This window comes from Garra rufa, chromosome 21 (genome assembly GCF_049309525.1).
Source record: "Garra rufa chromosome 21, GarRuf1.0, whole genome shotgun sequence".
Classification (NCBI taxonomy): Eukaryota; Metazoa; Chordata; class Actinopteri; order Cypriniformes; family Cyprinidae; genus Garra; species Garra rufa.
Window position 1 is genome coordinate 32,412,668 of NC_133381.1, and position 63,268 is coordinate 32,475,935.

General features: G+C 38.2%; 2 protein-coding genes across 3 annotated transcripts in view; both read right to left on the bottom strand.

Moving 5' to 3' along the window:
- Positions 1–25,128, bottom strand: part of ccdc88c (coiled-coil domain containing 88C) — a 79,675-nt gene extending 54,547 nt beyond the window's left edge. Inside the window, exons 1-8 of the mRNA XM_073826600.1 lie at positions 24,756–25,128; positions 23,886–23,986; positions 20,456–20,564; positions 20,246–20,330; positions 14,882–14,968; positions 10,865–10,915; positions 10,727–10,750; positions 7,465–7,490 (exon numbers count right to left, since the gene is read on the bottom strand). Coding sequence (XP_073682701.1) covers positions 7,465–7,490; positions 10,727–10,750; positions 10,865–10,915; positions 14,882–14,968; positions 20,246–20,330; positions 20,456–20,564; positions 23,886–23,986; positions 24,756–24,815 — 543 coding nt within the window. The 5' untranslated portion in view covers positions 24,816–25,128. The remainder of the gene's footprint in view (positions 1–7,464; positions 7,491–10,726; positions 10,751–10,864; positions 10,916–14,881; positions 14,969–20,245; positions 20,331–20,455; positions 20,565–23,885; positions 23,987–24,755) is intronic.
- A 1,874-nt stretch (positions 25,129–27,002) lies between these two features.
- sptb (spectrin, beta, erythrocytic) lies at positions 27,003–58,755 on the bottom strand. 2 transcript variants are annotated; one of them, XM_073826688.1, is made up of 36 exons: positions 58,556–58,755; positions 46,400–46,551; positions 46,107–46,280; positions 43,981–44,087; positions 43,799–43,879; positions 43,263–43,378; positions 43,061–43,173; positions 42,783–42,970; positions 42,579–42,696; positions 41,094–41,252; positions 40,673–40,975; positions 40,419–40,569; positions 39,449–40,319; positions 39,210–39,347; positions 38,361–39,120; positions 37,981–38,183; positions 37,240–37,330; positions 36,999–37,145; positions 36,048–36,317; positions 35,675–35,899; positions 35,476–35,565; positions 35,055–35,339; positions 34,790–34,920; positions 34,444–34,648; positions 34,092–34,315; positions 33,840–33,990; positions 33,450–33,694; positions 33,221–33,359; positions 33,042–33,126; positions 32,759–32,955; positions 31,693–31,766; positions 31,546–31,609; positions 31,203–31,459; positions 29,122–29,295; positions 28,958–29,000; positions 27,003–28,859 (listed from the first exon to the last, which is right to left on the bottom strand). In XM_073826688.1, the coding sequence occupies exons 1-36, from the start codon at positions 58,710–58,712 to the stop codon at positions 28,668–28,670; spliced, it is 7,080 nt and encodes a 2,359-aa protein (XP_073682789.1). In that variant the 5' UTR covers positions 58,713–58,755; the 3' UTR covers positions 27,003–28,667. The 2 variants fall into 2 exon arrangements, with proteins under 2 accessions (XP_073682789.1, XP_073682788.1); XM_073826687.1 differs by lacking the exon at positions 58,556–58,755 and adding an exon at positions 54,490–55,018.
- Between the last annotated feature and the right edge of the window lie 4,513 nt (positions 58,756–63,268).

The window sequence follows — 63,268 nt, forward strand, 5'->3', positions numbered from 1 at the left end:
AATTAGCTTGGGGTGTTACACATAGTATACTCTTAGCCCATGCATGTGCTGAAGATGAGTAGCAAATATGGTAAAGTCAACAGAGCTCACGCAAAATCAGTAGAAATAGAGAAGAAATCAGAAGAAATAGTTTGCTATATTAGAAAGTCTAAAACTACATGAAGATGTCTAAGACATTACAAATTCCTAGAGACACAACTGGCAGCCGTATTCCTTAGATTAAAGTGTTGAACCAGAAAACCTTTGAGGGTGTTGAACAAAAAAGCACAATATCATAAAATGTTTGATCAGATCAACTGAGGAAAAACTTGCAATGTACAGCTAAAGACTTGCAAGACGACCAGACAATAAGAGGAAAAACATTTCAATGCCATGTAAAAGAAGAACACAAGACAAGTACGGTCTTCATGTTGAGGAATCTTGCTGAATACCATTCTTGACCAAGAAGAACAAAAAGGCTGCCTTGAACATGCCAAAATTCATTTGGATAGACCTGTGGTGTTCTGGAAGAATGTTTTATGGAGTGATGTGTCCAAACTGGAACTTTTTGGATGTATGGATCAGAGGTACGCCTGGTGAAAAATGGCAAAACTTATAAGCCGAAGATCACCATCTCCATCATCAAACATGGAGGTGGACCAGTCCTGTTATGGGGTTGTTTTAATGTAGCAGGAAGTGGAAAACACGACCATACAAAGGATATCATGGATTTATTAAAGCATCAGACCATTTTGGCAAACATTGTGATGCCTTTTGTGCAATGTCTGAAACTAATAATCAATGGACTTTCCTGCAGGACAATCATCCCAAAGTATACATCCAAATCTACTTACGCTTGGTTCAAGGATCAGTCATAGAATGATTTTAAGTGGCCTTTTCAGTTTCCAGATGTAATTCTCATTGAAAATACATGGTTGAATTTGAAGCAAGCAGTGGCAAAGTAAAAACCAAAGATTATCAGTGATCTGAAAGCTTTTTCAGGGGAGGAATAGCCCAAGATTCCAGCAGAAAGGTGACAGAAGCATCTAAGCACTTCCAGGCAGTGTTTATTGGTGGTTTTAAAGAATAAAAGATTCTACACCAAATTTACTTTCAGGGGTTGAATAATTTTGAACATGAATGTTTAGAGCCAATTTGATTTTTCTTTCATTATTCATCAACTTACGTTCTCAGAATTACTCAAATGTGTATTAATAAACTTTCTTTAATAGTTTACTGATGCCTTTGTTGAATTGTTTTCACAAAATATTGTTCTCTGCAGCAAAAATGTCTTGCAGGTCAAGGGGGTTGAATAATTTTGATTGCAACTGTATGTATATGTATATGTATATATATAATTTTATCACAATATAAATTTTTTTTTCTGTCTTTTTGAACAAATAACAAATGTCTTTTTGAACAAACTTCATTCAAAAACACATTTCGAAATAATTATCAAAAATACTTGATGTTTAGGGCACTTCTTGAAAGGACTCTTCATCTGAGAAGAAAGGATGGAGGGAAAAAAGGGATGTGGGGAGAGAAACAGCAATGGGACTCCTTTCCAGTAGTAATAATCAATAACACAGCAGTGATGGAGCTCTAGCATCGACACATAACTACAAATCAGGCTTCTCCTTCTGACTTCTGAGGAGCAGCAAAGCCCCTAGAGCCTCAAGGAACATCCAGCTTCTTCGACAGATTCTCCTCTGCCCAATTAGACAATAACAGAATCCAAAAGGGTCTCAGAAAGTCCAGTTCTCTATTATTTACAAATCAGGGTCACTGTGCACATACTTACTGCCTGTAAGGATGTTGTGTTGGAATACAGATTCAAGTAAATATTTGGACTGATGGGTAGAAAATCAAAGCAAAATGACCGTTCGTGTTCAACACAATACAAACATGACAAGAATAGGCCAAGCTCAGATGAATAGAAATGAGTAACAGGAGTATTCAGTGCCATTGTGTTCCAGATGGAGGTTGCAGCCATCACAGATACAGGAATGAGGAAACAGTGCTTCACATGAGAAACCGGAGAATCTTAGAGACGGACTCTGCTACTGGACAATTAACAAACTTACACAGAAGACTCATTTCACTAAACCCTCAACATGTTTTCAGATTTCTAAGTTGATTATTTACACATTTTTTAAAAATATGAAGTAATTTTAAACCATGAAATCAAATGTCATTACATTACATAACTCGCCACAATAAAAAGAAAATCGTTCTTTTGAATTCTTCTATTACATGTTTTACAAACAAGGAACAATCATTCCAAAATTATATATAAAAAAGCCACTGACTATATATTTTTTAAATATTTCACCTGAAATTAACAAAATTAATAAAGCTGCTCTAAAAAAAACTTAAGGAATGTTTCTGAATATTTGAATAGCTCATTAGTTATTTCTTTAAAGTTTGTGCTGTCAGTAAATGTGTCTTAGCACCTGGGAAAACGTGCAAGTTTCATTTTCTAATTTTACACTGTAGAAAACTGAGGCAAACACCTCCCACAGTCATAACTGCCACAAGTATACTGGTACCGAAATGGGGCTGATCAATTGTCATGGTGGTCCTCTCAGATGAGTTCTTCTATGTTACAGTGGCCCATATTGCAGTTGTGCCTGAGGGTTCTTCACTGAATATGCAATGGAGAAAACCACAAATGATCGATATCTAATTCACCAGACCAAGTCACGCCACATGTTCACCCTGGGCTGTGGTGAACATGCTCATATAGAAAGTGTCTATGTCTGTTTATAACTGTTTGTGTTACTGAAAGTGAAGGTCAATTTCACCAATTTTGTGGCCCAATTTTTGTCTCTACTTGGTGACCCAGTGTTCTATATTCACTCTAGTGTGGAGTAAACCACATTTGACTACAGTTTTGTAAATGAACACACACCCATACGGTAGCCAGTTTTAAAATAAGCCCAATCCACAGAGTTCCTGTCCAAACACAGCAGGCAACATTAGAACCTACAAAGTTCTTTATATTTTCAGAATGTTTTCAAAAGCTTAAAATACTATGTAGAGCCATAAATTCACTGTTTAAACGATAAGTTCACTTCCTGAATAAAGACTTCCTGATAATTTACCATGTCATCCAAGATGTTCAGTCGAGTGTCTTTGTTTAGTCGAAAAAAGGAAAACATTTCATATAATGGTCTTCAATGGGAATCAACAGGTTGAAGGTCAAAACTGCAGTTTCAACGCAGCTTCAAAGTGTTCTACAACTGTGTACTTTTTAACCACAAATGCTCGTCTTGCACTAGCTCTGCGACGCACGACTTCAAGCATTAAGTAATCACATTGGAAAGGTTCTTCGTCTGTGTACTCTGGTTCAAAAAAGCAGAAAACTCTAACTTAAAAATCGTCTGACATTGTTTTATCTTTTTTTGTAAAGGTTGCTTGATTTTGGGTCACTGGGTCGGTACTTCCACCTACATCATGCGTGATCTTTCCAATGTGACTATATAATGCTTGAAGTCGAACTCGTGTAAGATGAACATTTGTGGTTAAAAAGTATATACATTTTAATTTTTATTTAGAAAATGCCCTAATGTTTCGCTAGACAAGACCCCTTATTCTTTTGCTGGAATCATATAGAACTCTTTTAAGCCGTGTTCACACTTGGCGTCTTTTTTGACAAGAAAAAGTTGACTAGGGCGTTTTTTTAGTAAAAAAAAAAAAGCTGTCAGCGTTCTGTTACAAAAAGCAGCCGAGTGCGTCTTCTGTTACTATAAGAACAGCTGCAACAGTAGCGTAGTGCTGTGTGGTGAAGAAATGTCGAGAAAGAGCCTCTTTGTGATGTATATTATGATAGAGTTGTTTACTCATATCATACAACTCCTTGTGCTCCGAAACTAGTTTATCTACCGGCAACTTCTCCATTTTTTCTTGTTGTTTTTGTTATGGAAACGATAGGTCCCGCTACTCGCTTGTCATTGGTCAGCTGTCAAAAAAGCACTGGACGTAGGGCGTTTTCTTCAAAAAAAGTTCAACTTTTTTCAACTTAAAAAGACGCTCTGAGCTGCAAAAAAAGACGCCAGCGGTGGCGTTTAAAAAAAGCGCTAGGGCTTTTTTGAAAAGACGGTTTACTCCATAGGATTAGAATGTAAAACAGACGCTGGCAGTTTGAAAAAGGACGGCAAGTGTGAACACGGCCTTAAGCTGCATTGAAACTGCAATTTGGACCTTTAAAGGGGTCATCGGATCCCCATTTTCCACAAGTTCATATGATTCTTTAGGGTCTTAATGAAAAGTCTATAATATACTTTGGTTAAAAATTCTCAATAGTAGTGTAAAAAAACAACCTTTTACCTTGTCAAAATCAGCTCTGCAAAAACTTAACTCATTTTAAGACATGGCCCCTTTAAATGCCACAGAGCTCTGCTCACCCCACCCCTTTCTGGGATTATGAGACGTAATGTTTACTTTAGCAGCATTTAGAGGCGAAACTTGCCAACAAGCAAATTAAGTAAGGCCATTCACAAGGATGCATAAAAAACCTTTATACTCACTTCTGCTGTGGGTGAAGCTGTATTAGGAACGATTATAGAGTCGTAAATAGAGTCGATCAGGATTAGGGTTGGGAATCAAAAATCGATCCCGATTCTGGAATCAGATACTTAAGATAAAGAATCGGATACTTGTTATAAAATTAAAATTTCGATTCCTCGTTTCGATTCCTGGGTGCAATTTTTCATCTAGTGATCTGCCAGGACCTTCCGCGCGTTCAATCTGCCAGGACCTTACATGGTAATGTAAACATCAGTCGATAAGATGGATCGCGGTAAGCGTTTAAAAGTGTGTCTACGCTTTGTAAAAACCGAAGACAAATCTACCGCTGCACGCAAACTTCATCTTAGAGATCCTCAAGGGACGGATTTTAGTCCTGCGCCCGCCCGCTCCAAAAGGAATAAACGTTATTTCGTCCTGCAAAAGCCCACAGAAAAGTAACTTATACCCCCGCGGGAAAACAGGTATCTACTTCATCTCTTGGCTGCATGAAACAAACCCTCCCGTTAATGTAAAGGCAAAGATGATCGGAGTAACAGTAACTAACTCGCACGTGCCTAATGCATTTATTCTTGTATATCGGAGACGTACATTAGGCACGCATAAGTCCGCTGTTGATTCACAAACTATTCATGCTTTCGGGGCTCTGATCCATAGTATTTTTGTGTGAAATTTCAAAATATTTGCATAATTTTCAAAATTAATGTCCTGTGAGTTTTTTATAATGAATGCTTACCCATAGAGGTGGATCTTGTAAGGGTCAGTGGTGTTTATGCACATATGAGCACCATCATCAACAGATTTACAATTACTGTATTTTTCATTTATATGTTTATTTTATAATAAATACAAACAGAAGATATTCGGTCACTTAAGAGTACTCTGAAGTTGTGAAGAAAGTCTGAATTAAATAATTTAGGTGCTTTAAATCTGTATATGTATATTCATGTTAAAAAGTTAGAGCAGAGGGTTTTCTTTTAAATTCAAAAGTATAGCTTTAATTTAAAGTTTGTTTGAATTTTTTTTATAACATGCAGGAGAAAAATAAAAAGGCAAAACAAATGTCTAGGTTAATAAAAAAGGTTCAAAAATAAACAATTTTAGAGGACATGTCAGGCATAGGGGGGCCTTGCAAAATTGACCCGAGAAGAAGGGGGCCCTGATATAAAAAAATGGTTGAGAACCCCTGTAATAAAATAATATGTTGCAAGCTAGCACTGAAAATAAACATGTTTGATATATTAAATGTTTGACTTTTGTGTTTATTGTTGTTGTTGTTTTTTACTAAATTGGAATCGAAACTGGGAATCGAAAAGAATGGGAATCGATAAGTGGAATCGGAATCGAAATCGATAAAATTCAAACGATACCCAACCCTAATCAGGATCAGCGCTTTTCTTTTAAAAATGAAAGTAACGTTTTCCTCTGCATCTTCAGTAAATGACGACTGCTGTTTTCATTATTACATCCAACAACAGAACACCTCATTCGCTCAATTAGAGACATTCTTGTCTGCACCTGAGTCACACAATGGCGGTCGGAGTCGGACTGTTTCAGCTCGGTGAGGGCGGGTTTAAGATAAGACGCTCATGTCAATCTACTATCTGGGAGTGGCCTCTGACGGTGTGCCGTTACACCGACAAGAAGCTGAGAATGACCTGATTTTAAAAAGGCGATATTACCTTTAAAGATTAAAAAAATACTACTGAGTGGATATTTATCATTGTAGGGTGGTTGTGTACACACTTTAAAGGAGAAGTTCACTTCCAGAATAAAAATTTACAGATAATACTCACCCGCTTGTCATCCAAGATGTTCATGTCTTTCTCTCTTCAATCATAGTGGACTTCTATGGTGCCCCTGAGTTTGAACTTCCAAAATGCAGTTTAAATGCAGCTTCAAAAGCCTGTAAATAATCCCAACCGAGGAAGAAGGGTCTTATCTAGCGAAATGATTGGTTACTTCCTTAAAAAAAAAATTACAATTTATATACTTTTTAACCTCAAATGCTCGTCTTGTCTAGCTCTACATGAACTCTGTGTATTCCAGTTCATTACAGTTAGGCCATGTCGAAAAACTCCCATCTCATTTTCTTTTCCAACTTCAAAATCATCCTACATCGCTGTTTTACCTTTTTTGTAAAGGTTGTTTGATCTTCTTTGCATGTTTACTTTAGAAACACTGGGCTGGTACTTCTGCAGTTATGTAGGATTTTGAAGTTTATTATTTTTCGACATACCCTAACTGTTTTGAACCGGAATACACAGAGTTCACGCAGACAAGATGAGCATTTGAGGTTAAAATGTAAAGAAATTGTAAATTTTTTAGAAAACAACCAAACATTTCACGAGATAAGGCCCTTTTTCCTTGGCTGGGATCGTTTAGAGCCCTTTGAAGCTGCATTTAAACTGCATTTTGGAAGTTCAACTCAGGGGCACCATAGAAGTCCACAATATGGAGAAAAATTCTGAAATGTTGTCCTCAAAAAACAAAATTCCTTTTCAACTAAAGAAAGACAGATATGAACATCCTTGATGACATAGGGGTGATATTAGAGATTGTTGTCGACAGATACATCATCAGAAAGAAATCTGGCATTTAGTACTATGTCTAAAGGACATTTCAAAGGATTTCTGTTTTCCTTCACGTTTAGAACTGAACCTTTGGTTCTTTTTATTACCCCCAACACACAATATAGCAGTTGCCAGTCACATTGTTTCTGATGTAGGATGTGCAATTTGAGACCCTATTCAACCTTCTATTGGAAGAATGTGTGGGAGTCATAAAAGCTGGAAACCACATAAAGACCAAGACGTCAACTAGTGTCCAAACAGAGGAGCATTAATATCAGCTGCTAACAAGTTAGCAAACGGTACACAAAGAGCACAGGTGAGCACTGCTGCCATGTGACACATCAGTCAGAGGTCATGCCACCACTTCCTGTTTCGGAAATCTTACAGCCTTTGTGATACCTCCACAAAGCACTGAAAGATCACAAAGAACACCATAACAAAGCATACATGATGTATTCAGGTCATTTTAAACACATAATTTTAGAATAAACCCCTAGTGGCTTAGAAATGGAAACCAAATTCCTACAGGCTCTGTATGTGCGGATACACCAGCTTTCACTTCCTATTGACTCCGAGGGCAACAGAGGGACAGAAGGGAGAGAGAGAGGCATTCCAGACTCCCTGGCTACTCTCATTGACCTAGAGTGCCACACCACCTCCCTCTTTCCCCCAATTCTCCATTAAATAAAAGCAGCCTGGTGGAACCTCCCCCCACTTCTGTCCCATTCCAGAAAGGTAGAGTGACCACCACAGCAGCTGGAGCAAATCTGCGTAGATGTTCAGATGCTGGGATCTCTGTCTCCAAGCAGCCTAGACTAACAATAAACCCAACGGAGGAGAAAGAGACTTCTTGGCTTGACCCAGAGAATCTTGGTTGGGGGGGTTCAATCATTACCTTTTAAAGAGAGCTTGATCTTTGACCGGAGGGCCACAGAGGACATGTTTGCTACATTTGTCACATTTGGAAGCAACAGATGTCCATCAAAGACACGTGGAAGGCTAGAAATGCTCCATATGGCAGCCAATAAACAGAGAAACCTTCAGTCTGGAGTTATCTGGAGCAAAAACAAGGACCAACAATAGAGACACAGACACAATCCCTTAAAACAATACAGGTTCAGCCATGACCTCATTTATGCAAAAAAAAAAAAGCATATAAAATGCGGGTATGTCCATATACAACAATAGGATGCTGACGATGTATAACGGCAACAAAAAAGTTGGGTTCAAAACAGGGTGGGCGATATAACCAAAATAGAGTAATTTAATTTCATGGTAATGCTATATCACAATATAGCTATTTTTGCTTTAAATAAGGTCTATCCAATATCAACATTATTGATACCATACTACTAGCCTAAATTTAAAAAAGAAGAAGAAAAAAAATTAAGCTCACTGAAGACAAGTAAACAGTCAGCGATTAAATAAGAATAAGAAGCTAATTACAAGCAATATGACAAAGAACTACAATAGAATAAATAAATAAGAAATGCTAAATACGTTGTATAAAGCAATCAAAATGTGTAAAAACACTGCATACTGCAAAATGACTTCTCTTTCATTGCTAAATGTGTTTCAACTGCTTAAAATCACTTACACTTAAACTGCAATGCTTAAAAATGCACACAAATGATAACCGCAATAGAGACATTAGTCGAAAATCTCTACAAGTTGACAAATTTCTACCAATTAATCATGTCTACTGGTATATCACCCACCCCTATTGTCTTGTCAGAATTATTAACTTTTTGTGTACTGTTGATGAAGAACAGCCCACAAAATACTACTCATTTAGCCAATTTATAAGGCACCAAGTTTGTCAAAATGGGTTCCATTTGGTCAATCAACAAAGTTGAGCACTTGTTCTGTGCATCAGGTGCAGAACCTGGCTATAAAAAAAACAGATGCATGAGTGCTGCCAGCATTGCTTTAAAGGTTGCAGAAGTAGAAGGTCAGCTTGTCAGTGCTCAGACCATATGCCGCACACTGCAACAAGTCGGTTTGCATGGGCGTCGTCCCAGAAGGAAGCCTCATTTGAAGCTGGCTCATAAGAAAGCCTGCAAACAGTTTGCTGAAGACAACCTGTCCAAGTGCATGAATTACTGGAACCATGTCCTGTGGTCTGATGAGACTATAAAATAAACTTGTTTAGCTCGGTTGGTGTCCAGCATGTGTGGCAATGCCCTGAAGTTAGGAGTACCAAGAAAATTGTGTCTTGCCTACAGTCAAGCATGGTGGTGATAGCATCATGGTATGTGGCTGCATGCATGCTGCTGGTACAGGGGAGATGCAGTTCATTGAGGAAAACATGGATTTCATTATGTACCATACATTCTGTAGCAGAACATGATGCTATACCTCCATAAACTAGGCCGAACGGCAGTTTTCCAACATGATAACACACCACCAAGATGGCAACTGTCTTGCTGAAGAAGCTGAAGGTGATGGGGTTGCCAAGTATGTCTCCAGACCTGAACCCTATTAAGCACCTGTGGGGCATCCTCAAGCTTATCCTTAGCTCCGTGAGGAGTGGAAGAGGATCCCAGCAACAACCTGTGCAGCTCTGGTCATGCCCAGGATGATTAAGGCAGTCCCAGACAACAATGGTGCTAACACAATACTCACAGTACTCACTTATTTTGCCAGATATTTTGACAATAATGGCTGAATGTTGAGTCATTTTCAGGAGACAATAAATCTATACTGCTATACAAGCTGCACATTGACTACTCTAAAATTTATCCAAGTTTCATTTCTATAGTATTGTCCCTTGAAAAGATATTCTAAAATGGCTGCTGAAATGTGAGGGGTGTACTCACTTTTGTGACATACTGTATATCTTCCATGTTAATCAGGAGTTTGCCCTGTCGTGATTGTGACGACACTCAAGTTGGAACCAGGAAAACCATAAATAGCATCACGGATGTAATGAAATTCAAAGTACATTTTATACTGTGCAGAGCAATGCATGTTAAGAAACTGTGCAAACAGAAGGTATATATTTTGATTGGCTGTGATCTGCAATTGCGCCATGCCCTAATTTTGTGTTCAACATGGACAAACAAATTACTTGTTGCCAGAATTAGGGCTGCAACGATTAATCGAACGATGTTGTGAGGCGCGTTGAGTCAATGAAGCCGGTACTTTGATTAGTAGTAAATCCCCATCACGTGCGTTCAGCTGGAGCGGCAATTCAAACACCCCGCCGTAAATCACTGACAAGCCACGCCAAATCACGCTGAAAATCGAATTCGAATTCAAATCTGACCAGGACAAAATGTAATGCCCATCCTTTGCTCTTAATATTGTTATAAAAGCACTAAAATGCAAGTGACAATGAAATATATATTTTTTTCCTGAACTCATGACATTGCAATTACAACTTCCAACATCATAAGTCGGAAATTCCCACAAATACTCAAAGGCAGCATACTCTTGACTAGTTACCTCATTCTGATTTTACATTACAGCCTTTCCCAAGCCTGGTCTCCATTCTTTTGCACAGTGAGTGAACTTATGATCTCACTAAACACGAGAAAACATGCCGTGCCAAAGTCTGCTGTAGCAAATTTTCCTCTCTACTAGCTTGGAAATCCATGGGTAAGTAATTGGACAAGTGATTGTCACTTTTGTGGCAAAGTCTGTACCTTGCATCTTGTAACCGTTCAGCACTGGCAGAGATGAAAAAGAGAGGCAGAGAATATGGGACTCACAGTAAAAGAATGAGAAAAAGAAAAAAGAAAGTTTTAAAGCAGTCCAGGAGGTTTTGTTTTGGGGTTTCCCACCACAGCCGGTGTCTGGAGGGGGTTTCCTGTGTTCAGAGGCAAACACACGGCCTTATAAAGGTAATGAACAACAGAGTGTATGTTCATGATGGTCTGTGTGAAATTAAGTGAGTGAGTATGTGAAAAATAAGTCAGGCATTGCAGGAGCCTAAAGAGGTGCAACATCTTCACTCTAAAGTTCGAAATTATAAAGTGTAAGGCCAAGATGACTGTTCGAGCAGAGCCCAAGGGCTGCTCACGAATATTGCAAAAGGGAAACTGTACACCTCTGGGAACGGCCATGTCATGCCCACTGTAAGCAAGCAAACAGAAGAACAAAGAGCTAGCAGGATAGCTCAAAGAGACACCTCCCTTCTTTCAGATCCACGGTGAAGAGAAACCTGCAAAAACCCGCCAAGTGTGTGAGGAAGACCAATTCAACACACGGTTGTCCTCGTTTACAGGGCTTGCGTGAGGGTTATTCACAAATTCTACAAATGAGTCTTAACCACATCCTTTAAGACAGCTACGACAGCGAACTGAATCAAACGGTGCAGATTGTACATGTGGCAACAGTGAAGAGGGGGTTTTGCTTTTACAATATTGCATGAGGAACGCAACCACTTACAGATCAGCAGGGAATGCTCAGACTGTCAGGCTAGCAGAAAAGAGCGGGCTAAGGGGGGCAGCCCTCAAACCTAATTCAGAAACTAAAACAGTTGGCACTTCACTGTCCAAGACAGAGCTGTGTGATACATTTTCAAATGAATCAAACTCTAAAACAAAACATCTTTGGCTGGATGTTCTAACATGATGTTATGTGCTGCTGCGGTCCACTGCGGTTCATTAGTCACAGGCCCTGGGCAGATCAGGCCACATGTCTCATGTTCCAGCTCTGAGAAGAGTCTGCTTACAGGAGCTCATACTCACAACGACTTGCTCTCCAGACAATAGGCAGGGAGGAACCAACATACTACCCCTCCCCTCCCCCCAGAGGTTCATTGTTCCCACTGTCTGTTGCCCTGATCTCTGCGGTGGGATGCTTTCTGGTTAGCAAACAGTCGGTTTTGAGCTAATGTAATTGGGTGAAGGGAGGCACGACTGTGAGCCCCAAACTATAGTCTGAACAGATTATTATACATTGTCAATTCTTAGATAAAACTGGGGCAAATCTGGTCAGTGCAGATTAAATCACCCAATGTTAGGGTTTAGGCTTAAACCTAAATCTAGGCTAAGCTGTGAGAATGTATCATTCTGGCATTAAGCACTGGAGGTGTGTAATCTAGAATCTCTTTCATAACCAAACGCAAGACAAATATTTAGAGTCTAGATCAAAAGTCATTAGAAACCTTCTAGTGCCTATCATTAAACTGTAAGATCCAAACTTAAGAGGGTGTTGTTTTTGATCTAGCCAGGCTGCGGTAGTCTGTGAGTGATCACATGCCCATATGTTTGTCCAAAGACAACCAATTGAAGGGATAGTCAACCTAAAAATGAAAATTACCCCATGATTTACTCACCCTCAAGCCATTCTAAGTGTATATGACTTTCTCCTTTCAGACAAATACAATTAGGGTTAAAGGGGTCCTATTATGCTGTTTATTGTGTTTTGGGGGTGGTTCAAAAATGCAGTATTTTTCACATAATTTACCTTATTACAATAGCTTTCTCCCCAGGCTGGCATAAATGGCTTGATTAGTTGTGGATTTGATGTAGGTCCGCCTTCCGAAAAACAAAAAAAAAGTGTTGTGATGGGTTATCAGTCCCACTGCATTGCAATTGGCGAACAGCTTAGACAACGTTTTAGTACTGCCACGTCCCTTTCCAAAGCAGCAAGTTCCGTGTACAACTGCACAAGCTAGATTAAAGTGATTTTTACCTTTAAATATGGATTTTTTTTTTTTACAAAAACACACGAGATCGCTAAAGGAGGCTTGTTGGTCCTATCGTCAGCCTGCAAGATCGCCGATACATGATTTTATCATTATTGTGCTCAATTATTTAACTATTTACATTCCTGAAACCAGCTCCAGCAAAAGGCTAGTGAAGCCATCTACACTGTATGATGAATAATTTCTTACCACACACTGCACACGTCTACTACGTGGCTCCGACATTGATGATCGTCATTCTAGTCAATGCTTGCGTTTACATCAGCCGCGGCTCTGCATGTATTTCGACCCTCTGTAACGCACACGTCAACGTCGCGGCTCCAGCCCAGTGACAGAAGTTTGCGGACACTTCAGTCAATGCTTGTGTTTATACGCCCTGCGGCTCACAGAAGCATCCCAGAACCAGCTATCCATGCTACATCTCTAAAGTTAGGCAAATCGCCCACCTCGTCCCTCCCCACCCGCCAATGATTCGAATTTCCTTGAGCAGGATTTATTTAAATGATATTCTAATGGACCGCGTTGTGACATCATAACATCCGGAAAACAAACGCTGTGGTCCAAAAGGAGACGCTCATTGTAATTCTTGAAATATCTCCCTTTGGAGATGTTTTTATGACCAAACATACACACCACACACTGGCTAAAATTCAAAAAGTGAAAAAGCATAATAGGACCCCTTTAATAAAAAAATGTCCTGGCTCTTCCAAGATTCTTAATGGCAGTGAATGGTGGTTGAGATTTTGAAGTCCAAAAAGTGCATCCATCTTCATAAAAAGTGCTCCACGTGGCTCTAGAGGGTTAATAAAGGCCTTCTGAAGCAATGCATTTGTGTAAGAAAAATATCCATATTTAAAACTTTATAAACCGTAATCACTAGCTTCTGCTAACTGTGGTACGCATGTTCACAAGAGAGTGGCGTTCCAGGGGATGACGTAGGATGCAGGCATAGTGTAAGCTTCTGTAAGAATAGGCTAGTCTCACAAGAACCAACTTTTGTTTACCATTTCTGCAAGAAATAGGAAAAGGACTTAAAAATGAACTCCCAAAACTTACCACCAGATTATGGAAGATAAATTCTTGAAAGAGTGGTATAAGAGGATGTGATGCTGGTCCATCAAGAGTCACTCTCAACTTATCCGTCTATAAAGCCTATAAAATACTCTTCATTTATTTCACAACACTTCAGCACGTTATTCTTATTAAGTGAGGGTCATTTTTTGGTTTCTGAGAACACATTGCACTTCTGGAGACTCCAGGTAGGTTGCAGTTCTGGAAAATGGCAGCACTGGAGACTACATGGTTCCTAATGGTTTCACACCTACTGTAATTTTTCACCTTAATTCTTTTGCAGTTAACATTTGTTCTTTCTTCGCCACCTGTTTTTTTCTGATCATGCTGACCCAATGAGCATTTCACCGTCCAAAGGTCATGCCTTAATTTTGCAAATTCTAGTATTACATTAGTATTGCATCCATCTCATCTGCATTTTTGAAAAAATAAATAAATAAATAATTGGCTCGTTTTATCTGTTAAAGCAAATGACAGTTATATAACATACAAATTATTAAATTCAAAATGAATAGTAGTTATTAAGATAGAAGCGGTTTAGAATTGGTAAAATGTGCTTAAAAAATCACTAGAATATCAACATGCCTAATAATTATGCGAGCACTTCTGACACAGCTCAGTTTTCTTTCAACAGAAGTCTATAGGATTTGGTTGCAAATAGCATGTTCGCCAAGCAAAAAAAAATCTAAGTCTTAAGGCTAAGCACTCCACTCCTTAATAAGACTCATGATTTTAGCTATCATTTATGTTTTTAGCACAAACAGGGTGGAACAAAAATGCACTGAAGTTTAATACTCAGGCTTAGGGGTGTTGAAATAGCACAAGCAGCAGTAACAGCAAGGCTTGCCTCAGCAAACACCACCAATTAATCACTAAAATCATATGCATCTTCCTTTATCACACTCACTTCCTGTGCTGCTGCAGATGCATGAACATGCTCAGACAATGTGTGCCATTTTACCCCTCACGTCAACAACCATTTTCCAGTTTAGAGATCTTTTCAGAAATGTATCACATTGGTCGACTTGCTCACACGAGCATAAAAGACCAGTCTACAGCCGCCTGCTTATCTCACTGGCCTTCTGGGCCATTTCTATAAACAGTGGCGGAGACCACTGTTGACACTCAGACACAATGTAGTTTATGGCTGAGAGAGAGAGCACTACACAAAAAGAGAAAATATCAGTTAATCTCAGATTTCTGTGTTGCGGTGATCATAAATAGACTGCTCCAGTTATTTTTGCAAATCAATCTAAATTGATAGAATGAGGAAGACAACAAATTGATTAGTTCTATTCATGAGTAATATACTGTGTCTAATATTGATTGTGATTATGCAACAGTATAGATATTCAATAGTGTGGGTGGTGTTAGTATCTAGTGTTGGCATCTATCTCACCGATGGGTTTTCAAAAATGAATTTAACATCATCACAGGTCACATTTTGAAAAATTAAAAAAGCAAGCAGAAGCCAATCCCAACAATGTAAACTGATGCAGCAGAAGTATCTGTTATATGTTTTTGGAAGCAACCTTTACTATTCATCTTGGTGCATCAAAAATTACAAACCTTATATTGTTTGTAAGCAATGCTGTTTTTGATTATCAGCCAAACATGGTACTTCAATTATGTGTCAAAAAAGGCAACACATTTTCATAGCAGACGCATAAGTGATGCCATGTTGCGTCTGAATGCAAATTTCTTGATGAAAAGATACATGCATATTACTTGTGCTCATAGTACTGTTAGGAGTACACCGATTCATTGCACTGACATTTAATTATTTTTAATTCAAGTTATTTGTATAATTATAACATTTAAACACTACAAAAATATAGTCTATGGATTTAAATAGCCATTTATTTATTTTCAAACGTATTTACATTTTAATCTGGATGACAACATGCCCTAGATATTGTATGAAAGTGTTTTGATTCTTTATTTTTCGGTCAAACTTTACATTAGCTTCATTAGTTAACATAAGTTAGTTCACTAGTTCACATAAACTGCCAATAAACATTCTTCTAAAGATTCATTAATCTTAAGTAATTCCAATATTTAATAAAAAAAATGTTAAAATCAAACTGTAACTGTGTTATTTAAGGAGCTAACATGAACTAATAGGTGTATTTTATTAACACAGATTAATAACTTATGTAGCAATTGCTCATTGTGAATATTAATGAATTAACTAAGGTTAACTATGAGATCCTACTGTAAAGTGATACCTATTGGTTTTATAATTCTTTTGCACTTTAATCTGTGTAAAAAAAGTTTAACTTTATACATTTTTTATGTATTGCTTTATTGTATTTAAATGTTCAGTTATTTTTGTTATAAGAAAATAGGTTTTCAAACTGTTATACTGTATTACGACACCACTTTTTTGCAAATACATTTTAATATTGTGACAATGCCGTATACCGTGATTAAAGCGTTATCAGTTAATCGCAACATGAAAATTGTTACTGGCATATCCCTATGTATATTTTTACTTTTTTTATTTAAAGAAACCAAACCAATGTATCGTTGACATTTGTGGGAACGAGAAATGCAATAAAAGTATTTCAGCTTGTTTTGTTATTTTTTTTATAAAATTATGGCACGCAGTTGCTTTAAACAATGGTATAAAGCTATTTAAAACATCAATCAAATGTAAATTGTTATAATCATAATTAATAATGGCAATTACAATTTTAAGGGAATAATCGACAATTACGATTTTTGTCATAATCGTGCAGCCCTACTATATCTTTGAAACACTACCTAATAGATAACCTTACGGTGTGTTCACACGGGGCGTCAGCGTCAATGCTTCCCATTGACTTCGAATGGGTGACGTTAAGCGTTGCCATAAAGAATTGTGGATCCGTCGGCGGTGCTTCACTGGCGTTGCTCGCGGCAGAAGTTGAGAATTTTTCAACTTCTTCCACGAGCAACGCCAGTGAAGCGCCGCCGACGGAAAGCGTCAGCCAATCAGGATCGCTCTATGCAAATACAATAGCCAGGTGGCAGCCAATCAATTTGAGGCCCAGTTATCTGTGACAGATCGCTATAGTTTAGAAGGACGTAAGTGAGAAGATACCAAACAAAGAGTTAATGACCCAACTCCTAAATCATTAGGAGAAAACATACAGGCCTAATTTGAAGCGAGAGAGCTAATGCGTAACAAAAGCATTTCCTTTGGCCATTAGCCTGATGTCTTCAGGACTGCATTTCAGGGGGTCCTGAGGCTTTCAGTTCTCACATTACAGTGACCCTTCCCCCTCATCTAGACCCCCATATGTGGGTCTCAGGGGGAGCGATTAACACAGGATAAAAAAACACATCTGGTTCTGTTCAGCAGAGAGCTGACCCACATCAGATTCTCAAATGTTGCCTTTCTGAAGTCCATTTTCGGGGTCCCACAGGACAGTTTCTCTTGGGCTGACTTGTGTGTGTCTTGGACAAGCCGCATTAGACAATTCAGACTGCAGGCCAGTTTCAAACACCACAAACAATCCAAAAGTGTGTATTTACCCCGTCAGTGCAAAGAATATTAATGAATAAGCTGAGTTTTACCAGGCTGACTCAAGATATTTGACTCTTCAAGTTAAAGTACCAAGGTTCATACCCTTCTGTATGAACACAAACTTCTCAGTCACTTATTACTGAGCCCAATGGGTAAACCATAAAAAAAACACTAAGGCGAGCTCCACCCAAGTCAAATATATGGTTAAGGGGGCCTTCCTTCACTGGAGTATGATTACTACATTCTGACACTTAGCCAAAATCTTGCATAATGCATAATAACACTAATCAGTAAGAGCTTATTTTAATATCTCAGCTTTCAGAGTTTTTATTAAAACGGGACAAAGAAGGGACCTGTTGGACGGCAAAAGCAGGGCAGGGCAAAAATACAGAACTGTAACCATCATAGATGTCCCCCATCAATATTTACAGTATCCGACCACAATAAACACCATCACACTTGGTTAGGACTTAACATTAAACCTTTAACCTAAGTACAATATATTTGGTTACATCCTTGCTTGAATGTGTTTGTAAAAAAAAAAAAAAAAATCTACAGAAGTGATCAAATGATTTAGCAACATATTAAGTGGAAAACCCAGACAATTCCCAGCAACTGATACACAATCAGTCTTCTTTTTCTAAGTTGGGATGGAAAGCAGTGAGGTCTGAGCAGGAATGCTTCTGAGATTCTCTGCCAAGAAAAAAAGGGGGTCAGATGTGGCAAACGCTTACTCAGATGGTGGGACGCTGCCCAGAACCGACCAAACGGATCAAACGATTTCAACTTCCAAAACCAACAACATAAAAGCCTCCCTCCAGCAATAATTGTGAGTGAGAACTGTTTTCTGTGAGACCAGAAATTACAAGTCAATGCTACATTTTCTATAATATAGTGTTGAGAAAGACCTTGTCCTTTCATGTCTCCTCATTTCTTCACAATTACTATAATTTTGACTCTAGCCTCTCGTAAAAACTTTCAGCCCCTTATAGACCACCTTCAGCTTAGGTCTTGCAAACCATTCTCACTCCTATATTATCTCAATGAACACTCATATAAAATACTTTCTAAAAATGTGTTAGCAAAAAACACATCAGTGTGGTATATAAAGTCCTGTCGCTATAAATAAGCCAATAATTATTTATGTTATGGTCAATAGATGGCCAATATTACAGGAGACACTGGAGGCAAAATGTACTTTTACACATTTGCATATAGGCCTAAATGTCTTTATAGCAGTGTGTGGACACAACCACCCTACAATGATAAAAATAAATTTTTTGAAAACCCAAAAACAGTCTCAATTATCAAGCTGTTTTGATTTTCTGCTCAGGCCCTGCCCACAACCACTGATGGACTGTCCTGTATTAGCATATTTCCACCCTCAGCCAGTTGTATGCTGTCCCCCATTTTCTCCGCGCTCAAAAAGCTGTAGCAAGAACAATGTCTCATAAGCAATGCCGTTTTGTAGTTGGATGTAAAAGTGAACATAAGAGTCTTCATTTCTCCCAATATCAGAGCCAATAAAGATGCAGTGGATTTGTTTTGTTTTTGATGGTACCGTGCCACCGAATACACAAAAAACAGAAAAGAGGGGTGGAGCGAGCAGTAGCTTATTATGATTTAAAGAGACATGCACCACAATGGCTCGCTGTGAACAGAGCTGTTTCTGACAAGGTAAAAATGCTGTTGTTCTGCACAACCATTGAGGAATTTTAACCAAAGTATGTTGCAGAAATTTCAAGACCCTAAAGAATTATACCAACTTGTGGAAAAGGGGCAATATTTTTTATTCACCTGAACTGTACTGTCCTGAGTGAAGATATTTAACAAAACAGACATTTACATACAGTACACAAGACAAAATAATAGTTGGATTTATAAAAATGACCCCCTTCAAAAGTTTACATACACATGATCCACAACTTTTTTTTGTGATAGGCATTTATGAGTACCTTGTTTGTTCTGAACAGTTAAACTGCCCACTGTGTAACTCCTTCAGGTCCCACAAATTCTGTTTTTTCAGCATTTTTGTGTATTGGAACCCTTTGCAACAATTATTGTATGATTATGAGATCCATCTTTTCACACTGAGGACAACCAAGGGACTCATATGCAACTATTACAGAAGGTACAAATACTCACTGATGCTTCAGAAGGAAAAATGATGCATTAAGAGCCAGGGGTGTAAACTTTTGAACAGAATGAAGATTTGTACATTTTTCTTATTTTGCCTAAATATATATATTTTTAATTTAGTTCTGCCCTTCAGAAGCTACAGAAGATACTTAGATGTTTCCGAGAATTTTCCAAATGCATAAAAATGTTAAAAATCCAAAGAACTTTTCTAAAAAAAACAGCGGTCAGGTACTCATGGACAACTATCACTAAAAAATAAAAAAAAAACACACAGCTGTGTATCATTCAGGTAACAACACAGTATTAAGAATCAAGGTCATTTTTAGAAATGTTATTAATTTTACTATTATTTTTTGTACTATATGTAAACGTATTTTATGTGAAATATCGTATCCAGGTCACTATTAAATAAAAAAAATAGCATGCATTTTGTATGATCCCTCTTATTTTGGTAAAATAATTAACATTTTGAAGATTCTTCAAGGTGTATGAAAACGTTTGACCTCAACTGTATATCATATGGATGAGTCAGGTCAACTAGTCCAACAACCAAATGATCAGTTAAAGACGTCCCTGATTGTTGGCTGGTGGACATGACGCCAAACCAGCCAAATTATACTCAGCAACCAGTCATTCAGATAATACACCAACTAGCTGATTTATTATATACATATATTTACACATCCCTACTGGCTGCCTTCACATAATAACTAACATCACAATTTTAAACAGGCTTGACCTTAACGGAAACTCTTCTATGCAGATAAAAATAATATGGCGCCCAGCTACCCACAATTCCAGTCACATCTGCAAACAGGTTTAATCCCCATGACACCAGAATCTCCACCTTGTGTCTGCAGAGACCAGCTGCTGTCTGGGATGTAATACAATCACACATACACAATGCTGTCTTTATATAAAAAAAAAAAAAAGAAATGGCTACTAGCAAACAGGAAGTACTTTTCCTGTTGCAACAGGACATGGAGGAAGAGATCTCACCTGGTAGTAGTTTTTGATGTGTCGGATGACAGTGTTGAGGTTCTGTATTCTCAGGTTGACATCATTGTTGACTTGTTTGTTGACTCGCTGATTCATGGGGCTTGGGTCTCTGTGGACCAAGAGCAACAAGAGTACATTTGAAAACCTCACATAAGCACATTTTTAATAAGGTATGGCTGGATGTTTAACTATCATTCAACAACCTAGTCAATTAGTGAAGTCAACTAGTTTACTTTTTAACGGTTTGGTGAACCCAATTATACATGATTTCCTCAAGACTAGTCAACTGCGCTGAAAATAACTATTATCCATCAATTGACAAATTGAGCTGTATTTTTTAACTTTAATTTTACAAGTAATGCATTATGCTTTTTGTATTGTATTGTTAATCTGATTAACAAAAATATATATTATTTAAAAAGCATAACTTTTTTTTGCATAAAAAAAAACAAATTTTTGTTGTAAATATATCATTTAAATCAACAAAAGTTATTCTGCCATAACAACTACTTATGCTTTCATGTCACTAGACTGGATCGTTGAATGTAAAGATTGAAGCTACTGAGTGAGTCCAGTTCTGAGGTCCTACATAGACTCTGTTTGTGCGATCCTCATTTACATTTGTTTTGTGAGAATGGCATGCAAATTCTGCCAGCTTGGCCCACAAATTCCCGCTTGCAAGTGAAAGAACCTTAAAAGATCAGGGTCAGTTTTCTTTTTCCCTTTGCAGTCTGGCTCAACAGTTTTCTATTGCCTGAAGCCAAGAACGCTGCATTGAGTTTCACTTTATGTGCTGTTTTACGAGCATAGATATTGCAACTGACGGCATGGTTAAAAAAAACAACAATGATTGTTCAGTAAAAGTCGAGGGAAGACCGATCCAGAGGACATCTGCCAGATGGGCTGCGTTAGCAAATGAGCTCACTTAGTATCAGTGATGGTGTTTACCACATACCTGGTGCACAAAAACACTGAAAAGGCTATCGGTTTGCTAGCTACAGGCATATGGGTGCGGGTACATTAAATATGGATGTGGGTGAGCAGGAGAAAGGAGCAGTGTGTACATTGCCCTCAACATTCCACATCTCCACTCATTTGTAATGGTTCAGTGGAAACACACTGGACACCTGAGTAAGTGAGTCTTCATAAGTATTATGATCTTTTATGCAAAGCTTACATATCATATTTTTAGGTTGCAAACTATAATCAGCTAGGTATAATTAGTCTCGTTTTAGGTTAACTTGACCCAGCTGAATTCTTCATAATATTGTTTTCTAATTCTTATCTTCATTTCTTGAGAAGATCTTACATAGAATGAGTTCTTGCATTCAAAAATGACTAGAATGGGCACAAGGGAACAAAAAAAAAAAATGTGGGGCTCTCAGAAAACTAGGCTACTTTTTACAATTGTAAAAATAAAATAGCACTACAGATTTCATTTGATTTTTGAAAGGACTCTATTCGTTCTAATTTTTACTTTTAGCCATTTTAATATTTATTAATTCTTAATGCTTAAATTTAATACCTATTAATTTGAGTTTGGTTAGCTGCAAAGGCAAGATTTCTTATTTTTATTGAAGTTACATTTGATCTAATTTATATATATATATATCTCATTTTATTTGTTTAATGGGTCATTCCACATTCTCATATTGTATTTTTAGAAAGTTTTGGAATATTTGTACCCTCTCCAAATTTGTCACTACCAAAACACAGTAATAATAATTTAATTGGAAGAGTTATTTTGACCTATTAAAATGTAGCTTCCATCCCTATTGTAAATATGCATTTTGCTATTTTATTAATATTTTTTCAGAGGTAAATCAATAATAATAATTTCATTTTTAACAATATTTCAAGTGTAATTTATGAGGTTTGATGTATTTTGTATTTTGAATCCAAATTTTCTTTATAAAAGGCAAAAAGTTGATCATACTGATTTCAAAGTTAAGGATTCATTTTGTTTGTTTGAACATACATTGAACCAAACACTATCATAACATCTTAGTTGATAATTCAGTATACTTTATATTTGACAAACAGCCTATGTTTCGGCAGTGACGTACTAAAACACTACTAAAACATAAAATACAAAGAATTTGCATAACTACTAATATTTAGTTTATTTCCCCCAAATAAAGGATTATGACTTCCCTTCCCTTTTCTCATTACTGAAACAACGATGACATGTTTTGGTCGTGACTGTTTCGGTGGTGACAACTTTATGGGATAACACTCAAAAAACAAGAATGTCACGACTAAAATGCCACCAAATGTTTTGATAGTGATTGTTTTTAGTAGAGACAATTTTATGGGATAACACTCAAAAAACAAAGATGTCACCACCGAAATACACTCATAAAAACTAAATGTTATGGACCAACTCTTAAAAAAAAAAACCGCTTAATTTTAGATAAAATGCGTTCGGTAGGAACGTTCCTTAAAGCAACACAGATCTTTCAGACTTTTGAACACATTTACTTCAAAATGATGAGGCCTATCTACTCACACCTTGTAGCTATGACAGAAAGGGACACCAAATTTTTTCCTGATCATAAATTTAGGGGTATAGTTAAAATCATTCTCTTTATCTTTTTACTGTGAAAAATCAGTCTCTCTTTACAGGTTGCAAACACTATATTATGTTGACTTTAAGACAACTAGAGGAATGAAACTTATGCAGTCAATGTCCTAATAGAACATGACACCAGGGTGCAATAATCTATCGAGGACAACTTTAAGAGTGTCTGAGGACAACTAATGCTGTAGATGCATCATCCACCCATTAGACATGCCCCCTTCATTTATAGAGAAAATATTTCCTTTGTCTGAGGAGGTCTAGTGTTTAAGCCCCTGATTAAGGCACAGAGGGCGGCAAAGCTTCTTGAGTAAAAGTAGGTTAAAGGACAAAGCTGACGCAGCGCCTTCGAGAAGTTCGAAAACAGTCGTTTTATAAAGCTAAATCTAGATAGCACAAACTCCAGGCGTCAAAATATGTGTATTGAGCTGCTTTGCATGATGCAAATACTCTCAAAAGAAGAGATTTCCTTGTTCATTAGTAAGACACACACATGCGACTGCTGCCTAGTCACCTGTTAGCTGAGGTTACAGCTTGAGCTAACCGAAACTTCTGTGGCCTAACATTCAGTGAAACCCAGATAAAGTTACTGCATGTGCTGTGTGCTTGCAAAGTGATGTTACACATGAGTTTAAAACTCTGGGCAAATAAGCCAGAGATTTTTTATTAACATACTAATTAAGGAACAAAACCGATGGAGCGTGAAGATTCGGATTGGGTGTCTGCACAGTTGGATGGCAGGCAGGAAAAGGATAGGATGTGGTTACTAATGAAAAAAAGATAGGCCCGTAACAGCTGCTAGATTACAGCATGTAGGCACAGTCGCACACATATACAACATCTGTCACTTACATGTGTGTCATTATCTTATGGAGGAAGACACCATCCACTAAATCCATGAACATGGAGAGCTTGTCTTCTGAACCAGACCCAAGAGGGCCAAAAGTCTTGACCTGTAAAAAAATACAACAAATTAATCAAATAAACTAGGTAGCAATATCATGACAAGATACACGCAGAGCTGCACAAGCATGCTTTCTGTTTCAGAACTGAACTGTGAACTAAATTGTTAACATACAAACAGAATATTTTTTAATAAATAGTAAGTCTAAAGAGTAAGCTACTATGTGTGTGTTTGTTTATTTCAGTGTTTTACAGTATCACGGAACAACAAACATGACAGCATGTGGGTTAATTTGGTGACATATGAGTTGGAAACAAAGTGGACAGAGAAAGCACAGCCAAACAGGACACAGAGGTCAAGGTAAAGGGGTCAGAGGAAGTTCCGCAGGTTTCGCCAAAACCTGTCAAGTGTTTTAAACTCTTCATGTAGGATAAAGAAGTAGGCTATGCGCACAAAATACTAATGTCGTTGTGTGTACATGTTTAAAAACATGTCAAACTGAGGTACTCCTTTAGAAACAAACAACTAATAACATAATGAATAATAATTCATCATATCTGTTACACTGTATTTGTAGAAAAACATAGATAAAATGTGTGGGGGGGGAATAAAATGTTGCAATAATTGTAACACGCTCATGCAAATCTGCTAAATGGAAAGTACGTTTCTTTCCACTACGAATGAAATAAACATAAAGCATCCAGCCCACATTAGTTTTGCTCAGGTTTGCAGTCACTGGCTGCTGCTGAACAAACTACACAAGGCAAATACAAACTCTACACACACACAGCAGGTGCCATCATGTCTTTGTGACTTACCCAAACCACAAGCGGTGAATCCATGAAGTTAGACATGAGTTCCGACACTGTAATATCCATTTTGAAAGAAAAAACAGCACACAAAATACCCACGCAAGAGTTAAAACTGTTTGGAGCTGAAAGTGCGTCTACAGAAATAAATATAAAAAAAACAAAGTGCGTCTGGATTCCTCTAGGGCTTTATGTACTCCACATTACTGTCCGCCGCAGAACAATGCAGGGGACGTGAAACAAATCCATTCTGGAAATAAAAAGACATCCTTTGAGGTTAGTTCTAAAACTTTTAAATGACTTCCAATCCCAATAGTGAAAAGTTACGGATAGATAAAAGAATAAAACGCTAGAGTGAATGCGAATTTGCGCGATTAAAGTTCAACTTCTGTCCATTTACTCTCAGCGATTGAGTTACTTTGTCGCCGCGCATTCAACCTGTGCCCGCACGAATAGCTTGAGAGAGTGGCGTGCTCAACATCCAATCAGCTGCGTGGAACCTCAGGCGGGCGGTAGTAAATCGACCAATGGCAGGCTTGTGAGTACTGGGTTTCATTCAAAATGACGTAACCGACAGCTCAAAGTGTTGTCGGTCGGGACAACTAGACTTCAACAGTACAGCTCGATGGCACCCTCAGCAGGTAACACCTATGTTTTTGTACTTTTTACTTTGTTTACCACATTTCTGTGCTTTAATATGCTTTCCCTTTAAAATTATCCTGGTTGGACTACAATTCCGCGCTGGATTGAAGCATTGATTTATAAAGGACATGAATCTGTAGCTTCATGTGTTTCTCAAATTTTTTTTTAGGATGAAATTTAATAAAAATAAAACAAAAATATTTTTTATCAGTAGTTCCACGAGTACTGTAGGTTTAATAATCGTTTTTGAATCCAATGTATGTCATTTGCGTACATTAGCCTACGTTTAATTCGTGCGATGTAACTTACAACATAATCTGGAGTCTGTATAACATAAATCTATGTTTTTAAACATTTATAGATCTTAACTTAATCGTTTTATTGCCAAGTAATTGTAGTAACTTAGTGTAGTTTAAATATTTGACCCAGGACCACAAAACCAGTCTTAAAGGAGTAGTTCACTTTCAGAACAAAAATTTACAGATGTACTCACCCCCTTGTCATCCAAGATATTCTTGTCTTTCTTTCTTAAGTCGTAAAGAAATTATGTTTTTTGAGGAAAACATTTCAGGATTTCTCTCCATATAATGAACGTCTATGGTGCCCTCGAGTTTGAACTTCCAAAATACAGTTTAAATGCAGCTTCAAAGGGCTCTAAATGATCCCAGCCAAAGAAGGAGGGTCTTATCTAGCCAAACGATTGGTTATTTTCTAAAAACATTTACAGTTTATATACTTTTTAATCTCTACACAGAGCTAGACAAGACAAGCACTTGAGGTTAAAAAGTATTTAATTGTAATCGTTTAAAAAAATAACGTTCTGCTTGATCGTTTTGCTAGATAAGAGGCTTCTTTCCCCGGCTGTGATCGTTTAGAGCCAGTTGAAGCTGCATTTTGGAACTTCAAACTCGTAGGCACCATAGAAGTCCACTATATGGAGAGAAATCCTGAAATGTTTTCCTCAAAAAACATAATTTCCTTACGACTGAAGAAATAACATTTTAGATGACAAGGGGGTGAGTACATTATCTGTAAATTTCTGTTATGAAAGTGAACTACTCCTTTAAGTAGCACGGGTATTTGTAGCAATAGCCAAAAATACATTGTATCAGTAAAAATTATCGATTTTTCTTTTATGCCAAAAATCATTAGGATATTAAGTAAAGATCATGTTCTATTAGGATATTTTGTAAATTCCCTACCATAAATTTATCAAAACTTGATTAGTATTTTTGATTAGTAATATGCATTAAGAACTTCATTGGGACAACTGTAAAGGCGATTTTCTCAATATTCTGATTTTTTTGCACCTTCAAATTCCAAATACATCAATGGAAAGCTTATCTATTTAGGTTTCAGATGATTTTGGTTTTGTGGTCCAAAGTCACATTACTCCATGAAATGTCATTAACTAAACATTATTTTTTTCTACATTCTCACACTTCTTACTCAGCAGTGTCTTCTACAGGACAAGAGCGGTATATTTTACATTAACTTTTAACATTTTACTGTCAAAATAATTCAACTTTACTTGATCAGACTGTTTAATACTCACTAAATAGGAACGTAAGTAAGGCTCAGACATAAAAACACACTAAAGTCCTTAAACAGACAACAAGGGGCAGTGGTTACTGCAAACAGAGTTTATTGATTTTCATACTCCTAAAATGAGTCATACCTTGCTTTCAACTTATTATATGTGATTTTGCATTGAACATACAGATATAAAAGGAGAAGAGAGAATGGAGGCATATTAGTTGAAAGGGAATTCATTTTAACATAGACTGCCGTGTTTAAAAACCAAAAACTGAAAGACTTGGAGGTCCAAGATCTAATGGCCAAAAAAAAAAACACCACCTTAATAAAGCACCATGCAGACCCTCGTAAATCATGCCACTGTAAACGTATTTATATCCAAAAACCTAACAGTGAGATGAAATTTAACTATTGTTAAAAATGTTTTTGCAATTAAAGAAAAAAAAATCTTGTTTTAGCTTGCCTTAATCTTGCAGATTAATACAATACTGAAAAAGCTAAGACTTTGAAAATAGGGCACTTAGATTCTAATCAGTAGATTAGACAATGTACTTTTTTACTGTTTTGATAAAACGTTTGAGAAATGTATGCAGCAGATAAAATATAAGTAAGCATAACGGATGTTTAAATTGCATGATCTAAATATGGGCGTTTTGTTATTGTTATTATTATTTGTTACAAGACAAATTTCCCCTTTACCATTATTTCTACATTCATATTATGTTTTCAAACATTCATTGACTACCAAGTTTAATTAATACTGCATTATCCAAGCTGTACACATCTCTTTCAAATTTGATCATTGTTATGACATGAGAGATACATTTTAGTGCATATAATGGTTTTGCTGTCCTTATGTTAGGGTATTTATAATGTGACTAATACTAGGGAACCTGAGTTTTGAGAGGGTAAAACTCTTATCTTAAAAATATAGCACCATATTAAATAAATATATCAGTTCATGCTTTGCAAAAGCATTCAACATAGTTGAGGTTTTGAAAAAAAAAAAGAATAAACATTTATCCCTCTCATCTTTGTCTTCTCTTTAGTACCACGGCTGTACTTTTTAATGCATTCGTGTATAATAGCATTAATATGTTCACATTTGAATATAATATTATTATAATATTAATATTCATATGTTTGTTGGAATAATGTAAAATACAACACCTAGGACAGTCTACTAGCACACTAAACACTGTGCGTATTGCATATAGTGCATGTTAACTCCATAGTACAGTGTTAAACACCTTCATCATCACACCTCCTGCTAGCTGTTGGCCATTTACAAAAAGAAACACCTCTTCAATGTCAAATTCTATAAGTTCCGATGCAAAGAGCACAGTATTACATTTGCAACCATTTTAAAGGAATAAGGCAGATTAACAAAACGATGCATGTTATTTATAGTCAAAATACATACTGAAGCATGCCTAAAGAAACTCAAGACAAAAAGAAATCCTTTTTCTTAGAAATATGTTGGGTTAAATTTGATCAGTTCCTGTGCTTTTATTTGTATACAGAGTGAATGTGGCATGTGACTCTAGTATAGGAAAAATACAACAAACAAAACATAAAAAAGCAATACGTGTGGACATTAGCAACACTTCATTAGCTTAGATACAGGCAGCAGTGTAATCTACATTTCATATAGCTAAATTCTTACAAATTAATATAAGGTACTTAAAAAAATGGGGTTATAAATCTGTTCCATTTCACCTGTGTCGCATTCTGTCCAGGAGTTTATTTCTTCTTAGCGAACAGACTAAACCTCTTCTCCTTCTCCTTCTCCTTCTTGGTTGATGGAACTTCTAGAGTAGAAGAAGAAGGTGGAGGTAGGCTTTGTGCCTTTACTCCTGATGGCCCTGCAACTGGTTCTTCTGTCACAGCTACTGCTGCCTGTTCTATAGCGTGAGTCCAGTTCTGAAGTTCCTCCTGTGGTCAAAAAGACCAAATATGCATCATTAATGGTATATTTCAAAGATTATATTAACTAATAAGCAAGTAATTAAAAGAAGCAGTCAATATCGTACCTCATCTTTACACTGGAACAGATATTCACTTCCATCTTCAAGTCTGAAAAATGGAACAAGGATAAAACAAGTAAGTCATATATATATAAAATATATATCTCACACCACTTCAATACATTTTAATTTTTAAACTTAATATCAAGATTGATGACCAAGACTCTTACCGGAGTTTGAACACATGCTTCTTTTTCTTATAGTTAATCAAGATCTCGCACAACGCATTGGTGAGGTTCAGAGGTTCCTCTCCATGGTAGGTGACACTGTGACTAAAGCTCTTGGCGTCCTTGTAAGCAGAGAGCTGCCCAGGTTTGAGCACACAGTAAATATTGTTCCAGGACCTGGGACAAGAAATGAGAAGGTAGACAGTTTTATTTTAAAGGAGTACTCCACTTCTAATAATTTGAAAACTGCTGATAATCATTTTCTCCGTATAGTGGACGGCAATGGTGCTTAACAGATTGAAGGTTAAAAATGCAGTTTCAGTGCAGCTTGAAAGGGCTTTTCAAGATCCCAGCCGAGGAATAAAGGTCTTATCTAGTGAAACGATCAGTTATCTTCTATAAAAAAAAATTTTTTTTTTAAAAATCACAATTTATATACTTTTTAACCTTAAATGCTCATCTTGTCTAGCTCTGCGATGCATATGCGTACTCTGTGCACTCTAGTTCAATACAGTTGGGTATGTCAAAACACCCATCTCATTTTCTCCTCAAACTTCAAAATCGTTCTACATTGCTGCAGAAGTACCGACCCAGTGTTTACAAAGTGACTGTGCAAAGAAGGTCAAACTGCCTTTACAACTAAAAGATAAAACAGCAGGGTAGGACGATTTTGAAGTTGGAAGGGAAAATGAGATGGGAGTTTTTCAACATACCCTAACTGTCTTGAGTGCAAAGCTTGCCAAGAGGAGCATTTGTGGTTAAAATGTGTGTAAATATTAGGGATGTTAACCGATGACCGTTTGACCGGTGGTTGACCGTATCAACGTTAACCGGTTGTCGGTAGTCGGTTAAAAAAAAAAGTGCCGGTGCGTCTTTTACGCATTCTGAAGGTGCCTGTTTTATCCATTGGTTTTATCATGTTGCAGTCTATTAGGCAACATTCCGCATAAGATGGGCTTAGATTTGGAAATACATTACATCTACATTTCAGTGGTAACCGATAAGGTGATGATGATCATCATCTTTCTTTATTATGGTTAGCACTACCGAAACTAAAGCGGCGTCTCTTCGGAGCTGTCATTTTCTTAAATGAGCCGTGGCAATGTTTCAAATGAGCTTCTAACCTAGACAAACGCCTTTATTTTCAAAGCGATCACCTTGTACCCAAACCATTTGAAACTAAGGAGCCATTTGTCCTACGATTACATACAACAAGCTCTTCGGCGCCGCGTTTGCAGGACTCATGTTTCGCGCTGTCGGGGATTTTAAAAAAGTGACGTGAGTGGCAGTGTGTGTGTGTGTGTGTGTGCGGGAGGCAGAGCGGCAGAGATAGGCCGCGATCACACCGAACGCGTTTTAGCAGTTGGAGGCGCCTCTTTTGAATGGTTTTCTGTTGGCAGTATGACAGTTTACTTAACAGCATAAAACAGTCTATGCATAAAACTAAGATTTTAGAGTGCTCACGCTATAATCCTTTGATTTGACTGACAGGACAGCTGTTTTGGTCGTTGCTTAGCAACATAAAAAAAACGCAGCACGCTCTTTTATTAAAAGTCACCAAAAAAAAGGCAGTGCTGTGCGCCTCGCGTTTTTAGAACTAAAAGACGCGTTCGGTGTGATCGCGGCCAGATGCGACAGACTTGCGAAATTGCAGGAGCGGCTCGAAATGGCTGTTATTTCAAATAGCGTACCATATTTTAAACTAATCGGTTAACCGGTTTCAACCGGCTAATGAGGCTCGGTGGTCGGTCAAGAATTTTTTTAGTTTTCGCCATCCCTAGTAAATATACATATTTTTAAGAAAATGCCAGATTGTTTAGCTGCATTGAAACAGCATTTTTAACCTTCAATCCATTGAGCACCATTGAAGTCCACTATATGGAGAAAAATCCTGGAATGTTAAATTCTTTGCGACTGAAGAAAGAGAGACATGAATATCTTGGATTACCAGGAAATTCTTATTTTGGAAGTGCAGTAATCCTTTAAGTTGGTAAAATGATCTAGCCCATGTCAAAAAGCCCAGTTGCTGTGATATTCTGGTCAATGGTTTGGTTGCTTCAATGTGTCTCAAGACATGAGCTAACCTGTTGGATGCCTTCTTATTAGGTCCCTCCATCTCATGTTTTCGGGACAGAGTTCCCTCAATCAAGATTGGTTGAGCTTGTGAAGATTCAGTGGGGAGCGTGGCAGCTTTTTCTGTCTCTTTGGTAACCTGGATGGATGTGGAAGGGTCCAGCTCCAGCGAGCCACTGTCCTGCGTCTCTGAGATCAAAGGCACAGTGGAGTCTCCTGCTGTGCCATCAACTCCCACGGAACTTGGTTCTATTACTCCTAAACCAGACTGAAAACCACACAAGAACAAAGTTTGGTTTACAGAGTTTCAAACAAGTATTTCAAGATTCTTACAAAAACATGCACTAAACTCACTAGAGATTGTTCTTCTGTGGTGTAGAGTTGTGAGGACTCTTCTGCAAACCCTGTGTCTTCTCTCCTAAGGGTCAGAGTTTGAATGTCAAATTTGAGTGTGGAATATGGAGTTAGAGAATTACGGCGTTACCCAGTTTCGATATATACCTGCTTTCTTTTTCTTCCTCTTGTCTGTACTGTTGCATCTCCTGTTGTTGTTTCCGAATGTCCAACAGCTCCAACTACAACAGATTATTAACAGTCAGTGAGTGGGGCCTCCCATTGCAAACAATTCACATAATTTGAGGTATCATTAAATGAGAAGTACACTTCCAGAAAGAAATTACCTGATAATTTACTCATCCCCATGTCATCCAAGATATTCATGTCTTTCTTTCTTCAGTCACAAAGAAATTACGTTTTTTGAGGAAAACATTCCAGGATTTTTCTCCATATAGTGGACTTCAGTAGTGGACAATAGTTTGAAGGTCCAAATTTCAGTTTCAATGCAGCTTCGAAGGGCTCCACACGATCCAAGCCGAGGAATAAGGGTCTTATCTAGCGAAACCATCTGTCAAAATATTTTTATACTTTTTAACCACAAATGCATGTCTTGCACTAGCTCTGTGATGCACATCTTCGCGTATTATGTAATGATGTTAGAAAGGTAATTTGCGGTTAGTTCTTCTTCTGTGTACTACTGTTCAAAAATGTTGGGTAGGGCAAAAAACTCTTTCTTCAAGTTTTCTTAAAAAATTTAACTTCAAAATAGTCTGGCATCGTTTTTTTTTTTTTTTTGTAATTTGCATGTTCGCTTTATAAACACTTAGTCGGTACTTCCACCTACATGACGTGTGACCTTTCCAACATCATTACATAATGTGCGAGGTTGGGCTGGTGCAAGATGAGCATTTGTGGTTAAAAAGTATAAACATTTTTATTGTTTTAAGAAAATGGCAGATCATTTCGCTAAACAAAACCCTTATTTCTTGGCTGGGATTATGTAGAGCTCTTCGGAGTTGCATTGAAACTGCAATTTGGACCTTCAACCCATTGGCCACCATAGAAGTCCACTATATGGAGAAAAATCGTGGAATGGTTTCCTCAAAAACCTTAATTTCTTTGCGACTAAAGAAAGAAACACATGAACATCTTGGATGACATGGGGGTATGTAAATGATCAGATAATTTTTAATCTGAAAGTGAACTTAATCAAAGTTTATAACACACATACTGTTGTAAGACGTTCCAGTGCTGAGAAGCGCTCTTCCCATGTAGCAGTGGATTTCTCGAAGGCTTCATGTCTCTTCAGCAGTTTTTCAACCTCATCCACCGTCTCACCCAGATCCCGACTGGCCACATATGGCTCCTGGGCAATCAGCCAGGCTTCTGCCACAGATGCATCCCGAGCAAACTGACATACCTCCAACACTAGTAGAAGATAAAATTATTATATCAGCTGTATATTGTATATTTGTTTTTTTTTTATGTGCATTTGTTGACATTTGTGGACTTACAAAGTCTAAGCCAATCCCATCTTTCATCCCATTTGAGCATCATGTCCTTCCTCTTCTCTACCAGTTGCATCAGCTTCTCCTTAATCTGTGAGGACAAGAAGTGTACATCAAAATGGAAACCTTTCCGGACACTTTGTTGTGACAAACAGCTACGCCTGCTATTGTCCATATCTGGTTACCTCTACAGAGTCTTTATGCTTGCGTTCCAGGAGGACCCGGCCCAGCTCCACACATTGATTAAACTTTGGCCCACGCGTCTCAATTTCAGCACGGATGCCTTGGTGATACTTCATCAGGAGCTCCACTGAAGAGACATCTCTTCATTGGGCAACAATAAACAAATTTCAGCACAAAAAGGAAAATGGACATCTCTACTGTGATGACTAATACAATGATACAATTTCATACCGTGGCTTTTCCTGTGTCTCTATCTGCTGAATGATGCTTTCCATCCAAGCCAGCAGGTCTCTCACCATGGTGAAGAAGCGGAATTTGTCTGCTGTATCCTCCAGCTGCTTCCTCCTGCCCGCACAAGCATCTAGCAGACTCTTCCAGGCCTCTACAACCTCTTTTTCAGTTGTTTGAATAGCAGTGGCCTGATCTCCTGCATACTGGGCGTACAGTCTAGTTGCGGTCTCCTGGAACTGTTTCACCTGTAAGGAAAGAAAGAAATATGAAATATGAAAAATCCCAAACGTTTTGAGATATAACTTTTCAGATTTTCTACACAAGCCACAGGGATTTCTAGAGATGAAAACATGAAGCTTCTCATAAGTTTATGTAATGTGTTTTCCTTGCCTGTTTGCCGAGGGAGCTGATGTCCCTTTCAAATGCAGCATGCATTCGGTGGAATGACTCTGCTTTGCTGAAGTCTTCTCCCAGATCTTCAGGAAGCTCAGTCTTCTTCTCCTCAATGTGAGCAACCAGCTCCTTCCCATCATAGAAATACCTGACCAAATTAACAGAATATTTTAGATAATGTTTTCCAGTCCAATTCTGTACCTCTTACAACACCTCACACAGGTTAGTCTATTTAGTTCTTCTACTTACTTAAGCAGGTCATAGGAGGATGTGAGGAGCTGGGCACGAGTGTCGATGAGCTCCAGCAAGTCTGCCCAACTCTCATTGACTCCATCCTTCCACTCTGCTAGGGTCGCTGCCTCACTGTGTCCTCCTTCGATCAGATCATCTATGATCCGGTTCACAGTGTCTACACGTTCTTGACCCACTGTCCCTGTCTCCCGTGCAAACTCTCTGAACTTATCTCGCAGAATCTAAAACATTGATGTAGTTAGAAAAATATTGATTGTAATTATATTAATCTAAAATGTAATTATAAGTGCACTGCACATGTCAAGACATGATTTTGCTTGAGATTGTTTGGGGGTAAGTTCCTATTTACCGTCACATGGTCAAGGTCTTGGCCCATCTCTTGGGAAGAGGCCACCACATCACGCTCTGCAATCCACTGCTCAAGGTCCTCCACTTCACGGCTAAGCAAGAAATGATGATATGTGTGGTCCAGCTTCTTTTTGCGATCCTCTGCCAGCTCCTTCAGTCCAGCATACTGCTTATCAACTTGTCCTTGTCTCCGGATGACGGCCTCACTTCAAATACAGACAAATAAAGATTAATCTTTGTTATGTGTTTTTAACATACATTGGGGTGCTTCAAGATTCAGTTCAGTATGGCAAACTCTTCTCAATATACAATATATTCTGTAAAGACATCCAGTTGATCCACTATACCCATCTGGGTGATCTTCAGCCAACATCTTTTGGGCATGGTCTGCCAGCTGCTGGATGGAGTGTGCATAGTCATCCACTGCCTGCTTCATAAGCAGGTGTCGCTTCAGCATGATCATAGCACTCTGTTCATCCTACAACCCAGAGAAATTAATTGTCAAAAAATTGATTGGATTTTTATTGCACACAAAATTTGGAGCCAGTACAGAGTTGACATAACTTTGGCATTTTGAAGATTTCTTAAGACAAGCAGCATAAAACGCTCTACCTTGGCCTTCTCATCAGCGATCATGTAGAGTTCTTGTTCCCCTATCCAGGCCTCGGCCTCATCTGCATCATTGTAATACTGCTGGGCCTCATTAGAGCCATAGAGCCGTGCTCTCCGTTTGGCCATCTCGTCCTGCAGTTTTGCCCACACCTCCTGAAGCTTCTTCATCTCCTCAGACATGTGTTCTTCTTCTGGACTGCCCTCAGCTGCTGCCACCATTCGCTGACCACGCTCTAACACTTCATCAATGCGAGGCTGGTGACCATCAATCTCCTTTTGAAGAGACTGTGGAGTATATGAAAGGGGTATATGAAACCATGCACAGCATAGATAGACTATGTTGTCAAGTCACGTTGTGCTCTACCACACTGGATAATTAGGAAAGATCTGTGGGGGTAAGTGGAAAAAATTAAAAACTCACTTGGTTCTTCTTGAGCAGAAGTTGGACAGTCTGAAGATTGTTTCCATGATCTTCTGACATTGCAATTGGTAACCTCTCGTTAACCCAGAGCTGAGAAGAACAAATCAAAACTTCTATGAAATAATTCTATGAAAGATTAACAAAAACTAATGATGCATTCTAAGAAGCTGTAATGTCAATATACTAGGCATGTACATACTATCTCATCTGCAAGATCTCTGAAGAACTGGTGCACTGCTTTAGCAGCCTCCAGCTTGCCTCTGCGTTGGGCGAGAGGTGTGAGGAGCTTCTGGAAGTTCCTCTGAAGTGTCTGCTGCTCAACTTCAAGCTCAGGTTGGTCCTCTCTAAGAGAAGCGTGCTGCTGTACGGCATCTTGAAGTTCTTCAAGCTCTCGTGCACGATCCCGAACTTGATTCTCTGTCAACTAGTGAAGAACAGGACATAATTAAGCAGTATTCTATAAATTACCACCAGATATGGAAAGACAAAACACATAGCTGGCTTCAAGTGAGGTACTGTAAGATTGTACCAGGCACAAAACAACAAAAAAAGTAACAAATTTATTGTCACACCTGATGTTTCTTCAGTAAGATGTTGGCACTGGTAAGATCCTTAACTTCTTCATCCACATCACCCTGGAGCTGCTGCTGCAATTCAGCCAACCATTTCTTCAAGTCAGCCAGGCTCTGATCAAACAGCTCAGAACGGTTTGCGTCAAAAAGCAGCCGAGCCTTCTCCTGTGTGGTGCTCTCCAACTTATCCCATAGTTCATGAAGCTTAGCAAGACGATCTGTGACAATGGGCTCAAACTCAGGCTTGGATTCTATCAATTCCTGTCCCTCCTAAAATGAGTATGGTTCGAAGTACATATTAATTTTTTAACACATTTATAATAGTGGTTATGGTACACAGCAGAGTAAAGTTCAACACAATTTTAAAAGGCTGACTGAAGACTTTAACAGACTCATTTAATCAAATTTAACAAATCATAAGAGCTCAAGGTAGGTCTGTCTTTAAAGAAATAGTTCACACAAAAATAAAAATTCTGTCATTAATTACCCACCCTCATGTCGTTCCAAACCCAAAAGACCTTCGTTTATCTTCAGAACACAAATTGAGATATTTTTGATCAAATTCGAGGGCTTTCTGATCCTGCATAGACAGCAATGTAACTAAAATGTTCCCAAGCCCAAAAACGTAGTAAGGACATTGGTAAAACAGTTCATGTGACATCAGTGGTGCAACCGTAATTTTACAAAGCTACAAGAATACTTTTTGTGCACAAAGAAAACAAAAATAATGACTTTATTGAACAATTCTTGTCATCCAAGTCACTGTCCTCATCGAGATTGAACCACTGATGTCACATGGATTATTTAACCAATGTCCTTTCTGAGTAATTATTGACAGTATTTTCATTTTTGGGTGAACTATCATTTTAAAAGTTATTGATGTTTTCCCTATGGAGATTGGATTTTTACTTCAGAAACCCAACTGCTATGCTTTCTTAAATTGCCATATACCTGATCAATATTATGAAGCCAATCCTTGTTGGATGCTAGTTCTGCCATGAAGGCCTGGTGTTTTTGCCACTTGCTATGGAGGTTACGAGCCTCATCATATGATGTATCCTGTGCAGTCAGCATTTTCTCATTTATCCAGAGTGTAAGCTAAAAAAGAGAAGTACATGTTTATTTTATGAGATAAAAGGTCGCAAAAAATTACAAAATTACATTCATATTAGAGTAGTAAAGCATTACTCACATCCTGGGTGTTTTGAAGGAAGTGCTGAAGTTCCCTGTTGTCTTTCAGTTTCCCTGAGACTTCCTTGGCTTTGTCTCGATTCTTGTTGTACCTGAAGACATATACGGATAAATACATGGTTTATTTACTGGTTGGTCTCTAGTGCAAAGTGGTGTGAGAACTTTATATGGTTAAATGTGAAGACTGGCAGACATTGAAATGGCTTTTCTTTACTCCTCCATTTTCTCACTGCAGAGAGAACACTTTAAAAAAGCAACATAAGCCAATGGATTAGGTATACTTTCACAAAGAGATCAATACCCATCAGGGCAGGCGCCCATCTTAAGGAGCTACAGACTGCCTGGGCTAATAGGGGAAATGCAGGCCACTCCTTTACAGTATAATGCTTCTCTCACTCACAGCTGGTTCAGCACAAAGAAAGCACAAAAACATGGGTGCATTAACATGAACTTATTTGATGTAATAAATCTTGTCGTGCTAATTTATATACTGGTCCAGGGATAAATAACAGGCAAAATCATTCAATTTTCCATTAACCTTTCCTATGTAGGGTTGTGTGGGATGCTGGAGGCTATTAAACTGAAAATCCTATCTTATATACTTTGAGGCATAGAATTTGGATTGAAAGGGCATGTTTTAGTAGATAGTTCATAAGTTAAGTCAAAGAGGAATGTTCTATGTAAATTATGTATGTCTGATTTTGGATGTACAATAGGTGAAATAATATATAAAAAAACAGACCTATCTTCAATAGAGCCCATCTTGTCTTTGACCCTTTCTGAGTAAAGGTTTCCACTGTCCACCAGCCTCTGACCAGTCTCCAGTGTGCCGAGTATTTTCTCCTCATTAGCATCCATGGTTGTAACAAAGTCCTCGTGTTTCTTCAGGGCCTTCTCCGCTCCATCCAGGGTGTCTGGCTTGTCTACGTGGGCTAGAGTGTATTCCTTTTAAAAAGCACAGGAAAAAAAAACAAAGCAAGAGACAGCAAATTAAAAGCGAGGAACAATATTATGGAACTGCTAATAAACGTTATTGTCAAAGTTTCCAAGCAAGGTTTGGGTTTCCCAAAATGACCATTTTCATTAATTGGTTCATCAGATGAAAACTGTATGTATGAATACCTGGTTATTTAAGATGGCCTCAGCCTGCTTGGCATCCCTCATGAACTGTTGGAAGCCAAGACCCTGATCTAGGAAGTTCTTGCGGCTGTCCCACATTTTGTGCAACTCGTCCCATCCCTTATCAAGACCACCCAACCTCTGCTCCAGCTGCTGGTACTGAGGATCATCTTCTTGGCCCTGAGTGACAGCTGCTCCTGTGTCCCTCACACGGTGGTAGTCTTCTTCATGGCCGTCCATATCAGACCTCAAGGCATCATGGAGGCTCAAGAACTGCTCAGCCTCTGGTAAACCATCAGGCACATCTTCAGATGCAACAGCCTTCTGTGTCTTGAACAGCCAGGCTTGAAAATCGTCCATGTCCTGTAAGAAGGTCTGCAGCTTGCTGACCTCTCCGAGAGAGTCTTCACGGTTCTTCAGGGTGCGTTTCAAGGTGTCCCATGCTGCATCCAACTCTTCCTGTCTGGCAAGTATATCAGAAGCATTTTCTGGGTGTTCCTTCACAAGCTCCTGGGCCTCATTGCGCAGGAAATCCAACTTATCTTGAATGGCAGCAAGGTCTCTTTCCATGCCAAAGAGCTTTCTCTGAATGGTAATGACTGCAGCCAGGTCATTTCCAAGGTCCTGTGTTGACTCAATGACCCGTGTCTTCTCTTTTATCCATGACTCTGTCTCATCACATTCAAGATCATAGTTATGGAGGCTGAGGGCTGAATCTACTTTATGTTTCTTATCCTCCACCATTGCTTTAAAAGCTTCCCATCTATGAGAAAAGGTAAAAAAGGAACATTACACATTATGAAGTATTTTTTAAATAGAACTGGATTTCGTATCCAGGATTGTAACTTTTACCTTCTATTGAGACGAGTTTGACAGTCTTTCACTTGTTTTGTTTGTGGATGTCTGCTGTCTTCAAGTTGTTTAGCTGCTTTATTGACATTATCAACCCGGGCCTGCATATTACCCATTTCCTGAGCAAGAATACTTAGTCTGCAAACAAATAGAACATTTTATGACAGTGGCATATAAAAATAGTTAGTTAAAACACACTTAAAGTACTGTCTCTAGATTTATAAAACTAATAGCCATACCTGTTTTGTACAATTTCCAGATCTTCCAAATTCTCCGGTGTCTCCAACCCAACCAGCCAGGTCTCCTTCTGGCTCATCCAGAGCTCACAAGCATCCGTCTCACTGAAGATAGTGTAAAGAGCCATGGTGTCATCCAGCTTCTTCTGCCTCAGGTCTGCAAGGGTCAAAAGCTCAATGTACATATCTCGGATATCGTTCAGACGCCCCTGGATGTCTGGTGTGTTTGTTAATTCCTCAGGAAGTGCATTGGCCTGTTTGGATAGAGCGTCAATGGTGGCTCCATTCTTAGCGGCCTCATCTCTTAAGTCACGATGTTTCTTGAGTAGTCGCTGAGTAGTGTACTCATCATGCCCAACGTCATCACTGCTCATCTGCCGCATAGCATCAACCAGCCAGGCTTTGAGGTCATCAGCATCACCCTGAAACTGGAAGAAGCGTTGGGTGTCTTGCAGATTCTGTTTTCGGAAGGCAGCCAACTCCTCCAGCTGTTGCCACTGATTTCGCACTTCATCCATGCGCTGCTGCACTTTGGGGGAACCCAAGTGCTTGGCCTGGATCATGCTCTCTCCCTCGTCCATTACCTGCTTCAAGTTGTCCCGTCTGGCATCAAGCTCATCCTCAAAGACGCTGTGTTTGCTCTGCAGTATCAGCACACTGGTCAGGTCCTTACCATAGTCAAGAGAGGAGAAGATGTGCTCCTTTTCCCGAATCCAGCTTTCCAACTCTGCAATTTCCCATAGAAAGTTCCAAAGTCGTCGCGACTGCTCAAGACGGGCCTTCCTCTGAGCTGCCAGAGCACACAACTCCTGGTAGCACAGGTCCAAGTGTTGTACCCGATCCCGAATCACTTGTGGGTCACATGGTTTATAACCTACACGATTAAGAGTAGAAAAGTAAGATAACAATGAACAGCGTGCTATAATTTCAACAAAAAAAAAAAGACTACAGAGATTGCATCAGCTGTACTCACTGTCACCATTGGCAAATTTAAGAGCAGCTGCATTGGCTGATCGTACTCTTTCTGCCTGCACTGCTATATCAGCTTCTAGCAACGAATGTTTTTGCAGCAAGTCTTCCACTTCCAATAAGTGTTTCCCAAAGTCTGGGGACAAGAGTCGGCTCTGAAGAACAAATGTCACATAAGAGATAGATTGAATGACATACATTTTTGCTTCAATTATGTATAATATTTAAGCACACTATTTAATCATTTGTCTCTCCTACCTTCATTTCATCCATCCAGCTGATGATGTAGAGCATCTCCTGGAAGATTCTCTGAAGGGTGAGGTTCTTGTCTAGACGACCTTTGCGAGCTTTTAGGAGCTCCTGCAGGTAGTCCCACAGCCTCAAGATATTGTCTTTTCTAGCATCGATGCGTTTAGCATCATGGTATCGTTCTGCTTCCAGTTCTTTAGACAGGGCCACCAGTGCCTGAACACGGTCTTCATATGCAGCAATATCTGTTTCTATGGCATCATGTTTCTTTTTAGCTGCCTCTACTGCTGGCATGTCATAGCCAAAGTTGTCCTTCAAAGTAGAAAGCATGTTCATTAATTTCAATGTTCAGGTGTTGGCAACCATAAAATGATGGGTATCTTAATAAATAAAGGCTCTCTGCATCTCTGGATTAAGGATAGTGAGTTACCTGTGTAACCAGTCTCTGATTTTCTTGAAGCCAGGTTTCTCTCATAGCTGCTTTCCTATCAAAGCGGCGAGCCATCTGCTCCAGCTTCTCCTGCCTAATGAGTTCATCTCTTAAGACCCGTTCACGGTCATGTTCTGCCTTCTCCAACCGCTCCCATGCCTGAAAACAAAAGGCAATTTACCCAAAGTTTTTGGGGTTAATAGGTGTCTGTTTAGTTCATAACAATGTTTCTCAATAAACTGATTGATATCATTGCTATAGCTTACTGTGCCTTCCATTCAAAGTCAAATATGGGATATTCCCACTTGATCTCACCAGATAACTACCATATTCTATTGTTCAATGTTTAGAAAATAAAAAAGCACAGATTGTTTTGCAGATATATAGTTGAAGTCAAAAGTTTACACACACCTTGCAGAATCTGCAAAATGTTAATTATTAGACCAAAATAAGAGGGATCATCCAAAATACATGTTATTTTTTATTTAGTATTGACCTTAACAAGATATTTCACATAAGGCTATCGGCACCAATGAGAAAATAATAGTTGAATTTATAAAAATGACCCCGTTCAAGTTTACATACCTGTGATTCTGAACACTGTGTTGTTACCTAAATGATCCACAGCTGTGTTTTCTTTTTTTTTATTAGTGATAGTTGTTCATAAGTCCTTTGTTTGTCCTGAACAGCCTGCTGTTGGGACTCATATGCAACTATTACAGAAAGTTCAAACGTTCACTGATGCTCCAGAAGGAAACAGGATGCTTTAAGAGCTGGGGGTAAAACATTTTGAATTTGAAGATTAGGGTAAATTTAACTTATTTTGTCTTTTGGGAAACAAGTAAGTATCTTCTGTAGCTTCTGAAGGGCAGTACTAAAAAATAAAGATATTTAAGCAAAATAAGAAAATGTTCTTTCTGTTCAAAAGTTTATTTATTTATTTTTTTTCATTTTTCCTTCTAGAGCATCAGTGAGCATTTGTACCTTCTGTAAAAGCTCCCTCAGTTGTCCTCAGTGTGAAAAGATGAATCTCAAAATCATGCAGTCTTTGTTGGAAAGGGTTTAAATACACAAAAATGCTTATAAAAACAAAGAAATTTGTGGGACCTGAAGGATTTTTCTGAAGAACAGCGGGCAGTTTAACTGTTCAGGACAAACAAGGGACTTCTGAACAACTAACACAAAAAACACAGCTGTGGATTATCAAGGTAACAACACAGTATTAGGAAAGAAGTATATGTAAACAGGGCCATTTTTATAAATTCAACTATTGTTTTCTCTTATGGACTATATGTAATGTGTTTTATGTAAAACATCTTATTCAGGTCAGATTCTGCAAGGTGTGTGTAAACTTTTGACTTAATTGTAGATTCTATTGTCATTGTCTTACTTCAAGTGGCATTATATTGCACCTTCCCTAATTGGAAGTTGGAAATGTATACTTCCTGAGTTTAAATCAATGCAGCATTAACCTTAGCATCTCACCTTGTTGATATCAGACACTAGTGCACCCTCTTTAGGTGTGTAGACTCTCTGATTGTTAGCCCTCATTCTGCTCTGGATGGTAAACAGCAGTACTTCCAAGTTGCCTTTCTCCTGGAACCTAAGTTGAAAAGTAATTTAAAGTTGTTGGTTTGCAGTAGGTTAACAAAAAATAGATATTTGTTCATAAATAGCCATAAATATTACTTAGGTGGTTTCTCCACGGTACGGTAAGAGTTGAAAGCCTGAAGTTGCTGTTGGACGCCTGTAAGGGAGTTAGCAAGCTTGCGGTTGTTCAGCACAAGGATAGTTTGCTCAATCCATGTTAGCAGGTCTGATGACAATGTCTCGTACTTCTCAATCATCTTTTCTGTTTCAATGGCCTGGTCTAGCACCTGGAGAATATAAGTATAGATCAATTCAAATGTCCTCTTGCATAAAACATATACAAATCGCATGGAAGTGGACTTGCTTAAATTTTGCACCTTGCCAACTCGCTTGCCCTCAACAGCCAGAGCTTTCATCTTGGAGAAGTAGTGGTAAAACGCAACAACATATGTGATTATGGACTTCTCATCTGGGTTCTCAGTGAACACATCTGCAAACAATACAATGCAAAGATGTTTTCTCTATAATGGGAGGATAATTATTATATGTTTGGCTTATTAGTCAGTAGGGGTTACTTGCCTTCTGGGTCTAAAAGCTTGGTGACACCAAGCTGCTTTTCAGCTACGTTAAAGGCCTGCTGAAGGTTGTGAGTGGGATTGGACCTCTGTAGATTGCCATAGTCCACAAGATCAGGCCTGAAATAAAGATGTTAATTGGTTTGTATCTATTTTTTTATTCATAAGATAGTATGAAGAGAAACAGGATGAGTTTCATTTCTCAGTGGTGGCTCAAGAGGTTAAATTTAGGAGTCAACTTTGATCTTGGAGGATACATTTTCATATATAAATCTCAGACTTTTGATTGCAAATCTCTACAGTTTGTAATTGAAAGTGATACATATGAGATTCTATGTAATCTAATCTAGATTCTTAGGGAAATCTAAGAAACATGAGATTTAAGCAAAAGTCTCTCCATTTAAGCTCAGTGGTGTCTAGAAGAGACAGTTAATATCCATATGAGCACATCTGCTCAATGCATGTCTCCTAACCACTAAACAAAGTCTCTACAAGCTATCCTTTGTCTTAATATTTTTATTTTGTCTTGAAATTTGTCACCTGTGTTTGTGAATTAGAGCATTGAAAGCCATGCCATCTTTCCAGCTTGTGGTGAAATTGGTGATGTTTACATGAGGGTACCTGCAGAGACAAAATAACATTAGACAAATCCATCTGCAACCACACATTTCTCCTAAAAAAAATTAGGATTTACTACTAAATTATGACAACTGTTGTCTTACCCTGCAGTCTTCATCTGGCACCAGAGGAGTAGCGCATCTTTGGCCGAGCGGGTCTCTTGCCGACCTGTCTGGTCAGCTTGTCCTGTCTCTACTATAATGTCTTGAATCTGTATGCACATTAGGAAAGAAACAACAAAAACTGAGTTAAATAATAATGTACATTTAAACTATCTTCATATCTAGAGTATTTCTGTCAACTAGACATGTGGTTGACATTTCATGTACTCTACATCTCACATTAATTAGAAGAGCTACTGTAATTTGCCCTTGGGCATCCATTCTTGGATATGCAGAGGCATTGTTACTTTATTTAGATCCTGACTTTTTATATCTCAATAGTTTGCACATCACTGTGGAAACCAGGCAGGATAAAGAGCAGTCAACAATTCCCATCCCAGTCTTTTTCCTTTCATTTTTGAGTGTCTGAATTATGTAGCAGACTACATTGTTTGAAGTAGCTGGGCTAAAAATATCCTGCTATCAAAATGAGAGATTTAAAAATAAATATAAGCTTTTCCAACCAGCCAAATAAATGTAAGCTTATCAGCCAAAGACACAATACAAAAACTCTGCTGTAGGTCTAGGTAATATCAGAAAGTTTGGATCTTTCTTTATGTTTTATAGTCTGAGAAATGTTTTGTTTTAAAAGGAACAGAATAGTCAGAAAAGATTTTTTTCCATTAAGGGGGAATTTTTTATATTTGTGATCACCTTATTGATTAAAAAAAACATATGTTGTCTTTAATGTCAAATACCTAAAAAAATTACCCAATTACTTTAATCAATATTTTAAACTGTTGTCAATAACAATACACTAAATTATGCATGTAAAAAGACTACTGCTCTTTATATTGTAATAATGATTATTAATAGCGATACAGAAAACCATTTTAAACATTTTTGGGCTTTTTTGAGCATGTCACATTCTGGCTTCATAGACAAACATGTCAGTCCATGACATTAGCCAAGTCTAGCACAAGTTATGCAAATAAATCCAGTTATAATCACTGAAGCTATGAAATGGCACCTATTGTATCTGTTAGCGTTTTTTTCTTCCGCCTTTGAGTCTATGGCAGCCCACCACTTACGGGAAAGTTAGAAGAAAGCTCTGTAGCACCACCAAGGTATGCTTTTAACTTTTGAATTGAAAAATCTAGAACGATTTTTTTTTTTAATCCTTGGGTCATGTCAAGGCGAATTAAGTCCAAAATTCAAAAATTGTTTTTTTTTTTCTATTTTTACTTTTTCGAACTCGTCCTAAACAGTTTGTCTGTTTTTTTACCAAAGACCATGCTGGCAGAAGTTATGGAATTCAAGTTGTTAAATAATGCAACAATGAATTCTATGAAAAGCACGCAAAAATTAATGTGAGGCTATATCTCTGCAACAGTTAGGCGTATTGAGACTAAACTTGGTGTGTGTTATGAAAAGCATGACCTGAGGCAACCTGCAATGTTTTAGCGCAGTGCCACCTAGTGGTCAGGAGATATGAAAAATGGCTTTTTTTGCTTATTTGGCTCAATTGTTTCGCCAAAAATCACAAAACTGGTCTCTTTAGATTCTGTGGAGTATGCCAAGTCGAACAATACCCAATTTTCCCATGTCAGACATTTTGGGCATCAGCCATTTTGAATTTTTCTATATTTTACGAACACATCAACAAATTATTACGAAACTTCGAACGTGTCTTCGGCAACATGACCTGGCAGCGACATCTTGTGGTCAAAAGTTATAAACAATTTTTAAAAAATCCTAATAACTTTTGTTTAGATTAGCCTGTTGTAATGAAACTGGTCTTGATATATTCCTTGGGTCATGCCAAAAACATCGATACCAATTATTCCATAAACGGATGAACTTCTTGTCTGCTGCACAAAATATAGAGTAGGCTAAAAGCAGGGTGAGCCAATCTATGTAATTCCGCAAATTGACACTTTTCATTCATTTTCACCTTTCATTTTATTCGCAACAGTTGTAATACATTCTTTAATTGTGCAGTGCCCCTTTGTCTTGGATTTATGGGCCATTTTTGTTCATCTTGGTGGTGTTTTTCCCACAAGCCTTCATTATTTTGGACCCTGAATAGAGTGGTTAAAAAAGTTGTGTTATCAGAATAACAGGCTGACCTGGAAGCGTAGAATGATGGTCCAGATAAGGCCTAGGATGAGTCGGTGGTTCCCATCTACGATATCATGTGATCCCATGTTTTCTAAGTGCACCCTCTGTTCCTTTAGAAACTGTAGAGCTTTGTCCACATTCTCCAGACAGTGGATGCGCATTCGGCCCTTGGTTGGCTTGGGCTGAGTAATGGAAAGATTGAAAGGTATCACTGCAATGACTTTAGTAAATGACAATTAATTCTTGAATCTTGTTCCATGATGTGGACAAATCGAGGTTTGACACAACATGTTACACTCACCAGTCTCTCCCCTGACAGAACCTCCAGTAGTTTGATGAGCATTCTCCCATCCCGAAGGTCTAGATAGAGATCTGAGATTCGGCAGCTGACTCTGGCCAATATTGAATTCACCCATTTTGTGAAGGTCTTCTTCTGGACAGCCTCTCGCTCATCTAGTTTTGACAGCAACGAAACACATTTAGCTGAATCTCAGAAATATATCAGAATCAAAATAATAAAATAAGAAATAATGTTTTGCATAAATAAAAAGGCCTGTTTGTAGGATCAATGCATTTTTTTGCACGGTAACCATTTAATAACAATTAAGCATTTCCATTTTAAAAATTCTAATTAAATTCAGTAAAATAAATACTGTCATGAATTGTGCAATTCATAATGTTCAAATGTTTAATAAATTAAACTGTTAATGTTTTTATTCGTCATTGTGCTCAACTGTACTGAAAAGAATATCACAATGCATTAAATCTTAATGGCCATAAAAAGAAATTTATTCAGACACCTTCAACATTTCTTACATTATCACAGTTTATTTGCTATAGATTTTGAAAATGGTAATAAAATATGACAAGAACTAGAGTTAAACTGTGTCAGAACAAATTCATTTTGTTAATCACAAATTAATTACAGTCAACCCATAATTCATTCAAACGCCTTAAAAAATTCCCACATTATCAGTTTATTTGCTATAGTTTAAAAAATGGTAATAAAATATGACAAGAACTCAAAACTTAAAGGGATGGTTCGGAGTAGATTTGACTTCATTGCTATGCACTCCGAAGCCCATGTAAATACCCCATCCGAAGTTTTTTTTACCTTAGTCAAACATTGAGGGAGATATCAGAGGTTTTTTCTTTCGAATGGCTTGCTACAGCCGTACATGGAACATCTGATGAATCTCGTAAATTGCACCACTAAATGTGCACGTAATCTTACCAAACTTCTACAGTAGTGTAAATAGGGTATGTACTCACAAAACGCTGACATGCATACAGACGTAGTAGGTGGACTTTTACGTGCTTTTCTCAAACCAGGGAAGTGACGTCGACGTGTCGCCATTTGTAGTTTTTGAGACTAGTAGGGATCGGGTAACAGTTGTTTTTAATACACTCATGGTGGACTTACAAATTTTCCAATGCAGCGTTTTGTGAGTACATACCTTATTTACACTACTGTAGAAGTTTGGTAAGATTACGTGCACGTTTAGTGGTACAATTTACGAGATTCATCACATGTGCCATGTACGGCTGTAGCAAGCCATTCGAAAAACTCTGATATCTCCCTCAATGTTTGACTAAGGTAAAAAAAACTTTGGATGGGGTATTTACATGGGCTTCGGAGTGCATAGCAATGAAGTCAAATCTACTCCGAACCATCCCTTTAAACTGTGTCAGAACAAATTAATCTTGATAATGTCAGATAACTTTGAAAGGTATGTAACAAAACTTGGTCAGGTCAAAGTGTCAAATCTAATTTTTGGTCCTAAATTTTTATGGTAGTCCACTGTATGAAGAATTTTTGGGTATTATATGTCACAGTTTACTTTATCACTTACATAAATTAACTATAGTGTCCTGCACCCACTAGTAAAAAAAAAAAAAATATATATATATATATATATATATATCTGGTGCCTGAATAATTTTTGGTTTGACTGTATCTCACACTCAAACCTTCAAAAAGCCCTTTTTGAAGATCCAAAAAGAGCCTACATTGTCACAAACAGTGATTATAGTATGTAATCTATGTATATATGGCCATGTGTTTTTCCTGAGCAAGTCTTCTGCAGCGCCATGTTTATTTAAGTTTCTACCACAAAAAGAACAAAATAGTGCATTCTTAATGATGTGTTTTATAAATGATTCAGATCCTATGGCTGCAGGAAACTAGAAAGATGGAGGGATGGAAATGACAAAAAGAGAGCGGTAAAAAACAGTGAGTGAGAGAGGAAAGAAAAAAAGATGTTATAAAACACTAGAATGTGAACTGGGTGGAGAACTGATGCATGCGTTTAAGCCTTTCTAGAAACATTCCAATTTATGCTTAACCTACAACTAAACCATCTCAGACTTCACCCTCTCGTCTCAGCCTTGAATCAGACTCAACCTTCTCAAGTCTTGGTCTAAGCTTGGACAAGAATGAAGTGGACTACGCTGTTAAATTACTCTGAAGTTTTGCCATATTCTCTGAATGGAAAAACTACAGTTTGAAAGCATGCCTCCTCCATCTGGATCACAAAGCAATGAAAAAATAATGAACATTCAAATGCGTAATGCATGACGCCTGAACTATTTTTGAGCACAATCCTTCAGAGGTGTTGAGATTAATACGTTTTAAATCAAATGTTAGTACAGACATGAATATTTTTGTAAAGCTTAAAAATTGCTTGATTAGAACAATGTTTGGCCAAAAGCATTCTTCAGCAGTAGAGACAAAAAATCTCTAATTTGCCATAAATATTTAAATTTGAAATGCAGAAATCTTGTCATGTCATTAATGTTAATGTTTCCATGCACTTTTACCCCTAAGCCATTAACCTTTCCATTCATTTAGTTCAATTTAATTGAAAGAGTGGCAGTAAAACAACTGTTTCTTTATGTTGGCACACTGCTAAAAAAAACTTCTCTTCATGATTTTCCGGTAACCTCAAACATGTATTTTACGAGTTAACATCTAAATAAAATAGTTTCATTCAAGTAAAAAATATAATTTTAAATGATTGAATCAATTTAACTGTACAATATAATGTTTTTCAGGCATTTTCCTGAGCCGTAAATATCATTTGTGACTATCCTGAGTTATAGATTTTTTGTTTGTGTGTCCAGATGGTAGGTATAACGTCTACCAGCCAGGGCTAGGGGGCCATGCTAACCAGGAAAACCCTGACTTTATTGGGTTACAACAAAAAAATAAAAAATAATAATGTAAAGGTCAGGTCAGGTAGGAGAAGCTCTATAAAGTAACAACTGCACCGTTTCGCATTTTAAAGTGCAATTTACTATGTTCCTGCCAGAGTTAGGAAAGCTCCAGATGTGCTAAAGCATAATAAGAGAGCTAAGCTTGGCAACACTACATATTTCATGATCAAACTACTGCCAAATGATTCCTCTTCCTGTTCACACTTTGTACAGCAGGACTGCAGTCTAACCCCTGCTAAATGATTCTCTCTCTCTCCATTAGAACAGCAGTGAGTCTAAACAGAGTTTGTTTCACCAGGGTCCTGCTGATCTCTGATATTCTCTCCAGCTCACATGAAAGGTCTGTGAAATATTCATATTGATGGATTTTCCCTGTACACAACACGCCAGTGTTTTTTTTTTTTTCTACAGTCAGCCTTCAATGGAAGTGACCTGCAGTCTCACTAAGTTCTCATACCTGAGTCATTGTTTGAAGGGCTCTGGATCTAAAAGATTAGGCCCTTACCAACAGAGAGCTTTGTGATGGGAGGACACATAGTGAGTTCAATGTTATTGGTGCTTTCCCATGTAAAACCTGCAGCCATGATGGAGGCAGTCATCTCTAGATATTCTTGTCCTTAGACATGGCTTGAATCCCTCCTTCAATGTAAATCAGATTTTTTTTACCTATTTTACCATCCATCAGTAAAAACTCAGTTTTAGGTAGCACTCATGTCTTAGGCATTTGCAGCTAAAATTCTCATAATTGCAAATTTATAGTCACCAACTGTGACTATATTTCACAATTGTGAAGTGTGACTTCATATCTCACAGTGTTACTATATTTCCTATTTTCAACTTTATCTCACAATTACTTGTGTACTTGGGTTTCTTTTAGTGCTGTCAAAATTAGCATAAAAAATATTTTAAATTGTGTTCTGAAGATGAACAAAAGTCTTACGGGTTTGGAACAACATGAGGGAATTTCCAGAATTGTCATTTTTACGTGAACTAACCCTTTAATCAAAGAATAAAACAAAAAAAGGAAATCAATCATTTTTGTAGCCTTAAAGATTAATCTATTTTTAATTTAGTATTTAGTGTTATTTATTCAATATCTGTATATTTCCTACTTGCTGAATGGAACAGGTAAACAATGGGTTTATTAGAAGATTGTTTTAAGTTCACTTAAATTACAACATGATATTTTTTAAAAGTCTAATAAATGTAAAAAATGATAGCTCTCAGTTACAGTCAACATTTGAAGTGGTTCCTTCATTAAAGTTGTCCTAAGACAAGAAAAGGTATTGTTTTTGAACGTTGTTCTGAAGTCGGCTTCAGTCATAAACAAGATATTTAACAAATATGAAAAATAGACTGTCTTTATGTTGTTTCTGCATTGAAGGAGTAGTTCACTTCCACAACAAAAATGTACAAATAATATACACACCCACTTGTCATGATGTCTTTCTTTATTCAGTCGTAAAGAAATGATGTTTTTTGAGGAAAACATTTCAGGATTTCTCTCCATATAGTGGACTTCAATGTGCCCTGAGTTTGAACTTTCAAAATGCAGTTTAAATGCAGCTTCAAAGGGCTCTAAACAATCCCAGCCGAGGTAGAAGGGTTTTATCTAGCGAACAATCAGCTATTTTCTAAAAAAATAAATAAATAAATAAAAAAATAAAAATAAAAAAATATATAATTTTTTCCCTCAAACGCTCATCTTGTCAAGCTCTGTGTGAACTCTGTGTATTCCAGTTTATCTCCTTCAACTTCAAAATCGTCCTACATCGCTGTTTTACCTTTTTTTGTAAAGGGCATTTGACATTCTTTGCGTGTTCACTTTGTAAACAATGGGTCGGTACTTCTGCAGCGATGTAGGGCGATTTTGAAGTTGGAGGAGAAAATGAGATGGGATTTTTTCGACCTACCTTAACTGTCATGAACCGGAATACACAGAGATCACACAGAGCTAAATGAGCATTTGAGGTTAAAAGGTATATAAATTGTTTGTTTGTTTGTTTGTTTGTTTTTTTTTTTTAAATCCTTTAATTTGAAGTTTAAATTAAATTGCAGTATAAACATATATTTAAAAACTTAAAGGGGTCATCGGATGCCCATTTTCCACAAGTTGATATGATTATTTAGGGTCTTAATGAGAAGTCTATAACATACTTTGGTTAAAATTTCTCAATGGTAGTACAAAAAACACACTTTTTACCTCAAAATCAGCCCTTTTTAGAGCGAGCTATTCTGTTGCATGTTTCTTTAAATGCTAATGAGCTCTGCACGCCCCGCCCCTCTCTGCCAAGGGATCAAGAGCCGCAATAGCCGCTTTTCCACTGTCGGGCCAGTGCGAGCCAGTGCTGAGAGCGTGCCGGGCGGGGCTAATGGCCTCGAGTCGCAAGCACCAAGGCCAAAAGTAAGCTGCGTTTCCACTATCGAGCCAGTAGCCTCGCTGCGCAAACCTAAAGCCCGCCCTTTACGCACCTCCCTGGATCAAACGTCACGAACCCCCTCCCCTTTCAGCGGGGAGATTGAAAGTAAGTCACGGTAGTGTGATCATCGAACGAAGACAGCTGAAGCGGCTGTTTGTTTGCTCCTTTCGGTGTTTTCTTCGTGGAAGATGAGGCAGCGAAAACAAGATGCGAAGACGGAGGCTCAGCGGCGTTTACACCGAAAGCTTATATTAGCTGCAAGGCGAAAAAGAACAATACAGGGACGTGGAAGCCGGATACAGCGAATGCAGAAACGCCTTGTAATGTTGGTGATGTCTGTTCTGATGCAAGAAGTGCTTTGCAACAGTTGTTTATGCAGCAGCAATATTTGTAATATATTACATTAATAAATCACTTGAAAAGAAGCGTTGTTTTTATGACCTACACACAAATCTTTCGTCTAACTTGGTATTACATCAAACAAAATGTTGCACATTATCTACACACTACTGCAAAAAATAACTACACATTTGTACCTCTAGTATAATTTTTTATGCCTTTATTTAGGTACAGATACAGGTACAGTGTATGTTATGTTATCAAGGTGTGTTGGTGAATTTTTGTGGGTTTTTTTGGATGATGTAAATAAACTTATACATCAGATCTCATTTTTATGGGATCTTATTTGCATTTGTCCAAAATTTTATTTTTATCAAGTCTTCGTTTCTGCAGACGCCGTCAAACTGGCGTTCTAGCTATATTGTCCTCGGCCCAAATGCTTAGAAGAGCCCTGTATTAATTAGTAATTCGGCGAAATGCGCTTCTTACCGCAGACACACTCCGCCTTTCACTTTGACCACGCCTCAAGCCCCAGCTGGCCCGCTTTGGCCCAAGGTTTTCGTAGGGCCGAAAAACCCGGGCCATTGGCCCTGAGGAAGCACCGACGAGGCACGATCAGGCCCCGGAAGTGACAATGGAAACGCGACTGGCCCTGGCACGCACTAGCACGCCTGCTTTTGGCCCGACAGTGAAAACGCGGCTAATGTTTACTTTAGCCCCGTTTAGCAGCAAAACTTGCTAAACAACACATTATTAAAAAAGGCCATTTGCAAAGATGCATAAAAAACCCTTTTACTCACTTCTGCTCTGGGTGAAGCTGCATCACGAATGATTTGCACAAACATAGATGCATATGTAGATCAGGTCTGCAAGTTCCTTTCAAAAACGAAAGTAACGTTAATCCTCTGCGTCTTCAACGGCTCAGATGTCGGGAGTAAATGATGACTGCTATGTTCATTATTACATCAAACAATCTGAGTCACTCAATCTGAGACATTCTTGTCTTCCCCTGCACCTGAGTCGACACAATGGCGATCGAAGTCGGACTGTTTCAGCTCGGTGAGGGCGGGTCTAAAGTAAGGCGCTCATGTCAATCTACTATCAAGGGAGTGGCCTCTGTTGGTGTGCCGTTACACCGACAAGAAGCTGAGAATGACCTGATTTTAAAAATGGGATATTACTTTTAAAGATAAAAAAAACACTGGGTGGATTTTTATCATTGTAGGGTGGTTGTGTACACAAACTGCCAACACACAATAATGTTCAAACAACATGTAAAAGTCTGTTTCAACTGAAAGAAACTTGCACTGACTGATCTTAAAATATACCAGTGCCTTTGTTTTGTCTTAAAATGCACACCAGTAATGTTTTATCTAAGGCATGTTTAAAATAATTACTTAAATGTCCTAACTGAAGTATGACCCAATCCTGGCTTTGTCTAAGCCTGTCTGTGAAACCAGGCCCATGTCTATTTGTCTTTACACTAACCAAGTTTAATCTCTTCCTATACATTCATACTATACATGCATAGTGATAGTTATAAAAAATACTCTTTCTGAACCATGCACTTTCTGTTCCACAGCATTAAAAAAACTCTCCCATCAGAGAAAAAGAGGAAGCACAGTTTTACGCAAATTAACAGTGACAGTCAACATCTCTCTAAAAATAAACAGAGCTGCCAGGAGTGAATAAGTGAGATGAGACCTCAATGCTGAATACCCCAAATCAGAGAAAAACACAGAAACAACATTTCCTGTAAAAGGTAATAATAGCAAAAAACAAGAGGTAAATGGTGAGCCATTTGAAGCTGCATTTAAACTGCATTTTGGAAGTTCAAACTCAGGGGCACCATAGAAGACCACTATATAGAGAAAAATCCTGAAATGTTTTCCTCAAAAACATAATTTCTTTACATCCGAAGAAAGAAAGACATGAACATCTTGGATGACAAGAGAGTACCTTATCTGTAAATTTTGGTTCTGGAAGTAAACTACTCCTTTAATTTGAAGACTTAATGTGAAATTATTGCAATATAAAAGTAACATTTCCTATAAAAGGTAACAATAGCAAAAGACAAGAAGTAAATGGTGGGTAGTCTGCCAGTGTACCAATCACTTTGTAATTCATCAAGAAAAAGATTTATGGGGTGGGGTGGGGGGGGGCAAAAAGTATTTTTTCCACTGGCCTTGTCATTAAATATTAACAGGTAACGCAGTGAGCAATTGGGGCATATATGCAGGATAAATAATGAAATTAATAAATACTGTACATAAAAAGACAAACTAGTTCCAACAGAAAACAATGCCCATCCCATTCTGGATCTCTACCTAATCCCATAACTCCCCTGTGGCAGGGTGGAGGGGTATGCCAGGAAAGACTGCCCCCTCTCTGATGAAAAACTCCAGCAGGACACTACCTTGCAGTTGTCTGAACCGCCCATCCAGGATGGAGTTGTTAAAGCAGATGTTGGAAGCACTATAGCTCAGCCAGCGTGCTCGCTTCATACTCCGGGATGGGGACAGGGGGCAAGATGGAGAGGATCGTGGAGGCGAGGGCCGATGGCCCCTTGGGGTGCAGGAGGAAGAGGACGATGAGGTTGAGGAGACTGAAGTGAGAGTCATGGGTGCTACTTTAGGTGCGATCCCGGGTAAAGTTCCATTCCTCTCTGGCAGGTGCTCGGGTTCACGAATGTGGGCACTGCTAGTTTTGCCCCCTCTCCTGTTCTGGGCCCTGTAAACCGGCGGGGTGCTTCTGCTCCGGCTGCCTGGTGCATTGGTCCGGGTCGGGACTTCTTTTACCGTGGTATATTGCCGGCTGCTGACTTCTCGGACGACTGGGGTTGGGCGGATCGCGATGGTCTCTCTGCTGGTCTTCAAGCTAAGTTTGACCTCCCTCAGCCGGGTCTGGCTCACGGGCACCGCACGACACAAACAGGGGCTGCTCATCCTCGCCACGTTAAATCAACATGCAAAGTGCGAGACAAACAGGACGCTCTTTCTCCCTCCTTCTGTCTGGAGTCCTGTTATCTTCTTTCTCCTGCACGCCCTCCCTCTCTCTCTTTCTCTCTCCTTCCCGCCCTCACTCACTCTTCACTTAGCAGTGATGCTGTTGTGCCTCTCCCCAGCAGCACATGGAGTGGTTGTCCATGCATATAATATGCCCCCTTTCCTGTCCGCCCCACAACACACTCATCTAAAATTTCATCAACTGACCATACATGTGTTTGTGTGTGTTTTTTGATTTGTTACAAATGCAATGTGATGTCAGACTGTAAGTGCGTGCATAAGCAGTTTTGGCGCTGATGTAAATACAAACTACAAATGTATTAATGACTGTGTACTCAAAGTGTACTTAGTATACTCAGAGGGATGCGTGTCTGTTCAAAGGCCGTAAATCACGGTGAAGAAAGGGAACCACTTCTCTCTAGCTCGCTCGCTCCCTCACTTTTTAACTCTCTCTAATTGCATTAGAGAAAAAGCAGAGCACAGATGCACCGACAGAACACATCACACTCCCCCTGGCTCAGCAACATACACTTGGCTTAAAGAAGCAGGCCGAATTTGAGTACACCATCGCCAATGCATTGAAAAACAGAAAGATGGCTAAACAAATCTCATTTTCAAAAAAAAAAAAACTAAATACATGACATATTTTAGTTTACCATAAATGCTTATTAGTACACTTTAGCCATATTTCAGAAATAATTTACTGATTTATCATAAGTAATTATGAAAATATAATGATGCTATGATCCTAAGTTGTACCTAAGTGGGTAAAAAACACTTAAAAATTCAGCTAACTGCATTTATTATATATTTAAACTATAATACATTTTCATTCACCCAAAAATGAAAATTCTATCATTAATTACTCACCCTCATGTCGTTCCAAACCCATAAAGACCTTTGTCAGACCTTTCTGGGTCAGAAAGCTCAGGGATTTCATTAAAAATATCTTAATTTGTGTACTAAAAAATTAACAAAGGTCTTGTAACGACATCAGGGTAATAATTAATGACAGAATTTTCATTTTTGGTTGAACTTTTGATGAGCATTTGCTGTTAATATACTCAACCTTGGGCCATCCAAGATGTAGATGTAGGCTATTTTTTTTTTTTTCAAGAGAATAGTAAAGAAGATTTTAGCTGAAACCATGGTCCTTCTTCTTTACTTTTCAGTTCTTCTGAAGAAAAAAAGTCACCTACAGTGCCTTGCAAAAGTGTTCGTACCCCCTTTTTCATGTTTTATGTTGATGCCTTATGTTAAACTGTTTTAAATTACTTTTTGTCCACATCAATCTACACTCCATGCACCATAATGACAAAGCAAAAACAGAATTGTCACAGCTTCATAAATGTATTAGAAATAAAAAAAACTAAAATAAGTACATTGCATAAGTATTAAGTAACTACGTACTTAGCTGAAACATCTTTACAGCCTCAAGTCTTTTGGGTATGATGCAACAAGATTTGCACATTAACATTTGGCAATTATCTGCCATTCTTGGCCTCAACTCTTCACCTCTCAAGCTCTGTCAGCTTGGATGGGGTCTGGCAGACATTTTCATGTTTTTCCAGAAATGTTTGATTGGGTTCAAGCCCAGACTCTGGCTGGGCCACTCAAGGACATTCATTTCGCAGAGTTGTCTATAAGCTCTTGCTGTGTGCTTAGGGTCATTGTCCTTTTGAAAGGTCAACCTTCTGCCCAGTCTGAGGTTCTGAATGCTCCTGACTGGGTTTTCATAAAGGCTATCTCAATAATTTGGTGCATTGGGCTTTTCTTCTGCTATGACAAGTGTTTGAGTCCTTGCCACTGAAAAACAGCCACACAGCATGAGGCTGCTACCAGCACACTTTACTTTTGGGATGGTACTCTGCAGGTGATGAGCAGTGCCTGGTTTCCTTCAAACATGATGTTTGGAAATGAGGTTAATCGGACCACAGAATCTTGTTTCTCACTGTCTGAGGGTCCTTTAAATGTTTTTTTTTTTTTGCAAATTCCAAGTTGATTTTCATGTGTCTTCACTGAGGAGAGGATTGAGTCTTCCCACACCACCATAAAGCCCAGATCAGTGGAGTGTTGCAGTGATGTTTGTCCATCTGTAATTTTCTCCCATCTACATATATGATCATGGAGCTCAACTAGAGTGACCATCAGATTCTTGGTCACTCTAACCAAGGCCCGTCTCCATCAATTGCTAAGCTTGGCCAGGAGGCCAGCTCTGGGAAGAGTTCTAGTTGTTTTAAACTTCTTCTATTAGGGTAGAGACTACATGCTTCTGTGAACCTTCAATGCAGCAGATTTTTTTTTTTACTTTTCCCCAGATGTGTGGCTTGATGCAATCCTGTTTCTGGGCTCTACAGACAGTTTTTTCCTCAGGGTTTGGTTTTTGCTCTGATATGCATTTTCAGCTGTTAGACCTTTTATTAAGACATGTGTGCCTTTCCAAGTCATACCCATTCAATTGAATTTGCCACAGGTTAGCTTCACTCGAAGTGTAGTAACATCTACAAGCAATATGAATGCTCCTGAGCTACATTTCAACTGTCCCAGATAAGGGTATGTATACTTATGCAATGGAATATTTAAGTTTTTTTATTTTTAATAAATTAGCAAAGATGTTAAAAACTTTTTGCTTTGCCATTATGGTGTATGGAGTATAGATTGACAAAAGGCAGCAACATAAGCAAAAGTGAAAAAAATGAAGGGGTATGAATACTTTTGGGACAGTGAAAAGTACATACTGTACTTGCTCCTTTACGTAAAATACGCATCAACATCTTGACATCTCACATCTCAGGAAGTAGTTGGTGGTGTAGACATCCACAGGCACAAAGAAATTTTCTGCTACTGTGGACTTTAACAATAACATTTGTGAAAGAAGAACTGTTCCAAAAAATACATCTGACATGTGTTCTTGTTATTTTGAAGCAAATCTGACAATCAGAACTGGTTTACTGTGTTAATTCAGTCACAGAGGTATTTGTGTGAGGCTTTTTTGACTTGGGCCAGTAAACAACCACCTAACAAACAACTACACAGCAACACACCGGCATTGTAAAGCACCACTATTTCTTCAGAAAAAAAAAAAACGATGACAGTGTACTGTCACTCAGTTATCATAACCATAATGTGTGGATTACCCAGTCCCTGGAAAGGGTCTTGTAAGTCTGGTCATGAAGTCGCTATTTAAAACTTGCTGTCTCTGAGAGCAGCAGTCACCACAGGTGTGCCAAAAATTACAAGCTCCTGCAACCATCCTGGAGATCTAAGCTATGGGCACAGACGGGCAGGGCAGCTGTCCAGCTCAGTCATACAGAGGCATGCTAAATATGTGCAAATGATCCTGGCTGGTCAAGGGGGGCAGGAGAGGATAGTGTTCAGCTGCCTGTACGACTGTATATGTATTTGCACATTTGTGGGCTCTGTATATCTAAGCCAAAGCAACATGTGCTCAGTTTTACGTCACTTGAGACGACTCACCTGCGAGCGCTTTAATGCGCGAGCGCTCAAACAGTCTGGCCGAGCTGTTGTCATTGTCGAGCTCTTCATCAGACAGTTCGAAGCGAGTGTTGATGCGGCTGTACTGCTGAGTGATTTCAGCATTGTCAAAGTCTGTGGTGGAGGTCATAGTTGCCATCAAGATGAAGAGGAATGAGAGGGACCAAACACCTCAGCGTGCCACACCACGGAGACAAGACAGTGGAATGCCAGAGATGGATGATCTGAAAGGTGAAAGAGATGGAGATAACTGGACATTTATCTTTAGCACTGGAGTGACTATTATACATTTTGAAATTTCTTTCTGCATCTCACTATATTTTGATCATGCCTAAGGGACCGTTCACACAGAACACATTTTTGCATCGAAAAATGCAAAACATGGGCAGTGGAATGGAACAAAAAGGTCTTGAAGACACTTTTTTTAAATTGAGAGGTCATGCTTTGTCATGTGAAAAAAAAATGGAAAAGATGCAACCGCAAAGGTAGAAAAACAATGAAGAAGTAGAACGCAAAGATGTGTTCTGTGTGAACAGCCCCACAAATTCTCACATACACTCTTAGCGCATATTACGATTATATACGCCTATTTGTATACAGTGGGGAACACACAGTAAATGTAATTTTTGCAGTTTTAAAGCTGCAAAACAATTAGTCGCGATTAATCAATTAAAAATGAAAGTTTATGTTTACATACTATATGTGTGTGTACTCTGTATATTATGTATATATAAATACACACACACATATATGCATATATTAAAACAAATATTTGTATGTTTTTGAATTTAAACACTTTTATATAATTTATATATTTAACTTTATTTTACTTTTTTATTTAATTACATATATATATTTTACAAACAAATCATAACATATGAACGTAATTTTTCTTAATATATACATATATGTGTGTGTATTTGTATATACATAGTAAATATACACTGTACACACACATAGTATGCAAACAAACTTTTATTTTGAATCGATTAATCGCGACTAATCGTTTTGCAACTCTAACAAGTTTTAGAATTTTAAATAAAGATTCTGCATTTTTGCCTACATTGAAAAACAAGATGGAACATTCTTAAAGGGATAGTTGAACAGCTCAACTCAACAGCTCAACAGCTGCTGCCATTTAAAAAAGAAAACAAACTTATAAGAAATGATTCAATTAAATTACAATACAATCCTAATTGTCGCTCATCCTCCTATCATTACCTGCCTCTCTGCTTGCCCCTGTCTATAAGAATGGTGAAAATCCACTTAATAAAGTACACAATTAACAAGTATATACCTGTTTCCCATATAGAATGTTTCTCTACACTCTCAAGATTCCAAAGGCCGCCATTTTCAGCACATGTCCTCTAACCGTCACTCTTAAGGAGGGTGTGTATGCGCTCGTGCTACAGTGGAATGGCGGGTGAAGGTTAGCTGCTGAGATAGTTCTATCTTTGTGAGGCATGTTGCTCATGTGTAGTCTTATCGCCCTAAATGGGGGGCTGGGCAACCCCTCGGAGTTAGAGAATGTGAAGAGCACCCTTCACAATTTTCCTACTTCGTCACATGCTACGTGATCAGATATTTGCTTGCGTGTTTCTCCTCACAGTCAGATGATTAGTGGTAAAAATCCTTGCTAAACATGAGTATCCAAAGCTTCTGCTTTATTTGGCTCCAAATATCTAGGCCATTTAAATGCACTGGATCAATTGGATTTCACCTACTATTTGTAGTGGGTCATCAGGGTTAGTCTATCACAACAATGCATGTATTGTACAATATACAAAATTGATGACACAATTAACATCTGGCTCAAGAACTGAGGGAAGAGAAGAATCTAACAGGTGTCCGAAAGAGTAGAGAATAGTAGTTCTCACTCTCTTTTTTCTCTCTCTCTGTATCAGGCCAGCGCAGGGGGTATGTTATCAAAAAACTATTCTCCACCCACCAGCGGGAAACCCGTTATCACAAGAGGCACAACTCTCCTGCTCTCTCTACGTATGGTGTCTCTGTTTCTGCAATATGCTCACGTTCACACATACAGTTCATGACGAAGTATCTACTCAACATCTCAAACGAAAGAGAGAGACAGAAGCGACTTGAGTTTCGAAAAAATTCTTCACCTAAAAGTGAAAATCAAAACCAGTCTTAAGTTGCACGGGTATATTTGTAGCAATAGCTAAAAATACATTGTATGTGTCACAATTATCAAATTTTCTGCCAAAAATCTTTAGGATATGAAGTAAAGATAATGTTCCATGAAGATATTTTGTAAATTTCCTACCATAAACATATTAAAACTTATGTTTTGATTAGTAATATGCACTGCTAAGAAGTTTGGACAACTTTAAAGGCGATTTTCTCAATATTTAGATTTTTTGCACCCTCAGATTCCTGATTTTCAAATAGTTGTATCTTGGCCAAATATTGTTCTAACCTAACAAACCATACATCAGCTTATTTATTTAGCTTTTACACTATGTATAAATCCCCTTATGACTGGTTTTGTAGTCCAGGGTCACTTATGATTTTTTTTTTTTTTACAATTTTTTCAAACTCTCTACAGTAGCTCTTAAATCTTATTTGCAGTTGCGCATACTGCATTTTTTTTTTCATTTTTTGTGAACTGTTTATAAATCTACATATGCTAGAGTATTGAATCTGAACTATTTTATGTCATTAACATTATATTTGTGAATACAAACTGTAATTGAAATACTGCAAGAGCAGTATCTCTAGCTAATAAAAATGTCACAGAGTGTTTATGCTCAAATTCTGCAACCGAAGCTAAGAGGGCGGCTATCTACTGTCCAGGAAGCCAACACGGCGGGTTATTTCTCACATGTGTGAGGGGAGAGGCCACACTTAGGTGTGGTATGAATTTATGACGCACTGTGTGTGCCATGTTACTGTAAGAACAACTAGAGTCTAGCACTAATGGCATCAGAGCATAGTGTTTAAATGAGATTATTAAAGTAAATTGTGGATATAAACACCACCTTGATGATATAAGTTTACCCTGAAACTGAAATTCAATCATTATTTATTCACACTCATGTCATTTCAAATTCTTTCTTCTGTAAAACATGAAATGAGATGTTTTAAAGAATGTTCACGCTGCTCTTTTCCATACAATGAAAACAAGCTGACGTGATTTAAATGTTTGAATAAACTGTTGCAGTACATTTAACACAGCAGTGGTCTTGAGGCAAGCAGAGCGTGCAATTAACAGACAGAATAATACAAAACTATTCCTGGAATGAACTTTATAGTCATATTATGAAGCTCTAGGCAGTAAGTAATGGTGTTTACACCACAGCGGTTCACCGTATAAGGTGAGCTTGAAACATCTCACCTAATTTTATTATTTGAAAGGCTTAGTATTTCTGCGAAACAGCTTTCATCTGTTTATTCAATGAGAAACAGGTGAATGTGTGTTGATTTTATGTTGGAAAGTCCATCTTAAACTGAACATGGTGGCTAGTTTCGAGGTAAACTGGTCTATGTCCCAAAATCCAGCCTGACTGCCTTAAAGTTATACAAAAAGCTGGTTTGTTGCTGGTCTAATGTGGTTTACCAGTCCAGACAAGCTTGACTCAGCTAGCTTGTAGAGTTTCTCAGAGTCAAATTAATGATAATACAGAAGAAGGCAAGGTATGAAAACTGATAGTTATAAAATGAACAGAATTTAACTGTCATATTGAAGTTCTCAAAGTGAAAGGCAGATAATTATGTAGGAAAATGAAGAGTTCTTACATATTTGCATTGGTTTGTATCCAGCGTTTTTTCCAAGTGCTTTTTATCACGAACGTGTTCAGTGCTCAACAGGTTGCCTCACTTCTCATAAGACTGCAGTACTTTAACGAAATGAACAATAATCAAACCTGTCCCTGAAAAATTAAAATGAAATTTGCTCTTCAGATTAAAACCAAACAAGAAACAAACTGTTTGGATACATCTCGCCTATCAAATGACATTGGGAATCCCAAGCCCTCTAAGAGTTTCAAAAGTAATAGTATACTTACCTATACAACTGAAAACAGTCCCGGAGAATGACACGCTTGTTTGTCGACGTCTTTATAATAAAGTCCGTTATTTGAAGGGTAATAATAATCCCATGAGAGGCGCTGAGGTCTAGGTCACGGTGGGGGAGAGCTGCTGCAGGGGCAGGGAGTGCGCGCAGGGTCGCCGCGTATAACGCTCATTCTCATCAGCCGCGGTTTGACCCACCCAAAGTGTTAAAAATAAAGTAGACGAGCGGAGCGAAGCGCTGCCTGAGCGCAGGGGACGCGCATTCCTGTCAAGAGTCACTGACTTTAAATGGCGTTCCCCACCCTTTACACTGCCCGCCTCTACTGCAATATCAAGCCTTGCATAATAAAACGAAAATATTTACTATCCGCGACTAATCGATAGGGAGTCACTAGTGCCAATGTAGATAGACTAGTGCAGGGGTTCCCAACCTTTTTAACCCCCCCCCCCCCCCCCCTCCTTCTCCGGTCAATTTTGCAAGGCCCCCCTAACACATTAGATCTGGCAAGCTTGCTAAATTACGTGAGCACTATTTGCAATTAATATTTTTTATTTCAAAAAAATAATCTGTCATTTTAATAGCCTAAATCACAACCTAAAACACACAGGAGTCTACCTTGTTGTAGTTGAAGAATCATTTTGTTAAATTACTAAAAAAAAGCT

Excerpts from the sequence above, each read along its gene's own strand:
- sptb (XM_073826687.1), bottom strand. The coding sequence starts at position 55,018 with ATGAGCAGCCCCTGTTTGTGTCGTGCGGTGCCCGTGAGCCAGACCCGG. Across the intron at positions 46,552-54,489 it reads GCGGTTCAGACAACTGCAAG|ATGAGCGAGAGGCTGTCCAG; the intron begins GTAGTGTCCTGC and ends TGTCAAAACTAG. Across the intron at positions 38,184-38,360 it reads AGGCCATCTTAAATAACCAG|GAATACACTCTAGCCCACGT; the intron begins GTATTCATACAT and ends GCTTTTTAAAAG.